General features: G+C 43.9%; 1 protein-coding gene across 1 annotated transcript; it reads left to right on the plus strand.

The window, feature by feature from the left end:
• The first annotated feature begins 8,262 nt into the window (after positions 1-8,262).
• Positions 8,263-55,869, plus strand: LOC125456355 (calcium-activated chloride channel regulator 1-like). The gene is made up of 14 exons (XM_059648110.1): positions 8,263-8,596; positions 8,961-9,104; positions 22,761-22,911; positions 24,009-24,114; positions 31,701-31,866; positions 37,920-38,141; positions 40,704-40,928; positions 41,018-41,195; positions 41,844-41,950; positions 42,037-42,258; positions 44,636-44,897; positions 46,230-46,397; positions 49,724-49,951; positions 53,735-55,869. Exons 1-14 carry the CDS (start codon positions 8,435-8,437, stop codon positions 54,130-54,132), a joined length of 2,739 nt encoding a protein of 912 aa, XP_059504093.1. The 5' UTR covers positions 8,263-8,434; the 3' UTR covers positions 54,133-55,869.
• The last annotated feature ends 14,605 nt before the right edge of the window (positions 55,870-70,474 follow it).

Below are 70,474 nucleotides of genomic sequence, written 5' to 3' on the forward strand. Positions count from 1 at the left end.
TATAGCTTCTTAAATCCTCCAACTACGCCAGACACCCATTTCAAACTAGCAGTCCTGTTGCATTTGTCTATTGTCTATCCATCATAAAGTAAATGTGGGGACAAAGCCTAGATTTTGTGAATTATTATACTGAATAAGCTATTTCTTAAATGATATAGTTGCATTGCAATGTATTATTATTAAAAGTATTCAAAGATGCTTTGGATCTAATGGTCTGACCTTTCATCAGGAATGAATTAAAGTATATCGAACTTAGAACATAGAACTGTATAGCACAGGAAGGGGTCCTTTGGCCCACAGTTTGAGCAGAAAATGACGCCAAATGAAACTACTTCCTTCTGCATATCCTGGGTCCATTTCCTCCATTCCTTTAATATTCATGTGCTTATTTAAAATGGCCTAAATACCCCTGTTGCATATACCCCTATCACCTTCCCTGGCATAGCAGTGTGTTCAAGATTCCTACCACACTCTGTATAGAAAAATTGTCCCTCAGATCTCCTTTGAACTTCCCCCCTCTCACCTTAAATGCATGCCCCCTAATATTAGACATTTCAACACTGGGAAAAAGATTCTGACCACCAACGCTATGCATGCACCTCATAATTTTCTAGATATCTATCAAGTCTCCCATTAGCCTCCACTGCTGGAGAGAAAACAATTCAAGCTTTTCTCGCATTTCCTTTTGGCTCATACCCTCTAGCCCTGTTCACATCTTCGTAAACCTTTTCTGTACCCTCTCTAAAGCCTCCATATCCTTCCTGTAATGTGGAGACCAGAACTAAAAGTAGTAGTAAACTAATGCATCTTGACCTTATTGAAATAGTATTTTCAGACTTTATTTGGCCTGTTGGAATTTTTCTGGAGACAGATCCATTTGAGATATTCAACGAGGCATTAGTTTAGTGAAAGGGTAGGGGAATGGCACTGTCATGATGTTCATTTGGAGCACTGTGCAAACATGATGGGTTGAATGGCATTCTTCTGCATTCTAACAATTCTGTAGTTTCTACTTGTCCAATCTCAATCCAAATCCAGTTAAATACATTTCCAATAAAGCAAAATTGACTTTACTACAAAGATAGAGTTTACCATGTATAACTAATAAATTGTGTCAGTGAGGGAGGAAAGAGAAGTGGATTTGAGGCAAATGATCGTTTTGAATGGTGGCATGGTCTTTACAAGCCATGTGATCAACTCCTTCTCTTACATTCCAGCAACCACTCGTATTTCCAGTAAAATAATGGCTTCATCACCTGGGGAATTAAAGTTTAGTATCTGTCACAAAACGTTAAAAAATTGCCGCTCTGGCTTTATATTGTGGTGCAGAAGTTAAGTAATAAGCATCCATAATATGAAGATTAAAAGGAACGAATCATGAAATCCAGCTTTCTAAGCAGGTTTATCCAACCAATTAACACACCAGGATGCTCACTTTGAAACATCTGCCTGATATCAGCACAAGATTTAGGGTATTGCAAATCATTTTTAATATTCATATAAATGATAGAATAGTACATTAAACCACAAATCCACTGTTTGTTATGGATCAGACCAAACCCCCCGAAAATATTCAGAAGATCGTCTTGACTCTAACTTTTTTTAATTTTAAAAGGCAAATGAGTTGTGTTTCAGATGCAATTTGATCTGTCAAATTGGTATATTTAAAGCAATATATTCTTTATTCATCCACTACAGTTAAAATACAACAAAAAGACAGAGGAATTGGAATAACTTATCTCTACTGGAAAACTTAACAGAATAATGGATACAGTGATTATTACCACTGAACTGTTCCAATACAGTAACATCCCATGAACACATGTGTGGCAAAAGGCAATTTCAGAACACAGATTGTCTCACATCCAACTCCACAGCAGGCAGAGTACCCCTAGCTTTTGGATGAGACTGAGAGAGGGTCCTCCTCTTTAAGGCCTCAACAGCAACTGTTGAAAGTTAAACAAAAGATCCTGGTTCCATGAGAGTTTGATTACACCCATTCACGCTGCATCTATTGTTCCAACTTTGAACAAAAGCGCAGGGCCTCACAAGCCGTTTACTGAGTTGTTTCTGATAGACTCTCAGTATTGCTGCCTGGAAAAGTCTCTTCAAAAAAAAATCCAGGGCAAAATTACCTTTTATACCCACAGCATCATCTCTTGTTCCGTGGCATCTAAGACTCACTAAAAATAACCTTGTGCCGGGGTATGTATTGTTCAGTAACCATCATATTAATACAAGCAATATCAAGGTCAGTCTCACTAAGAAACACCAAGAATGCAATTATATCTTTAGAAATCTAATTGCAATTTTAAAAAAAAAGTCTCAGTTTGGTAACTGAGCTGCTGAACAACATTTTGATGCTCATATTAGTATCTTCTCCACAACTTTAACAAACTTCTGGTCGCCCTGCTATAGAAAGGAGATTATTAAACTAGGGAGAGTGCAGAAAAGATTTACTAGGATGCTACCTGGACTAGAAGGTTTGACTCCAATGCAGAAGCTGGATTGGCTGGGACATGTTTCTCTGGAGCGTCGGAATCTGAGGGATGATCTTATAGAGGCCTTTAAAATCATGACAGGCATAGATAACAGCCAACAGTTCTTCCCCACAGTAAGCGAATTTAAAGCTAAAGGGCACAGGTTTAGAGTGAGAGGTGAGAGATGCAAGAGGGTCCGGAGAGGCATTTTTTTTCATGTAGAGGGTGGAAATATGTGGAACAGGCTGCCAGAGGTAATGGTGGAAGTGAGTATAATTCTGCCATTTAAGAAACATTTCATCATGGATGGGATAGTATGGAGCGGTATGGGCCAAATACAGGCAAATGGGACCAGATCAATTGTGAAAATTGGGCAGTATGGACAAGTTGGGCCAAAGGGCCTGTTTCTATGCTGTAAGCCTAGATGGAAATGGCATTTAGATCAGCAAATCATGTTTTACATTAGCAGGAAGCTCATTACTGCCTGCCGTATCAGCATCACAAAATACCATCTGCAGTGGTATACTTTGACTTGCATTTCCCCCTGCAGGAATTGACTTTTAAATAGGAACAGAGGAAGGAACAGTTGCATCAGATAACGCAGCTGATGGTTTTCTGACCATTGTTTCAAAACTTTCTAATTAATTCCGTGGAACAGTCACACTGTCTCTATACTTACACATGCAACCTCGAGAGATTTTGTGCTTTCATGCAAGGTCAGGAGCAGTTATATGTGAAGGGTGGAAACAGAAATAATTCCTGGAATTCTAGCTTTTCCTTTGTTTTTCACACAAGAAAAACACAACACAGTATGGAACCACTGTCATTTGACTGGGCTTTCTAAAAGAATGCCTTTCAGAGACCATCATTTCAAGAAACATGAAAATCTCAAAAAAGGGTAAAATTCAACATGTCAGTTAGCAACTTGCTGATGAATGGGCAAATTTATAATTCTAGTCTATACCATTAATCAGAACTGGAAGAAACGAGAGGAACAGTACAATGGATAAAGGGGGAGAAAACACAGTGAATATGATGATCACCAGAATGCTTACCTGCATCATAATGGAAGGCTGAATTACATTAATCATGAATAATGAGCCACAGAATGTAGGAGTGCAGATGTTAGCGGGGTCAGCAGCATGGGATATGTGTCTTTGATGTGAGGCAGGACAAGTGAAAATGGGAACAGGGAATATCACAAAGGAGTAGGGTGCTGGCCCCAGGCAAGAAAAAAGCAGGTATATATCATGGGAGCTGAGCGTCATGAATGACAAACTGCCATTCTCCCAAGATTGCTTTACACATAAATGAAACAGTGAACAAGTTTAAAGATAGAGAGGTCTGAAAGGCACTGAAATATCAAGTGACGCAATGCTTCAAAATGGTTAGCAAAGTGATCATCGAATCTATCTTTGGTTTTCCAATTACAGAGGACACCATGAAGTGGACAGCCAGTTTATCGCACAGGCAAAGTTCATACAAAGGAGAGCTGTTTGGGAGTGTTAGGTGCACATTTGTTAAGATGTACAGATATAGATACGAAAACAAACAATGCGGTGATGGGATCATGAGCCAGCTGTCGTCGATTGAAGTGTGCCTTTAGAGTTGTGGAGTTTAAAGGTGGGTTCATTTGGAGTTGCGGAAATCACAGATGATGACAGTGAAGCCAACTGCTCCACTGTTAGAATCACTGTTCAAGAAGGGAACAAGGGTGAATGCAGAAGGACAGGAAATGTAGCAATTGAGCATCCTGCCATAGTGGTGGGTCTTCAAACAAGATAGAAGAGAGATATTTTACACATCATGGTGCTGTCGGTGGTATTATCAGATGGAATGCAGTGGAGACAGAAACTATTACAAATACGTGGAGTCTTTACAGGAAGCACAGTGCATTCTTAAGAATATATGCACAGCATTATCTTATTTCCAACTGTCAAAAGAAACTCCCGATGTTTAGATTCACAATCCGTTCTCAATGTGGGAATGTTAATTGTTTAACAATCCCAGTACTAGTGGTATTTTACCTCATGATTTACAATAATCTAAAATATGTTTTCCTGAGTAAAACTACATTTTCTATCACAATAAATGCATTGAGGTTTAATGAAAGAGTACTCCAGGGATGGGTTACAAATGATGTTGAATTTTGGAGCAACTTCAATACTGACTCATATTTATGACAGAAACAACAGGACATTTTGTTTCTGCAACTTGCTAGCCTCCAGTGACTGGTAGGATTCAGCAATAACTGTTCCCTGTTTTGAATGTTACGGTGAGGATAATGGTTAGATTACTGGGCTAAAGGCCTAGGCTAAGGTTCTGGGGACTCAGGCTCAAATCTCACCACATCAGCTGGTGACATTTAAATTCAATGAATAAAATAGACCATGGGGAAAATCTCATAACAGCCTGGGTGAAGCTGGTTATGGTAAGATTTGCAGCAGAATCCTGGTGATGTCCAAAGTGATGGGAGTATATTTGTGCATTCTCTAATGTTTTTGACAAGTAGCACAGATGGTTTCTTGCTAGGCAGTGGCAAGTTGCATTTAAGGGGTATTATTCCCTGTTAAGCACCTATTTAATGGCCCAAATTACCACTGTCCTTCCATTCTCACATTCTGATCATGTAATCTGCTCAATCAGCAGCCTTTCTCCTCCAGCACTCCAACCCCTCCAACTATTACAGAAATGCTGACCCCTCCACACTTCACGTCAGCTCTGATGAAGATTCACCCAGACTCGAAACATCAGCTTGCTTTCTCTCCACAGATGCTGCCTTACCTGCTGTGATTGGCAGCTTTTTTTGTTTTCAGGACAACAACTAACTTATTGGCACCACGTAGGGAATTTTTCTGCGCCTAAAAACCTTGACGTGCAAATCTCCCTGAAGTAATTTCCTTTAAACAGAAGAGTGGAAGGAACAGTTACTACAGATTGTGTGGTTGATGGATGATTATTATTTTAGTGCTTAACGATGTGAAACAATGGCACTGACCCTCTCTCTGTACATGGATCTATTGATAGGTTTTGTGCTTTGGAGGAAGAGAGGTGCGGAGCAATGATGTGGAAAGTGAAGGAACACAAATAATTCAAAGAATTTTAGTAGTCACTATAGTATGTGCCAGAATTAAAGGCATTTCAAAATGTTTGAAGCATATTGTTAAAATGGAGAGTGAGAAGCCGCAAGTATGAAGGAAGACATTAGCGCGGTGTGGAGGGGCGATGTTTTCCCACGGAAGCGAGTAAATATTAAGATAACCGAGGATGACTTTGAATTTGAAAGCAGCAAGACAATTCAAAAAGACAGGCATGAGCGTTTCACTGAACGTCGTAACTCAGAAGAATTAAACTGCATTTTATTTCATTGTAAGGGATCTTACAGGTAAAAACCAAAAGAACTGCAGATGCTGTCAATCAGGAACAAAAACAAAAGTTGCTGGAAAAGCTCAGCAGGTCTGGCAGCATCTGTGAAAGAAAAAACAGTGTTAATGTTTCGGGTCTGGTGACCCTATCTTAGAACTGATGGTGGCTGGGAAAAAACTAGTTTATGTGCAGAAAATAGGGAGATCGTTGGGGTAAGGAGTAAAAGATAGGATAGAGCCCAAAGAAAGACAGTTGGACAGACAAAGGAGTTGCTAATGATCAGGCTGGGAGGGTGAATAGTTGTTAATGGGGAATGTTCGTGACTAACAACAGGGGTGTGTGTAATGGCAGGTTATGTGATAACAAGGCCTGGTGTGTGGGGTAGGGGGCTGGGACATGGGAGAGTTTCGGACCTAAAATTATTGAACTCAATATTGAGTCCAGAGGGCTGTTGGGTCCCCAAGTGGAAAATGAGGTGTTGTTCTTCCAGCCTGCGTTGGGCTTTGCTGGAACACCGCAGCAAGCCAGAGACTGTAATGTTGGCCAGGGAGCAGGGTGGTGCATTAAAGTGGCAGGCAAAAGGTAGCTCAGGGTCTTTTTTGCTAGCTGAAAGTAGATGTTCCGCGAAGTAGTTGCCAAGTCTACACTTTAGTTCCCCAATGTAGAGGAGACCACATTGTGAGCAGTGAATGCAGTAAACTAGATTCTGGGAAGTGCAGGTGAAGTGTTGCTTGGGCCCTTGGATACTGGGGAGGGAGGAGGTAAATCAGCAGGCGTTGCACCTTCACCGTTTACTAAGTTCGACATCATGTCGTGCCTGAAATTCATTAAGGTGGGGACACAGAGGAATAAAGGTGAGGCCTTTGCTGAGTATAGAACATTGAGCATCAGAGAGTGGAAGGGTACCCTCCTGGGCGCTCGTTGTGCATGTCTCTTCATGTGGTACGTGGAACGTTCCTTGTTCCAGTCCAATTCCAGAACGCAACCACAACTCTTTCTCCGATACATTGATGATATCATTCGTGCTGCTTCTCTCCCTGGTCTAGAATTGGAAAACTTCATCAATTTCGCCTCAAATTACCACCCTGCCCTCAGTTTCACCTGGTCTATCTCTGACTCTTCCCTTCCCTTCCTCAACAGTTCTGTTTCCATTTCTGGGGATAAACTGGCCACTAATATCCATTACAAACCCAGTGACACCCTGCAGCCTAATGGTATCAATGTGGACTTCACCAGTTTCAAAATCTCCCCTTCCCCAACTCCATCCCTAAACCAGCCCAGTTCGTCCCCTCCCCCCACTGCACCACACAACCAGCCCAGCTCTTCCCCTCCACCCACTGCATCCCAAAACCAGTCCAACCTGTCTCCGCCTCCCTAACCTGTTCTTCCTCTCACCCATCCCTTCCTCCCACCTCAAGCCGCACCCCCATCTACCTACTAACCTCATCCCACCTCCTTGACCTGTCCGTCTTCCCTGGACTGACCTATTCCCTCCCTACCTCCCCACCTATACTCTCTCCACTTATCTTCTTTTCTCTCCATCTTCGGTCCGCCTCCCCCTCTCTCCCTATTTATTCCAGAACCCTCACCCCATCCCCCTCTCTGATGAAGGGTCTAGGCCCGAAACGTCAGCTTTTGTGCTCCTGAGATGCTGCTTGGCCTGCTGTGTTCATCCATCCTCACATTTTGTTGTCTTGGATTCTCCAGCATCTGCAGTTCCCATTATCTCTGACTCCTACAGCTAGCTGGACTATACATCCTCACAGAGATAGTAGGAACTGCCAATACTGGAGAATCTGAGACAACATGGTGTTAAGCTGGATGAACACAGCAGGCCAAACAGCATCAGAGAAGCAGGAAAACTTGACATTTTTGGTCAGGACCTTTTTTCAGAAATGCGGGCAGGGAAGGGGATTATGAAATAAATAGGGGGCCTGGTGGAGGCGGATAGAAGATGGATAAAGGAGAAGATAGGGTGAGAGGAGACAGACAGGTCAAAGAGGCAGGTCTAGAGCCAGTGAAGGTGAATGTAGGTGGGGAGTTAGGGAGGTACAGGTCTGCGGGGGCGGGATGAGGGTGAGGCTTGAGGTACAGGGAATGGTTAGGGAGGCGGGTACGAGCTGGGCTGGTTTTGGCATGTGGTCGGGGGAGGGGAGCACTTCCACACCTGCTGGGCTTTTCAAGCAACTTTGTTTTAGTTCCCTCTTAAATCTGCCTTGATGCTGATTAGAATAGGCAGTGAAAAATTCACAAGAAAATTATGACTTGTCCATCTATAGCTGTCCTGCACAAACAACAGACTGCTGTTTGTTTGCAGCTGTTGCTGGCACTTTGACAGCAGTCAAATCTTTTGGATGCAAGTGGAAACCACGTGCCCTGCGTGTCACTGCAGAAAAGCCTTAAGTTACGTGTTATGACAGCGGAGGCTATTACATATGTACATGACAAGGTACAGTCTGGGGACAATCTGAGCACATTGTGAAACACTGCTCCCTCCTTTCACACCAGTTGTGATGAAGAATGATCTAGACTCGTAACTTTAGCTTGTTGTCTCCACGCATGCTGCCTGTTTGCTGAGAACAGCAGTGATGAGATTCCAAAAAATCTTCATCTTTGGGCTCGGCTATCTTCTCTGTGGTTCTATTCTCAAGTGTTCCGGAATAAAGCTGGAGAATAATGGATATAAAGACATAGTTATTGCCATTAACCCTCAAACCCAATATAATGAACAGCTTATTGCAAATATTCAGGTGAGTTATTGAGGTGCTGTCTGAAGTGAATTAATTATTTTGTTTCACTGCATGTTCCTTTAAGTTATATTTAATATTTAGAATTCAGCATTTGCTGAGAGGAGGGGGAGTGAAAGGAATATATCGCTTTTTGTTTTGTGCTTAACTCACTGCCACATCTCCTACAGGTTTACCTACCTTGAAGAAGCTCTGCTTCTCAATTGTGAGGAAGTGTCACTGGACTTGAAACATTGACTCGGCTTTCTCTGGACGGATGCTGTTCGACCTGCTGAGATTTCCGGCAATTTCTGATTCTTTTCCTCTCTCACCATTTGATGAACGAAGGGAGCTGTTTTGATTTTAAACCTGGGTTTTTGCTTTACAGGAAATAGTGACTGCAGCCTCCTCCTACCTTCACCGAGCTACCAAACAGCAAGTTTATTTTGCAGATGTGAAAATCCTTCTGCCTCTAACGTGGCCAGTAGGTTCCCACCCGGTTCAGAGTCCGACGACTCAATCCTACGAGAAGGTAAGAACCCAGTTGTGAAGAGTAACAATGACCTGGAATCTCCTCCTGCTCAGCTGCTGGGGCTTCACAAAACCCATCCACAATTGAGTGGGTTTTATTTTGCACCACTGGTGTAGCAGCAGCGACTCCAAAGCAATTTTCACAGAATGTGGGGCTCAAGAAAGGTTTCCTTGAGTGTGTTTGCTAACCCCTGAAGATTATCTGTGGCTTAACAGCTCACAGGTAATGCCTTCTATGTGAACTAAAGCAATAAACATGCCAGTCGCTGAACAGAATAGTTTTCTTTGCTATTACACAGCTTTTGAGAATTTACACTGGTACTTTGGGGACTGGGTTTCACAAACATGTCCATTCTTGTCTGCAACAAATAGATCAGTTGTGCAGAACATCATGACTTCACCAGAGTGTTAGATTTAACATAATGGTCAAACTCGTTTTGTACAGCTCAAATGAATGATTATTTGTATGTATTCTTGTTTTTTTGCCTTTCCTCCCCCGGGAGTCTCTGATGCCAATTTCAAATCCTAAACCAGAGCGATTAGCCAGTACAATTAAGAGGGTTGTGTGATTCTGGAAAACAGTTGACCCTTTTCAGATTTAGGAAGCCTGCAAAGTAGTTCTGCGAGTGGTTGGCAGAGCTGCCTCCCACTGCCAAGGACATGGGTTCACTTCCTGTCTTGGGCAACAGCCTGTGTGCAGTCTGCACATTCTCCCCATGTTTGTGTAGATTTCCCTGGGATGTTCTGGTTTCCTCCCATAGTCCAAAGGTGTGCAGGTTATGTCTATTGGCCATAATATGGAAAATACAGTGTTACAGGGAAGGGGGATTGTGGTGATCTAACCTGGTCAGCCAGGGTTATTTGTTCAGACTCCATGTATAAATAACCTCCATATGCAAAGCCAAGAAGAATATCCAGCCCTATCCAAAAAGGAAAAAAGAAATTCTCAAGTAATTATTGGTTTTGTAAAAAATTCATTTGTGTGAGGCGGTATTGCTGGCTGGTCTAGTATTCATGCTGGTCCCTAGTTGCCCTTGCGAAGGTCGTGTGAGCTGCCTTCTTGAACCGTTGCTCTCGGTAGACCCACAACGTTGGGAGCAAGATCTCAATGAAATGTACTTCTCGGGATAGACAGAGCTTTGAACTAATTACTGCAGGGAGTGAACATTTGAAGTGAAGATTTAAAATCAAAACTAGGATTAAAATTAAGGGTCGCGAAGAGGCGAATGATAATCAATGTGTGACAGGAAGCAGTAGAAAGTATGTGCAGAATACATCACGAAACGGAAGCAGAATAATTAATAACAATGAAAAGCTTTTGGCTTTTTATCTGAACACATACAGTGTTTGTAATGTGTAGGTGGTAACCTAGCAGCATTACTGCTATTGTATTAATCTGGAGATGCGATTATGTTCTGGGACATGGCTTCCAATCCCACCCTGACCTGTGGTAGAGTTTGAATCCATTTGAAAAATCAGGAATTCAGAATCTGATTACGACCATGAGGCTGTTGCTCATTGTTGTGGGGACAACCCATCTGGTTCACCAATGCCATCTGGACCAAAAGATAAAGGAGCATAATTAGGCCATTTGTCCATTGAGTCTGCATTGTAAATTGATCATGGCTGATATGTTTCTCAACCACTTTCTCCAACCTTCTCCCCAAGTCCCTTGATCCCTCTACTTATTAAGAGCCTATCTACTGCAATGATGTGGAGGTGCTGGGGTTGGAATGAGGTGGACAATGTCAGAAGTCACACACCAGGTTGTAGTCCAACAGTTAATTTGGAAGCACACAGGCTTTCCTATGCTGCCCCTTCGTCAGGAGCGGTCAGACTCCAGAGCACACAGACATAGTTTATAGGCAAACACTCAAACGATCACAGAACTGGTATGAGTGGAGTGCTAAATGGTAAGTTTCTGCAGGTGACCTACAGTGTTAGACGGTGAGCAAAGTGTTTATAAAGTCAATGTCAGTACTGTGCTACCATGACAATCAGAGTGATAGGAATATACAAAAGGTATTATTCAGGTCAGACACTGAATTGTAGGTGTGAGGCTTTGTTCAAAATCTGTCTCAGAGTTTTAACCTGGAATCAGGCTGGTTTTACTCCAAAAGCTGGAATTTATAAGATACCATGCTGACTGCGACTACAAATTGTGTTTTTTCAGCAAAATAGAATGTATCCGAAAATAAACAAATATCTTGGATGAATGATTTACTCCATAGATTTCTGTGTGTGTGCGTGTGTGGTGGGGTGAGGGTGTGGAGTGGAGTGGGAGCATGTGGGACTGTGCGAGTATGTGTATGAGAGAGTGTGTGTGAGTGTGAGTGTCTGACCTGAGAAGTCACCCTTTGTATATTCCTATGGCTCTGCCTGATTGTCATGACAGCACAGCTCTGACAGTGACTTTATAAACACTTTACTCACTATCTAACACTCTTGGTACTCTGTAGATACTTGTCATCTGACAGCCCACTCACACCAGTTGAATGATCTTTTGATCTCTCTGCCCTTGATCTCTCAGCCAATACACTCTGTGTCTGTGTGCTCGGCACTGTCAGTACACCTGATGAAGGGCTGCGCTCCAAAAGCATGTGTGACTCCAAATAAACCTGTTGAACTATAATCTGGCGTCATTTGACTTCTGACTACCTACCACAGATAGAAATACACTCAATGACTTGGCTTCCATAATCTTCTGCTGCAATGAGTTCCACAGATTCACTGCCCCTGCCTGAAGAAGTTCCTTCTCATCTGAGCTCTAAAGCCTCATCCCTTCACTTTGAGCTGTGCCCTTGGGTCCTTGTCTCTCCTATGAGTGAAAGTATCTTCTTTGTGGTCACTTTATCCAGGCCTCACAGTATTCTGTAAGTGTCAGTCAGATTCCCCTCATCATTCTTAACTCCAAGTGGAGACCTGGAGTCCTCACCGACTCCACATATGACAAACCCTTCATCCCCAGGATCATTCTTGTAAAACTCCTCTGGCAATGTGTCCTTCCTGACATGTGGAGTCCAAAACTGCTTACGTTATATTTCAAATGTGTTGTGCCCAGGGCCTTACACTGCCTCAGCATTACATTCCTACTTTTGTATTCTAGTTTTAGGGATGGAAACTGCCAAGTTTACTTTAGTTGAAGTTTCAAGCAATACCAGACCCACAACGATGGGATTGTCTTTTAAATGCCATTCCCCAGTTGCTCGTGAGAAGATAGCAATGAGCTGCCTTCTTGAACTGCTGCAGTCCATGTGGATAGAACCACAATGCCATAAGGGAGGGAATTTTGAGATATCACCCAGCGACAGTGAAGGAATGGCAATAAATTTCCAAGTCAGGATGGTGAGTGGCTTGGAGGCAAACTTGTATGTGTTGGTGCTCCCATGTAGCTGCACTTCTTATCCTTCAGGATAGCAGTGGTTCAGGGTTGGAGAAACGGTCAAAGGATCTTTGGTGAATTTCTGCAGTGCATTGTGCAGATAGTACATGCTGCTGTTACTGGGTGTGGATGGTAGAGGGATTTGATGCTTGCACATGTGATGCCAGTCAAGCGTACTGCTTTGTTTGGGTGCTGTTTTGAGTGCTGTTGGAGCTGCAGCCATCCAGGCAAATACACAGCATTCTGGATGTGAGTTTGCTCGCTGAGCTGGAAGGTTCGTTTTCAGACGTTTCGTCACCATTCTAGGGAACATCATCAGTGAGCCTCCGATGAAGCGCTGGTGTTATGTCCCGCTTTCTATTTATCTGGTTAGGTTTCCTTGGGTTGGTGATGTCATTTCCTGCGTTGGTGATATCATTTCCTAATCTTTTTCTCAGGGGATGGTAGATTGGTTCCAAATCAGTGTGTTTGTTGATGGAGTTCTGGTTGGAATGCCATGCTTCTAGGAATTCTTGTGCATGTCTCAGTTTGGCTTGTCCTAGGATGGATGTGTTGTCCCAATCAAAGTGGTGTCCTTCCTCATCTGTATGTAAGGACACGAGTGGTAGAGGGTCATGTCGTTTTGTGGCTAGTTGATGTTCATGTATCCTGGTGGCTAGCTTTCTGCCTGTTTGTCCAATGTAGTGTTTGTCACAGTTCTTGCAAGGTATTTTGTAGATGACGTTTGTTTTATTTGTTGTCTGTATAGGGTCTTTTAAGTTCATTAGCTGCTGTTTTAGTGTGTTGGTGGGTTTGTGGGCTACCCTGATGCCAAGAGGTCCGAGTAGTCTGGCAGTCATTTCGGAAATGTCTTTGATGTAGGGGAGGGTGGTTATGGTTTCTGAGCCAGTTTTGTCTGTTTGTTTGGGTTTGTTGCTGAGGAATCGGCGGACTGTGTTCATAGGGTACCAATTCTTTTTGAATATGCTGTATATATATATATGTCTATAAAAAAAAATCACCTATACAGCGTATTCAAAAAGAATGGGTACCCTATGAACACAGTCCACCGATTCCTCAGCAACAAGCCCAAACAAACAGACAAAACGGGCTCAGAAACCATAACCACTCTCCCCTACATCAAAGACATTTCCGAAATGACTGCCAGACTACTCGGACCTCTTGGCATCAGGGTAGCCCACAAACCCACCAACACACTAAAACGGCAGCTAATGAACTTAAAAGACCCTATACAGACAACAAGCAAAACGAACGTCATCTACAAAATACCTTGCAAGAACTGTGACAAACACCACATTGGACAAACGGGCAGAAAGCTAGCCACCAGGATACATGAACATCAACTAGCCACAAAACGACATGACCCTCTATCACTTGTATCCTTACATACAGATAAGGAAGGACACCACTTTGATTGGGACAACACATCCATCCTAGGACAAGCCAAACAGAGACATGCACGAGAATTCCTAGAAGCATGGCATTCCAACCGGAAGTCCATCAACAAACACATTGATTTGGAGCCAATCTACCATCCCCTGAGAAAAAGAACAGGAAATGACATCACCAATGCAGGAAATGACATCACCAAGCCAAGGAAACCTAACCAGATAAATAAAAAGTGGGACATAACACCAGCGCTTCGTCGGAGGCTCACTGTTGATGTTACCTAGTATGGTGATGAAACGTCTGAAAATGAACCTTCCAGCTCAGCGAGCAAACTCACATCCAGAACCTAAACCTGAGCTACTAATCTTCACAAAACTTGCTACACAGCATTACATCACACTCCTGACTTGCTGCTTGAAGATGGTGTACAGGTTTGGCGAAGTCAGGAGGTGACATATTCTTTGCAGGGTTCTGACCACTGACTTGCTGCTGGATCTACAAATTTATATAACTAGTCCAGTTCAGTTTCTGGCCAAAGGCCACCCCAGCATGTTAATCGTGGGTGATTCAGTGAGTGATTTCAAGGGGCAATGTTTAGATTCTCTCTGGTTGAAGATTCCCCTGGTACATGGATGTACAAGCATTGCAGGTAGTTCAAAAGAGATTCACTGGGATTGGTCCTGGGATGAAGGGGTTGACTTATCAAGAACAGTTAAACAGGTTAGTGTTTAGAAGAATGATGGGTGTGTTATTATTGAAAGAAAAAGATTCCGAGGGGCCCTGTGTAACAATACTTCAGCTTTAAAAGGCAAAATTTGTCCTTTTTTAAATGACGGACAGTTGAGAAAGGGGTGATGAGAGTATGCTTGTGCTAAAAAAGTAAACAGCTAGTGAGGCTTTAGGTTTTTTTAAAAAAGTTGGGACAGTAGAAGCAGCCTGAATGGGTGGGGCAACACTCCCATCAAACCAAGATTTTTAGCGATAACACAATGTGGAGCTGAAGGAATACAGCCGGCCAGGCAGCATCAGAGGAGCAGGAAAGCTGATGTTTTGGGTCAGGACCCTTCTGCAGAAAGGGTTAGTTTTAGTTTTGGTTTCAGTTACAGTTCCTGGTCAGGTTGTGAAATTGGAATGTGAAAGCCTTTATCCCTGTTTGTGTTACAGCTAAAACTTGAGTTTTTTTTGCTGTTAGAATTACATGTAAGACAGTCTAGTTTATTGAATAAGCCTTTGCCAAGGGTGTGTTATGAGATGTTAATACATCAGAACAGTTAATTAGTAGTAGTTAATGCTAATTTTATTCATTTAAGCATTTCAATAGAGGAGTGAGTTCAACCAATTCTTTTCTATTACTTTTATTTTGTCTGTATTTTCACACGACTGTTAAAACAAAGCGTGTTTTGCTTTAAGTCCAGTAATATGACCAATTGATTGGCATCTGGAATGTAACACCTCACACTTACCTTGAAAATAACAAAAAGTTTGGGTCAAGATTATTTTCTTAAAGTATTTGGAGGGGTTTGGTCCTGTCCATAACACCCGATAGAGTAGAAGTTTAGATGTTGCTTCCATTCGTGGGGAAGCTCAAACTGGCTCCAGATTAAATGAACATTTGTTTAAAACTGAGGTGTGAAAGAATTTCTTCTCCCAGAGTGGAGTGGAACCCCAAAGAGTTGAGGAGGTTAGATCATTGAAAGTGTCTGAAGAGGAGGTATTATAGGGAGTTGCGGGCTATGAGGAGCTGGCATTAAAGATGTGTTGAGGTCTCTCTCAGAATAGCCACAGTATTGTTGACTGCCAGGCCACGCCTGGGAATTGGGGGCGAATGGCCTAATCCTGCTCCTTTGTTTTATGTCCTTTTATTCTTATGAGGATGGTAACAATTACATCCCATGAGAGAATAACTTTTAAAAGAAGGATGGCATTTGTTTGCAGTCAATCAGGAAAATCAGCATTTTCCAATGTTGTGACACATTATTATTTCCTCAGCCACTTGGGAAATGAAAGCATCCACTTTGGATCTGCGATAATTGATTTTTCTTCTGGCTGTAGCATCATTACCTTCAGGTGTAACATTAGAACTGAGTAAAGTTGCTTCTTCTTTCACAGCTGGCATGCCATATGTTTAAAATCAACCACTTGTTTTGCCTTGTGAAGGACAATCCAGAGCTAAGTGTTGCAAACAAAATTATCAGTAGGAAACACAGCCGCCCAAGACTTCAGGAGAAGCTTCTGACACAAATAACAGGGAAAATGTGGAACTGTCAGGATAATAATGGCTTGGGTATTAGATATTACACAATAACTGGGCCAAGAACCAAAAGCACACAGGAGAGAGTTCAAGAATTTGAATTTGACTCTTTCATGGTCATGTGTATCCCATGTAAACTACAGTGAAAAGTGTGTACCATTGCTGTGTGTAGATGCCATTCTCATTAACTTAAACCAAGATAAAAAATGTTGAAAGATAACTTGAAAAGAGTCTAAGTTTTCCTTCCTCTACCACTGCGGTCCTGCTTCAGGCTGCACAAGCCCACACCATGCAGCCAGCAGGGACCCCGCTCTGGGCTTCACAAGTCCTCGCCACAACGCTGCCAGAGACCCCTACAGGGCCTCACAAGGCCAGGCGATGCACTATCAAGGGCCCCCTTCAAGGGCCACACCAGGCCAGGCCATATCACCACCAGGAGACCCCTCCAGGGCCTCACCAGCCCAGGCCATGTCACGGCCAGAGGCCCGCTCCACATGAAAGTGAGAGCACGCTCCAGGCTTCACAGCCCAACCGAGCCTGTAGTCAGTGATAATGGGAACTGCAGATGCTGGAGAATCCAAGATAATGAAATGTGAGGCTGGATGAACACAGCAGGCCCAGCAGCATCTCAGGAGCACAAAAGCTGACGTTTCGGGCCTAGACCCTTCATCAGAGAGGGGGATGGGGTGAGGGTTCTGGAATAAATAGGGAGAGAGGGGGAGGCGGACCGAAGATGGAGAGAAAAGAAGATAGGTGGAGAGGAGAGTATAGGTGGGGAGGTAGGGAGGGGATAGGTCAGTCCAGGGAAGATGGACAGGTCAAGGAGTTGGGATGAGGTTAGTAGGTAGGAGATGGAGGTGCGACTTGGGGTGGGAGGAAGGGATGGGTGAGAGGAAGAACAGGTTAGGGAGGCAGAGACAGGTTGGACTGGTTTTGGGATGCAGTGGGTGGAGGGGAAGAGCTGGGCTGGTTGTGTGGTGCAGTGGGGGCAGGGGACGAACTGGGCTGGTTTTGGGATGTGGTGGGGGAAGGGGAGATTTTGAAGCTGGTGAAGCCCACATTGATACCATTGGGCTGCAGGGTTCCCAAGTGGAATATGAGTTGCTGTTCCTGCAACCTTCGGGTGGCATCATTGTGGCAGTGCAGGAGGCCCATGATGGACATGTCATCAAGAGAATGGGAGGGGGAGTGGAAATGGTTTGCGACTGGGAGGTGCAGTTGTTTGTTGCGAACTGAGCGGAGGTGTTCTGCAAAGCGGTCCCCAAGCCTCCACTTGGTTTCCCCAATGTAGAGGAAGCCACACCGGGTACAGAGGATGCAGTATACCACATTGGCAGATGTGCAGGTGAACCTCTGCTTAATATGGAAAGTCATCTTGGGGCCTGGGATGGGGGTGAGGGAGGAGGTGTGGGGGCAAGTGTAGCATTTCCTGCGGTTGCAGGGGAAGGTGCCGGGTGTGATGGGGTTGGAGGGCAGTGTGGAGCGAATAAGGGAGTCACAGAGAGAGTGGTCTCTCCGGAAAACAGACAAGGGTGGGGATGGAAAAATGTCTTGGGTGGTGGGGTCGGATTGTAGATGGCGGAAGTGTCGGAGGATGATGCGTTGTATCCGGAGGTTGGTGGGGTGGTGTGTGAGAACGAGGGGGATCCTCTTTGGGCGGTTGTGGTGGGTGCGAGGTGTGAGGGCTGTGTTGCGGGAAATGCGGGAGACGCGGTCAAGGGCGCTCTCGACCACTGTGGGGGGAAAGTTGCGGTCCTTGAAAAACTTGGACATCTGGGATGTGCAGGAGTGGAATGCCTCTTCGTGGGAGCAGATGCGGCGGAGGCGGAGGAATTGGGAATAGGGGATGGAATTTTTGCAGGAGGGTGTGTGGGAGGAGGTGTATTCTAGGTAGCTGTGGGAGTTGGTGGGCTTGAATTGGACATCAGTTACAAGCTGGTTGCCTGAGATGGAGACTGAGAGGTCCAGGAAGGTGAGGGATGTGCTGGAGATGGCCCAGGTGAACTGAAGTTTGGGGTGGAAGGTGTTGGTGAAGTGGATGAACTGTTCGAGCTCCTCTGGGGAGCAAGAGGTGGCGCCGATACAGTCATCAATGTAACGGAGGAAGAGGTGGGGTTTGGGGCCTGTGTAGGTGCGGAAGAGGGACTGTTCCACGTAACCTACAAAGAGGCAGGCATAGCTGGGGCACATGTGGGTGCCCATGGCCACCCCCTTAGTCTGTAGGAAGTGGGAGGAATCGAAAGAGAAGTTGTTGAGGGTGAGGACGAGTTCAGCTAGGCGGATGAGGGTGTCGGTGGAGGGGGACTGGTCGGGCCTGTGGGAGAGGAAGAAGCGGAGGGCCTTGAGGCCATCTGCATGCTGCCCACTCCATAGTCACTGGTCGTCCATGGTGAAAATGAGGTGTTGGGGGCCAGGGAATTGGAAGTCCTGGAGGAGGTGGAGGGCGTGGGTGGTGTCACGGACGTAGGTAGGGAGTTCCTGGACCAAAGGGGAGAAAATGGAGTCCAGATATGTGGAGATGAGTTCGGTGGGGCAGGAGCAGGCTGAGACGATGGGTCGACCAGGGCAGGCAGGTTTGTGGATTTTGGGAAGGTGATAGAAACGGGCCGTGCGGGGTTGGGGAACAATGAGGTTGGAGGCTGTGGGTGGGAGGTCCCCTGAGGTGATGAGGTCATGAATGGTGTTGGAGATTATGGTTTGGTGCTCGGGTATGGGGTCATGATCGAGGGGGCGGTAGGAGGTGGTGTTGGAGAGTTGGCATCTGGCCCAGGCCCCAAGATGACTTTCCATATTAAGCAGAGGTTCACCTGCACATCTGCCAATGTGGTATACTGCATCCACTGTACCCGGTGTGTCTTCCTCTACATTGGGGAAACCAAGCGGAGGCTTGGGGACCGCTTTGCAGAACACCTCCGCTCGGTTCGCAATAAACAACTGCACCTCCCAGTCACGAACCATTTCTACTCCCCCTCCCATTCTTTAGATGACATGTCCATCATGGGCCTCCTGCAGTGCCACAATGATGCCACCTGAAGGTTGCAGGAACAGGAACTCATATTCCGCCTGGGAACCCTGCAGCCTAATGGTATCAATGTGGACTTCACCAGCTTCAAAATCTCCCCTTCCCCCACCACATCCCAAAATCAACCCAGTTCATCCCCTCCCCCCACTGCACCACACAACCAGCCCAGCTCTTCCCCCCCACCCATTGCATCCCAAAAGCAGTCCAACCTGTCTCTGCCTCCCTAACCGGCTCTTCCTCTCACCCATCCCTTCCTCCCACCCCAAGTCGCACCTCCATCTCCTACCTACTAACCTCATCCCACCTCCTTGACCTGTCCGTCTTCCCTGGACTGACCTATCCACGCCCTACCTCCCCACCTATACTCTCCTCTCCACCTATCTTCTTTTCTCTCCATCTTCGGTCCGCCTCCCCCTCTCTCCCTATTTATTCCAGAACACTCTCCCCATCCCCCTCTCTGATGAAGGGTCTAGGCCCGAAACGTCAGCTTTTGTGCTCCTGAGATGCTGCTGGGCTTGCTGTGTTCATCCAGCCTCACATTTCATTATCTTCGACTCTATAGTCATACTGCCTGTGAAGACACCGTTGCTCCAGAACCCATCGAAGCTGACTTCCTGCTCTCTTTATCAGGTCCGTTTTCGTGAAAACGAAACCAAACAGAGAAAAGATGAAAGGGAGTAAAGGAAAACAAAAGAAAAAGAGGACAAGTCTGAGGACAGGAGCCCAGATGCTGCCCACTCCACAGTCACTAACTTCCAAATTTGGGGAGAGACTGAATAGCACATTTCATACCAATGATAGGAAGCCTCGATCAAAGTTTGTCAAGTTAAGTCTATCAGTTTGAGTCTGTTACAAAAACCTACATGTGAAGATCACCATCACTGGGCAAATGAGATGGATTTCATTGTCTACTTAAGGGGAAGCTGGAATAAACAAACAGGCAAAAAAGAAATAAAACATTATGCAGGTAGGGTTAGAGGAAGGAGGCTCACGTGAAACATAAGCCCAAGTACGGGGAGGTGACGTCTTTGTGATAACATTGCTGGACTCATAACCTAAAGACCCAGAGAATGTTCTGGGGATTTGGGGTCAAATCCAAGGGCATTTTTTTTTACACAGAGAGAAGTCTGGAATGCACTGTCCAGGGGTGGTGGTGAAGGCAGATATGTTAAAGGCATTTAAGGGACTTTACATAAGTACATGAATATGCAAGGAATGGAGGGATATGGACCAAGGGCAGGCAGAAGGGATTAGTTTCATTTGGCGTCAAGTTTGGCATAACATCGTGGGCCGAAGGGCCTGTACTTGTTGTTAAAACCGAAAGTTGACTCCCCACCCCCCTAACCTGTGATAACAAAAACCAAAGCACCCAGCGAAGCACACCCTACCTTATAATCAGTTAAAAGAAGTGTGAAGAGTGGCATCGCCTGCCTTTCATCCTCAAGCTATAATAAAGGGGACGTTAAATAAACTCCTGACGGTCACTCTGGAACCAACAAGTAACAATTTACTTATCTAACTCAAGCAGTGAACAAATTAACAGAGCTACTAACAAACTGAACAATTCCCCCTTAACTGCTATTCCCGAATAGAACAAAATCCGAATGGTGAGCAGTTCCAAAAAAAACCCTCTTAATTTCAAAAAAACGTAAAACTTAAACTCTTAAAAATTACAAACATGACATGTCTTCCAGAATATCAGTGCCTTCCCTGCTTCCTTTGGTCAGGAACGCCTTCTGCTGTCAAATTCTTTTAAAAATCTCACAGAGAGTTTTAAAATCTTCAATCATGGAAAAAGTACATCATCTTCTAAAGGGACCACACATTCTTCCCCCTCCATCATTTTCCGAACTCATTCTAACTTTCTGCCTCCCAATCCACAAATACTCTACTCAACTTTGCAACACTGTGCTCCACTGTTCTATTTTCTATGTTCTAAAGCCTGTTACAGCCAATGTTAGAATTTGAAATGAGTGATGCCCAGCAGCTACAAAAGCACAACAGAATTACTGACAGCACACTAGCCCTGTAACTAAGACAACCATAATAATTCAGATTTTATGATAGTTAGTTTTCAGGAAGCAGGCATTGTTAACAAGGCCAGCATTTATTGACCAGCCTTAACTGCCCCAGGGAAGGTAGTGGTGAGCTGCCTTCTGGAACCATTGTAGCCCATGTTGTGCAGTGCACTCACAGTGCTGTTAGGAAGGATTTTGACACAGTGACAAGTTTTTGACTGTTGGTGGAGCTGCACTCATCCAGGGAAATGGGGAGTATTCCATCACTAGTCAGGTGAGTTACTCCTTGTATAATCCCTAGCTTCAAGCCTACACTTGAACCTCCTATTAGTCCGATTCAGCTTCTGGTTAATGGAATTACTCTTCCCAGGATGCTGACAGTTGGGGATTCAGCAACAGGAAAGTCATTGAATGGTAACAGGCAATACTTGCATTCTCTCTTGTGGTCACTGACTGGTAATCATGACACATAAATATAACTTACTGCTTAATAGTCCGACCCTGAATGTTATTCAGATCTCATTGCATTTGAACATAAATCTCTTCACTATCTGAGGAGTTGCAAATGGTGCTGAACGTTATACAATTATCAGTGAACATTCCTCTTCATGAAGGAGGGAATATCATTTATTAAGTAACTGAAGATGGTTGGGATCTGGTCACTGCCTTTCGGAATCCCTGAAGTGATGTCTTGGAGCTGAGATGATTGACTACAAACAATCACAGCCATCTTCCTTTGTGCCAAGTATGACTCCAAATAGTGGAGTCTTTGACCCTGATTCCCATTGGCCTCAGTTCTTTTTAGGGCTAATTGATGCGACTTGACAGGTATGTGTTGACCTGGGTATGAATCCTGCCATAACAGATGGTGGAATTTGAATTCAATTTTTAGAAGAATCTGGAATCACAAATCTACTGATGACCATGAAACCAATGTTGATTGCTGGTAAAATGCTTTCTGGCTCTCTTATGTCCTTCTGGCAAGGAAACCTGCCATCCTTCTCTGGTCTGACTTATATGACTCCCAACCCCACAGCAATCTGAGATAACAAGGTGTGGAGCTGGATGAACACAGCAGGCCAAGCAGCATCAGAGGAGCAGGAAAAGCTGATGTTTCTGGCCAGCAGCTGCAGTTCCCACCCGCCAACAATTTCCCCCCCCTGCCAACAGCAATCTGGTTGATTCTCACTTTCCTTCTGAAATGGCCCAGCAAGTCACTCAGTTCAAGGGCAGTTCAGGGCAGGCAATAAATACTGGCCAGCCAGCAACACCCATACCTCATGAGTGAATTTTAAACAAACTATTGGTCAGAACTTGGTTCAATGTCAACAGCGGTCACCTTCACTTCCTCTCCGGAGTTCATCTCTTTTGTCCATGTTTGGACCAAGGCCGGAATGAAGTTCGGGGCTGAGTACTCCTGGCAAAACCCAAACTGAATGTCAGTGAGAAGATCAGTCTGAGGTGAACGCTGTGATAGTGTTGCCAATGATACTTTTAGGCGTAACATTTCAGTTCAGGCTTGCACAATACGAGCCAAAGTTATGACAGCAGATATCAGATATCAACAGATTCTTATATCCGTTGCCTTTTCCTAGGCTGATGTGATCATTGCTGAACCAAACCGTAAGTACGGAGATGACCCATACACCCTTCAGTATGGCGGATGTGGTGAGAAAGGACGGTACATTCACCTCACACCGAACTTTATACTGAACAGCAGCCTGGCTTCAGTTTATGGACCGAAAGGTAAATCATCTGAAGTAACTTAGAATGTAGAAGCATACGCTTTGCGCACTGAATTAAGATTGCTAGCTGGTCAACATGTTTCTAGCTGATACTCATGAAGGTGCTGAAAATTAACACAACAATTGTTATGACAATGAGGTATGATGAAGGCAAAACTGATAACACAGCAAACTTTTTATTATTGAGCACTTATTGTACCAGGAATGTGTCAGTTGATCAAATATTCCAGTTGATCAAGAAGATCACATCAACAATATAAAAACACACGTTCAGTAGTACAGGGAATATACACATCACTGTTACACTTTATTTACAGCACAAATCAATGAAGTGATAATGCAACTTTGCCTTAAAATAAAATTTACCAGAAGACAGAGAAACGGGGTAAGACAACACTGATTTTACTATTCTGCTGACTGAAAACTGTCTCCTGGGTTTTCTGGATAACACACGATGCCCATAGGATAAATGTTTGTTGTTCAGTGTGCTCCAGCAGATGTGCTGGACGTACATGGAATCGTGTAGGTTAGATGGGCTTGAGATCGGTACGACAGGTCGGCACATCGAGGGCCGAAGGGCCTGTACTGTGCAGTAATGTTCTACGTACTCTATGTACTATGTACAGCCTTTCTAGCTCACACCCTCAACTGACTACTTGCACATCACTGAGATTGTGATAATACGGTAAACTTCCAGTATTTGAGGTATATAATTTTTGCAGTTTATTGAATGTTATGGCTCAAAAGGTGCTTATTGGATCTTGGTGGAAAAATTAAAAACAATGCTTACTAACAGAGCAATACCCTTCCTAATGAGCTCCTCTCCCTTTATGTAAATGAAACCCAATTTTACACCTAAACCTGCTGAGATACCAATTCTATCTGAAACTCAGAAATGTTGTGCCACCAACATGGGGGAACAAATCACTGACCTCTCTCGTGAAGTCACAAAAGAACTTCACGCCATGGGGTGTATTTTGTATCCATGAGTGCATAATGCCAATGTTGAAACTTTCAAAGCACAATTTCTTTAGTTTTTAGCAGAAAGTGTATGAATTGGTTTCATTATTTTAATCAATAATGTTCCTGTTTCTACAGATAGAGTATTTGTTCATGAATGGGCTCATCTTCAGTGGGGAATTTTCGATGAATATAACGAAATGATGCCCTTCTATTTTTTTAATGGAACCATTGTAAAAACGGGGTAAGACAACACTGATTTTACTATTCTGCTGACTGAAAAATGTCTCCTGGGTTTTCTGGATAACATGCGATGCCCATAGGATAAATGTTTGTTGTTCAGTGTGCTCCAGCAGATGTGCTGATACAGTTCATACAGCAAGTTGTGCAGGCAGCAAATATTATAAATGTTACACACCATGAGGAAGATCGGACTTGTGTATCTGTCAAAGATGACGAAATTCTGCCTTACTACCTAGCATTGGAGCCTACAAAAATAGGAACAGGTTTAGGCCATTCAGTCCTTCCAGCCTGTTCCAACATTCAATGAAATCATGGCTGATCTGTGGCCTAACTCCATATACTTGCATTTGGCCTCTAGCTCTTAATACCTTTGCTAAACAAAAAATTAACAATCTCTGATGTAAAATTATCAACTGATCCAGCATCCACTGCAAAACAAAACAGAAAGAACTGCAGATGCTGTAAATCAGGAACAAGAACAAAGTTGCCGAAAAAGCTCAGAAGGTCTGGCAGCATCTCTGAAGGAGAAAATGGAGGTAGAAATGTTTCTTAACATCTTTCTTAAATGGTCTGGCTCTAATGCTCAGACTATTACCCCAGTTCTAGAATCCCCAACCAATGGATATAACTAATCTTTGAACCAAGTTCTTTCCAGTTTTTAATTGTGCAGTGTGGACTATCAATACACATATATGTTTCCTCACGCTATTTTCCACAGACTCTTTTTCTGGGTAATTCAACTGATCATCTAAGACAGGAGGTATTTTCATTCACTTTAATCAGGATATTGTGAAAAATTATTTCAATATCTGTCGTGACCCGTTGCATTTGAAGCGAATTTCAAATTTCTAGTTTGTAACTCTATTATTAACAATCCTCAGATTGCATTAAATGATTAAAAAGAAACTAATGACCAAATACTATCTTTTTCCTTTCAAGGTGATTTTTAAGACCAGAAGACCACAAGATATTGGAGCAGAAATCAGGTCATTTCAGCCCAAGGAGTCTGCTCCAATATTCAATCATGTTTTTCAACTAAGTTTTTCAACCTCATTTTCCTGCTTTCTCCCCAGAATCTTTCATTCCTTTGACAATCAAGAACTGATCTATTTCTGTCTTCAAGAAACTCAGTGACTTCGCCTCCACAGCCTTCTACGGCAGTGAATTTACCACTCTCTAGATGAAGAAGTTAGTCCTTATCTCTGTTCTAAAAGGTCTTCCCTTTACTGTAAGGTTGTGCCTTCGGGTCCTAGACTCTCCAACCAATGAAAGCATTTTCCCAGCATCCAATCTGTCCAGACCATTCTGTATTTTGTAAATTTCAATTAGATTCCCCTTCTTCCTTTTCAAGTCCACCAAGTATAGTCCCAGAGTCCTCAAACATTCCTCATATGTTAAGCTTTCCATTCCTGGAACCATTCTCATGAACCTCCTCTGAACCCGGTCCAGGGCCTGTACATCTTTCCTGAAATATGGGGCTAAAAACTGCGCACAATACTCCAAATGTGGCCTGGCCAGAGCGTTATAGAACCTCAGAAGTACATCCCCGCTTTTACATTGAAGTCCTCTCAAAATAAATGTCAAAGTTGCATTTGCCTTCCTGACTACTGACTCAACCTGCAAGTTTCCCTTGAGAGACTCCTGGACTAGAACTCCAAGTCTCTTTGTACTTTAGACTTTTGAAATTTCTTCCCATTTATAAAATAGTCAATGCTTTTATTCTTCTTACCAAACTGCATGGCCTCACACTTTCCCACATAGTATTCCATCTACACTTCTTTGTCTATTCTCATAACCTGTCCAAATCCTTCTGCAGTGTCCCGGCATCCTCAATACTACTTGGCCCTCTACTTATCTTTGCATCATCTGCAAACTTTGCCAGAATGCCCTCAGTTCCTTCATCTAGATCATTAATGTACAAAGTGAAAAGTTGTGGCCTCAACACTGACCCTTGTGGAACAGCACTTGTCACCAGCTGCCATCTTGAGAAAGGCCCTTTTATTCCCACTCCCTGCTTTCAGCCACATAGCTAATCTTCTATCCATGCTAGTACCTTTCCTCTGACACCATGGGGCCTTATCTTACTCAACAGCCTCCTGTGTGGCACTTGTCAAAGGTCTTCTTGAAATCCAGGGAGATAACATTCATTGGCTCTCCTTCATCTAACCTGCTCATTTCTTCCTCAGGGAATTCTAGAATAACGGCTCTTTTTTGTTACCACACATCTTACTCTACACGGAGTTATGGTTCTTATTGCAAACAGCACACATTTGCTCCCAATTTCTACTGCACAGCTTTCTAATTTTATTTTCCCAGCCAACTTCTAATCTTAAAACCATCTCTCACTTTGAAGGTAACCCACTAAATGTCTTCCATCATTTCCAAGTTAGGTAAATCTTCCAACCTCCTTTCAAGTCCTTAGAAATTTATATTCATTCTGACTATAATCTTCAACTCATGTGTTGTGCAGTGAATGAGTGAGTCAACATTTTATCACACCTGGTGCAGGCCTGGCTGTTTCTATCCCTTTCTTTCTACCTTTCCATTGGCTGCATACCACATATGACAAAACTGTAACTCCCCTTTGTATTTGTGACATTCTTGAACTCATAAGGAAGTCTGCAACCTGATCTTTGAATAGCTTTATATACATTCTCCCCCCTGGCAACAGGAAATATGTTAGTTTTGCATGTGCGTAGAAATGGAAATTCATTTTCTTTGATCCCAACTGACTTTTCATCTTAGAAGTAAATGTACAATTTACAGAGCACTTTATTATAACCTGACATTTACTTTGAGAGTCAAGATCTATATATTGTAGTTTCCAAGGTAACAGTCATTGGTCCAAGACTAAATACCTTGGACACTCTTCTCAATAAATCGCCTAGGATTACTTCAGTATATGTTACGTGATCTCTTTGATTTACCTCACCTTTAAATCTGCAGTCCTAAACTATAATGATCTTATAAACCAAAGGATACAGTCCAACAATGATCTTATAAACCTCACATTAATAATTTGTACATATGGTACTTAGACAGACAAATGTGTGGAGCAACAATCCCGTTTAAAGGAATTTCATCCTTAGCTTATCCAAATATACATGTTTCTTTGGAAGGAAAATTATTGAAAAAGATTCCAAGGAACAGCATAAATTATCATTTTAAAAGGCATAACTCAACAAAGTCCATTAGGATGGATTTGTTCGAGGATGGCCGAATCTGACTAACAATGTTGAATTGTCGAACATGTAATATGAAGAGTTTACCTGGTTAATGTATTTGCTGTGGTCTCCACGCGTTTTTGCAAGGCTTTTGGCAAAATTTCACATGACTTTTCAGCGAAGTAAAAGTTAATTTGGGATCTCTGAACAAGTAAACAGTTGGATGAAAACTTAGGTCTATGGGAGAAAAAGAAGAACAACGATCCAAGCATGTCTTTGTGACTGGAAATAGTAGGAATTGCTGATGGTGGAGTCTGAGACAACAAGGTCTGGAGCTGGATGAACACAGCAGACCAGGCAACATAAGAGGAGCAGCAAAGCTGATGTTTCAGGTCTGGACCCTTCTTCAGAAATGAGGGAGGGGAAGAGGGCTCTGAAATAAATAGAGATGGAGGAGCGATGATAGAAGATGGATGGTGGAGCAGAAAGGTGGAGAGAAGATGGACAGGTCAAGAGGCAGCGATGAAGCCAGTAAAGGTGCGTGTAGGTCGGGCGTTGGGATGCCAGTTGGTCAGTGAGGAGGGAGGGGCGGATAGGTGGGAGAAAAGACAGATGGGTCAAGGAGGTGAGGACGAGAAGGGGGTTTGGTCTTGGGATGAGGTCAGACTTTATAAGCTTCAAATCTCCCCACCCCGGGCCTCATCCCAAGACCAGCACCTCCTCTTGTCCTTGCTTCCTTGACCTGTCCGTCTTTCCTCCTACCAACCCGCCCCTCCCTCCACACTGACCAACCCCCACCACAACTCCTTATGTACACTCACCTGTGCTAGCTTCATCCCACCTCCTTGACCTGTCTGTCTTCTCTCCACCTATCTGCTCCGCTATCCACCTTCTGTCATCGCCTCCCCACTCTCCAGTTATGTCAAAGCTGCTTTCCCCTCCCCCATTTCTGAAGAAGGGTCCAGACCCGAAACGTCAACTCTCTTGCTTGTCTGATGCTGTCTGGCCTACTGTGTTCATCTAGCTCCACACTGTTATCTTTGTGTCTGGAAGCTTGATGTCAGTGGGTTTTACTAAGTCCCTTATCTTTCATGACATGTATAAAAGATTCCAACTTTAATGTACTGGTTATTAAGGTGTTTCTTCTTGGTATCAAAAATTGGCCCCATATTCAATGTCGAATAGGCAAACTGTAAACAGCAGGAAATATAAATGGACTAGTCAGGTGGGTAGAAAGGTGGCAAATGACATCTGATCCAGAAAACAGAGGAAACGCATTTACAGGAATGAGGAAGGTGAAAACAAGGAAAAGGAATATATAATAAATGGTAAATTACTAGTGTAGGAGAAAAGAGTAGTGTTAGAGTGCATGCCCCCTGAAGATAACAGAAAGGACAGCTGGATAAAGTGGTTAACAAGGTAAACAGATTCATTCCTCTATTAACACAGGCATAAAGTATGAAGTCAGGGAGGTTATGCTGGAGCCATTTAAAATACTGGTCAGGGAACAGGTCATGTACTGCACATTGTAAAGAGCATATTTTCTTATTTTTCTGTATTTCTGATTGTGGTCAGGAATGGAAAACTGACTGGCTTAAAAACCAAGGTTATTGTTGCTGTATATTCTGATAGCAAATTACCAGGCACTAATTATAATAATTACACAGCAATCTGTGCAAGTGGTGGGGAAAGTCCAGTTACACACGATTTGGTGCCAAGGGGCTGTGTACAATGGAGCTGCAGCTTGGAACAAGTAACTAATTGTTGTGTGGATGAGTGACAATTTGTTGCTGGCAAAAGTCTTCTGCCTGTGCACAGCGATGTGGCTAGCTCTCAGTTAGCCAAACATTCAGAGTAGCAGTGTGGCTCAATGGTTCGTGCTGCTGCCTCACAGCACCAGGGACCCGGGTTCGATTCCACCTTCAGGTGACTGTGTGGAGTTTGCACATTCTCGCTGTGTCTGCGTGGGTTTCCTCCGGGTGCTCCGATTTCTTTCCGCAGTTCAAAGATGTGCAGGCTAGGTGGATTGGCTGCTATAGTACTCAGGAATGAATAGATTAACTGGGTTACAGGGGGATGGGTCTGGGTGGGATGCTTTGAGATTCAGTGTGGACTTGTTGGGCCGAAGGGCCTGTTTCCACACTGTAGGGATTTGGTGATCATTAGGAATGAGAATGTTCAAGTCAGAAGCAATCACACTCTGGGATGGTCGAAGCTGTATTTCTTCTCTGCAGAAAAAGCATCTCAAATCCTGAAGATTGCCAGTTTGTATCTCCTCATTAATTGCTGTTGGCTATGACTTTGAATGAATAAGTAAGAGACCTTTGTAATTGTGAACCAGTTCCCCTCTACCTCCTGATAGCAAGTACGAGTACCTTGGGAAGGAAGACAAAGAAGCAGCATTCTGATCAGCAAAAGGATCATCTGAGCAAACCGTCTCAGTCTTTCACTCAACTCGTAACTCTCTATTGTGTGTGTGTGTGTGTGTGTGTGTGTGTGTGTGTGTGTGTGTGTGTGTGTGTGTGTGTGTGTGTATGTGTGTGTGTTGTGTGTGTGAGTATGTGTGTGTGTGTGTATGTGTGTGTGTGTATGTGAGTGTGTGTGTATATGTGTGTGTGTTGTGTGTGTGAGTGTGTGTGTGTGTGTGTGTATGTGTGTGTGTGTGTATGTGTGTGTGTGTGTGCGTGTGTGTGCATGTATGTGTGTGTGTGTGTGTGTGTGTGTGTGTGTGTGTGTGTGTGTGTGGTGAGAGTCGTATTCATAGGTTACAGTTTTAATGAGTAGAGTTATGTGTCAACCGACCATAATTGTTCATCTGTAGTTTGAATCTATTTATTTGCCATAAGCATTAATTCTTGTTAAGTTCAAATACCTGGGCCATGAGTTCTGTCAACCGGGATCTAAAACACAGGCACATTGGCAATTTTGGCTCCTCTTTAAAATTGTTAAACCTTTGCGCTTTTCATTACTCCAATAATGGTGGGGCTTGGTTTCCAATGTGTTACCCCAGTGAGATGTGAAACAGTTCTGGTAACTGTATGACAGTTAGGATGGTATACACTCAAGAGGGTACAAAGGAAATTTATTGGGATGCTGTCTAGACTGGAGAATGGGGTTCTTTTCTTTGGAAAGAGGGAGCTGGGGGGGACATTCAATTGAGTTGGATATAATTATAAAGGACGAAGAGTGGAAAGGAAGAATCAATTTCCCTTAGGAAAGTGGTTTGTGATAATCCTTCCTAAGCAAGGAAATGATGGATAAAAAGTTCTTTGGCAAGGAGAAAATGTTGTAAGTTTCGAACATAGAACAGTACAGCACAGAACAGGCCCTTCAGCCCACGATGTTGTGCCGACCATTGATCCTCATGTATGCACCCTCAAATTTCTGTGACCATATGCATGTCCGGCAGTCTCTTAAATGTCCCCAATGACCTTGCTTCCACAACTGCTGCTGGCAACGCATTCCATGCTCTCACAACTCTCTGTGTAAAGAACCCGCCTCTGACATCCCCTCTATACTTTCCTCCAACCAGCTTAAAACTATGACCCCTCATGTTAGCCTTTTCTGCCCTGGGAAATAGTCTCTGGCTATCAACTCTATCTATGCCTCTCATTATCTTGTATACCTCAATTAGGTCCCCTCTCCTCCTCCTTTTCTCCAATGAAAAAATTCCGAGCTCAGTCAACCTCTCTTCATAAGATAAGCCCTCCAGTCCAGGCAGCATCCTGGTAAACCTCCTCTGAACCCTCTCCAAAGCATCCACATCTTTCCTATAATAGGGCGACCAGAACTGGACGCAGTATTCCAAGTGCAGTCTAACCAAAGTTTTATAGAGCTGCAACAAGATCTCACGACTCTTAAACTCAATCCCCCTGTTAATGAAAGCCAAAACACCATATGCTTTCTTAACAACCCTGTCCACTTGGGTGGCCATTTTAAGGAATCCATGTATCTGCACACCAAGATTCCTCTGTTCCTCCACACTGCCAAGAATCCTATCCTTTAATCCTGTACTCAGCTTTCAAATTCGACCTTCCAAAATGCATCACCTCGCATTTATCCAGGTTGAACTCCATCTGCCACCTCTTAGCCCATCTCTGCATCCTGTCAATGTCCCGCTGCAGCCTACAACAGCCCTCTATACTGTCAACGACACCTCCAACCTTCGTGTTGTCTGCAAACTTGCTGACCCATCCTTCAATCCCCTCATCCAAGTCATTAATAAAAATTACAAACAGTAGAGGCCCAAGGACAGAGCCCTGTGGAACACCACTCACCACTGACTTCCAGGTAGAATATTTTCCTTCTACTACCACTCGCTGTCTTCTGTTGGCCAGCAATGTTGCAAGTTGTAAGTGACTTTTCATTGTAGAAATGTTATTTGAAATCAAGGAATTCTCTTTGACATATTTTTTCCTTTCAGATGTTCAAAACAGATTACAGGAGAGACTGCTTTTTGCACAGGCAGCTCCTGTTCACCATGTGCCACAGATCCCAAATCAGGACTGCCGAAACAGAATTGTGCATTTTATCCAGAGAAAAGTCAGACTGCATCCTCTTCAATAATGTTCATACAAGCACTGTCAAACGTAAGTAAAGTCTCCAGGAGGTATATCTCTCCAATATCGCTAATACACCTATTTCCCATATCATCCCTGCAAGGTCTCCTCAGAATGGTATCGTAGGTTCAACTACCTTCAGCTGCCCATCAATGACCTTCCTGTAACTAGGATGATAGAAATAAGGATGATTGTACTGTGTTCCACTCCATTCATTTTTCCTCAGATAACCAAGCATTCAGTTATGCGGACAGTTAACCCTGGATAACATGCACAGTTATCCTGAATTGTACCAAATCATATATTTGCCTGGCAATGACCATTTCCAATGAAAGAGAATCTAATCACCACCCCGTGCAATACCATTGCTGAATTCCTCATGGTTACCACTGACTCCAAACTGATCTTGTCTAGCCACATAAATATAAACAAAATCTTAGAGAGTCTCAGTGGGTCTGGTAGCATCCATGGAGTGAAACAGAGGCAATGCTTTCAGTCCAGTATGACTCTTCGCCTTCCTCAGGGACAGCTCCCTCTGCGACACCCTGGTCCACACTTGCTTCTCCCCCAACACCTCCCCACAGCCCTATGGCACCTTCCCCTATAACCGGCGAAGGTGTAACAGCTGCACATTTACCTCCCTCCCCACTATCCAATGGTCCAAACATACCTTCCAGGTGAAGCAACACTTCACCTGCACTTCCCAGAATCTAGTCTACCGCATCTGCTGCTCACAATGTGGTCTCCTCTACACTGGGGAAACGAAGCGTAGGCTTGGCAACCACTTCACAGAGCATCTGTGTTCTGCTCGCAAAAAAGACCCTGAACTACCTTTTGCCTGCCACTTCAATGCACCACCTTGCTACCTGGCTAACAACTCTGTCTCTGGCTTGCTGCAGTGTTCCAGTGAAGCCCAACCCAAGTTGTAGGAACAACACCTCATTTTCCGCCTGGGGACCTTACAGCCCTCCGGACTCAATATTGAGCTCAATAATTTTAGAGCCTAAACTGTCCCCTGTCCCAAATCCCCACCCCACACATGAGGCCTTGTTACCACATAGCCTGCCACTACATACCCCCTGTTGTTAATCAGTAACAGTCCCCATTAACAACTACTCACCCTCCCAGCCTGATCGTTAGCAACTCCTTTGTCTGTCCAACTGTCTTTCTCTCTCTTTGAGGTCTATCCTATTGTTTACTCCCTACCCCACCCACCTCCCCATTTCTGCATTTAAAGTGATGTTTTCGCAGCCATCAGTTCTGATGAAGGGTCACCAGACCCAAAACGTTAACTCTGTTTTCTCCTTCACAGACGCTGCCAGACGTGCTGAGCTTTTCCAGCAATTTTGTTTTTGTTGTGATTCTTCCATAGGACTGAATAAGCTACATACATTCTGGATGAAAACGTTTTGATCCAGTCTATCCTTTTCCATCACAGTTTTAAAACTAATAGAATTGTGATCATGGCCCCAAAATATTCCACAACTAATACCTCAGTCAACGGTCCTGCCTTATTTCCCAAGAGTATGTCAAGTTTCATTTCATTCAAACTTCATTTCTCGCTCCAGATTTCCATTATTTCCAGATTTTATTTTACATTTCCAGCATCTGCAGTATTTTGCTCCTGTTGGGTAGTCTCAAATTTTTGACTCCCCAAACCCTCTCCATCTCTGACAAGGCTCATGTCAAATCCATGATGGACTGCTTCCTGTGTGCGTGTAGCAACAAAGTAACTCAACACCATCAAGCACAAAGAAGATCACTTGGTCAGTTCCACTGGCCATTTTAAATATTCATCTGCCCCACTATTGACACACAGCAGCTTGATGTATACCAGTCACGGGATGCATTGCATCTGTCACTAAGACTTGTTCAACAGGGCCTTACACATAAGCAAAGGAAAAAGCAGATAAATGATATTGTGACGAAGACTGAGGAGTGCAGTGCCTCTGCCTAGTGCCATCACTCCACTGTTCACAATATAAAGTTGCATGCTTTATCCAGTTACCAATAGAGCCAATGATACTTTATAAATATTAAATTCAGAATACAACAGATCTATCAAATGAATCTTTAGTCTGTAATAAAGAACAAAATAATTGATTCATTATTAAACAAGAAACGTATTCAAGCAATACGCAAACACACAACTGGAAATCTTCAAAACAACCATACATACGTCAAATAAAAAATAAACAAAATTCTCTGCAGAGATAAAGAATGAGGGTAAAAAGAATAAGGATAAGGCTTTCAAACTGTGTCCTGGCATACGTACATCGAAGACAGCCACTTATCACTGGGGTCCTGTCAGATGTATCAGAGATAATGGGAACTGCAGATGCTGGAGATTCCGAGATAATAAAATGTGAGGCTGGATGAACACAGCAGGCCAAGCAGCATCTCAGGAGCACAAAAGCTGACATTTCGGGCCTAGACCCTTCATCAGAGAGGGGGATGGGGGGAGGGAACTGGAATAAATAGGGAGAGAGGGGGAGGCGGACCGAAGATGGAGAGTAAAGAAGATAGGTGGAGAGAGTGTAGGTGGGGAGGTAGGGAGGGGATAGGTCAGTCCAGGGAAGACGGACAGGTCAAGGAGGTGGGATGAGGTTAGTAGGTAGCTGGGGGTGCGGCTTGGGGTGGGAGGAAGGGATGGGTGAGAGGAAGAGCCGGTTAGGGAGGCAGAGACAGGTTGGACTGGTTTTGGGATGCAGTGGGTGGGGGGGAAAGAGCTGGGCTGGTTGTGTGGTGCAGTGGGGGGAGGGGATGAACTGGGCTGGTTTAGGGATGTAGTAGGGGAAGGGGAGATTTTGAAACTGGTGAAGTCCACATTGATACCATATGGCTGCAGGGTTCCCAGGCGGAATATGAGTTGCTGTTCCTGCAACCTTCGGGTGGCATCATTGTGGCAGTGCAGGAGGCCCATGATGGACATGTCATTAAGAGAATGGGAGGGGGAGTGGAAATGGTTTGCGACTGGGAAGTGCAGTTGTTTGTTGCGAACTGAGCGGAGGTGTTCTGCAAAGCGGTCCCCAAGCCTCCGCTTGGTTTCCCCAATGTAGAGGAAGCCGCACCGGGTACAGTGGATGCAGTATACCACATTGGCAGATGTGCAGGTGAACCTCTGCTTAATGTGGAATGTCATCTTGGGGCCTGGGATGGGGGTGAGGGAGGAGGTGTGGGGACAAGTGTAGCATTTCCTGCGGTTGCAGGGGAAGGTGCCGGGTGTGGTGGGGTTGGAGGGCAGTGTGGAGCGAACAAGGGAGTCACGGAGAGAGTGGTCTCTCCGGAAAGCAGACAGGGGAGGGGATGGAAAAATGTCTTGGGTGGTGGGGTCGGATTGTAAATGGCGGAAGTGTCGGAGGATGATGCGTTGTATCCGGAGGTTGGTAGGGTGGTGTGTGAGAACGAGGGGGATCCTCTTGGGGAGAACACCTCCGCTCAGTTTGCAACAAACAACTGCACCTCCCAGTCGCAAACCATTTCCACTCCCCCTCCCATTCTCTTGATGACATGTCCATCATGGGCCTCCTGCACTGCCACAATGATGCCACCCGAAGGTTGCAGGAACAGCAACTCATATTCCGCCTGGGAACCCTGCAGCCATATGGTATCAATGTGGACTTCACCAGTTTCAAAATCTCCCCTTCCCCTACTACATCCCTAAACCAGCCCAGTTCATCCCCTCCCCCCACTGCACCACACAACCAGCCCAGCTCTTCCCCCCCACCCACTGCATCCCAAAACCAGTCCAACCTGTCTCTGCCTCCCTAACTGGTTCTTCCTCTCACCCATCCCTTCCTCCCACCCCAAGCCGCACCCCCAGCTACCTACTAACCTCATCCCACCTCCTTGACCTGTCCGTCTTCCCTGGACTGACCTATCCCCTCCCTACCTCCCCACCTACACTCTCTCCACCTATCTTCTTTACTCTCCATCTTCGGTCCGCCTCCCCCTCTCTCCCTATTTATTCCAGTTCCCTCCCCCCAACCCCCTCTCTGATGAAGGGTCTAGGCCCGAAACGTCAGGTTTTGTGCTCCTGAGATGCTGCTTGGCCTGCTGTGTTCATCCAGCCTCACATTTTATTATCCTGTCAGATGTAGTTTATTCTGTAATCACCAAGAAGTATTGTTCGAAAGGTATTCCAGGAAAACAGCTGAAATAGTGTTTTTGGTTACTACTCTGGTCCTTCATGAGAGCTTTCTTTAAAGGCAGAGGGTGAAGTGAGTGTCTAACAATCTCAGCAAATGAAGTCCAGACAAATATCATGGGAGGTGATAGCCTCGTGGTACTATGATGAGACTATTAACCCAGACATCCTGATACCATTCTGGGGATCTGGGTTTGAATCCCGCCATGGCAGTTGGTGGAATTTGAGTTCAATTTTTTAAAAAATCTGAAATTAAGCCTCTAATGCTGACCTTGAATCCGCCAATTGTCAGCCCATCTGGTTCACTAATGTCCTTTAGGGAAGGAAATTGCCATCCTCACCTGGTCTGGCCTACATGTGCCCCACAGCAATATGCTTGACTCTGAACTGCCTACTGGGTAATGAGGGACAGGTAATAAAATGCTACCTAGCCAGCAATGCCTTCATCTCACAAATCAACGAATTAAAAAAAAATCAACAGCCATAAATCAAGGCATGTGATGCCCCGCAAATTAAGCCAAGTGTCTTCAAAAGATGTTCCAATGTGTCATTCAGTGACCTTTTAAGGAAAAGGTCTGGGTATCTTATGAGAGTTTGTAAAACAAAGGACTGTCTGCAATTGTTTAAATTCAAATCTTCAAAGAAACTATTAATAATGAGGCATCTTCAGAACAATAGGAACATATCCACATCCAGGTTTTCCTCCAAGTTCAACATTGATCCCAATTCTCAAAATTATCATTAAGTCTTCATTAAGCCAAAATTGCCAAATGTTACAAAGGGCACACAACATATGCAATGCTGCAGTTTAAGGAGGTGAATTACCATCACCTTCTCATGGGCACTGAAATGCTGCCAGAGGTACCTATACCCTCATATGAGGATAAAAATAAATAGTCCCACCAGGAACAATGACTACACTCCCATTAGACTGAGGCAAAGTGTGATGGTTTAACGAGAGCGTATCCACAGCTCAGTTGAGGGAAAAGGTTGACAAGGACAGTCCTTCTTGGAACCTCAGCCAGTGAAGGAATCGAACCCATGTTATTGGTGTCACTCTGCATTATAAACCTGCTGTCCAGCCAACTGAAATCTTTGTATGGGCAGCACTTTGATGGAGACATGCAATTTCATAGAATCCCTTCAGTGTGAAAAGACACCATTCAGCCCATCAAGTTTGCACCAACCCTGCACAGCATTCCACCCGAACACTGGAACCCCATTTGACATGACCAATCCATCCAGCCTATACATGTGTGGACTGTGGAAGGAAACCAGAGCACCCAGAAGAAACACACACAGGCACAGGGAGAACATGCAAATTCCACACAGACAGCCACCTGTGGCTGAAATAGAACCTGGGGTCACTGATGAATGAGGCAGCAGTGCTCAAGACTCAGCCATTGTGCCATCTCTCTCAATTCCTCAGCATCACTTTCCCCTTTGTAGCTGCTGATTGGAAGCGTCTCCTCTTCAACGGAATGACAGCTGTCACCTGCATTTTCCACATCTCCAGCTTCCTCCTGCAGGCAACATAGAGCCGGCCCCTTGAGATTGATGATAATGTACGGTTTGGTGTCTGTCGGTTATCAGACGCCATTGTCTGGGAAAAGGCAGTACACAACACACAATATTGAAGCATTTGACAATTTTTTCCTTTTCTTGGTTAAAATGCATATTATGATGTTATCAACAAATTAGAGACAAGTTATAATCACTGAGAGAGCTGTAAACTTACATTGTGGATTCCTTCTTGCTCTGGATCTGTGACGTATCCTCGAGAATCAATGCAATATTGATCCGCTGAGTTTCACAATGGGGGGGGGTGACAGTATTCTTCCTGGGGACAGAAGGTAAAAATAACCCACCCCCACCCCAATCTATTGTAGCCTGATAACCTGTTGCATCATTTTATTTTCTTTTTAAAAACGTCCAGGTGACTAAATTCTGTGACGACAGGACTCACAATCCTGAAGCACCGAATATGCAAAACAAAATGTGCAACTCCAGGAGCACTTGGGATGTAATCAGCAAGTCGCAGGATTTCAGAAACAATCGCTCACCTTACAGTGGGTCAGTGACACCAACCTTCACACTGCTACAGGCTAAAGACCGTGTGGTCTGCTTAGTCCTAGATGTTTCTGGGAGTATGGACCAGGTAAGACGATTAGTAAAGTTTATTTTACAGAAAGCGCTGAATTAGACATAAGTTTGTTCAGTTGTGTCACTTTGCACAGCAGGCTGGAGGAGGTCCTATGCTGGGTATTTGGAAATGAGTAGCTCATCTCCTGACTCCTATATACTGTCTGTCATCTACAAGGCACAGATAAGGAGTGTGATAAAATACTCTACCTTTTACAGCAGGCAGTGGTGTAGTGGTAATGTCAGGGTGGAAACCTAGAGAACCACACTAATGCTCTGGAGATATGGTTCAGAGGGGAAGGGGATGGCCTGGTGGTAATATTATTAGTCTATAAGTGCAGAAACTCAGCTAATGTTCTGGGGACCTGGGTTCGAATCCCAAAATGGCAGATGATGGAATTTTAATGTAATAAACAAAAATCTGGAATTAAGAATCTCTATGAAACTGTTATTAGTTGTTGGAAAAAGAAACCAAGCAAACTATCTGGCTCACTAATATCCTTCAGCGATGTTAATCTGCCATCCGCACCTAGTAGGCCAGGTTGACAGAAATGTGGTTGACTATCAGTTGCCCAATGAAATGGCCTAGCAATCCACTCAGTTGTATCAATCACTATGAAGTCTCAAAGAAACAAAACTGGATGGATCGCCTGTCATTGATCTCAACCAGAAAAGGCAAAAGCAGAAACAGCCCTGTTGAACCTACAAAGTCCTCCTCAATAACATCTGGGTGCTAGTGCCAAAATTGGGAGAGCTGTCTCACAAGCTACTCAAGCAGCAGCCTCGTACAGTCATACGCTCTAGACAATGACCTACATACCACTATTACCATCTGAGGAAATGTCCTGACTTAATGACAGGACAGGCCCAGCAGAGGTAGTTGCACAGTGGTATACAGCGGGGAGGGAGTTGCCTTGGGAGTCCTTAGCATTGACTCAAGACCCCATGGGTTTTAATGGGTACAGATTAAACATGAACAAGGAAACCTCCTGCCAATTATCTTCATTGGCTAATGGATCGATACTCCTGCAGGCTGAACAATACTTGGAGGAAGCACTGAGAATGGAAAGTGCACAAAATGTACTTGAGGCGAGAGGACTTCAATATCTACCACCAAGACAGGCTCAGCAACAGTACTGTAATTGAACTGGTCCTGCCCTAACAGACTTAACTTTCACATCAAGTCAGGAGATAAAATACAAAAACAGAATTTGCTGGAAAAGCTCAGCAGGTCTGGCAGCATCTGAGAACAGAAAACAGATTTATCGTTTCAGGTCCAGTGACCCTTCCTCAGAACTGGACCTGATACTGTCATTGAATCTCCCACAATCTACGTCCTTGGAGTTACCACTGACCACAGCCTCAACTAGCCTCACCAGGTAAACACAGTGGTTATACGAGCAGGTCAGAGGCTGGGAATACTGCAGCGAATAACTCACCTCCTGAGTCCCCAAAGCTGACTACCATCTACAAGGCACAAGTCAGGAGTGTGATGGAATACTCTCCACTTGCCTGATGAGTGCAGCACTAACAACACTTAAGAAGCATGACACCATCCCAGACAAAGCAGCCTGCTCGATATCTACAAGCATTCACTCCCTCCACCACCAATGCTCAATAAGAGTAGTGCATACTTTCTACAGAATGTACTGCAGAAATTCAGCAAAGATTGTTAGACAGCACTTTCCAAACACACAAACACTTCTATCTAAGATAATGGGAACTGCAGATGCTGGAGAATCCAAGATGAATCTGATGAAGGGTCTAGGCCCAAAACATCAGCTTTTGTGCTCCTGAGATGTTGCTTGGCCTGCTGTGTTCATCCAGCTTCACACTTTGTTATCTAACAGTTCTATCTAGAAGGACAAGGATGGCAGATACATGGGAATGCCACCACCCACAAGATACCCTGACTTGGAAATATATCACTGCTCCTTCACTGTCGCTGCATCAAAATCCTGAAGTTCCCTCCCTAATGGCATTGTGGGTCAACCCACAGCACATGGACTGCAGCCATTCAAAAAGGTGACTCTCAAGGGCAACTAGGGATGGGCAATAAATAACAGGCAATAAATGATGGGCAGCCTGAGATGGCAACATCCCAAAAAATTGTAGTTTCAAAACAAATCCAACTACAGCAGATGCTGAAACATAAATTTTATTATAAATTAGGACTTAAAAGCCGATCAAATAGCAACCAACATTGCAAATAACGAGGTAGTTCACTAATGCCCTTTGGGGAGGGAAGTGCACCATCCTTATCTCACCTACACATGATTCCAGACCCACAGCATTGTAGTTGACTTTTAACTACCCTTGAAATGCCCACCAAGTCAGTCAATTCAAGGACAAACAGAGACGGGTAATAATCACTGCTCTTGCCAGTAACACGCACATCCTTTGAAATAAAAGGTAACATTTGCTTGTGTTCATGCATCCAAAACAATCATGAAAGAGAACCTTGACACCATTTAGGGCAAAGCACCCTGTTTAACCCGAACTTTAAATTAATTTTCAAAAATAAATCAGCTGAAGAGCAGTGAGCTGCACATGACGTTGTCTTCTTTTCATTAAATAGGAGAATCGTTTGAACAGACTCCGACAAGCAGCCGAGATATTCTTACTACAGATCATTGAAGCAAAGTCACGAGTTGGAATTGTCACTTTTAATAGAGCTGCAACTATCCAAACAAATTTGCAATTGATTGATAATGAAGTTGTGAGGAACCAACTTGCCCAGTTGCTACCTACAACAGCGAATGGGGGGACAAATATCTGCTCAGGAGTCCATTCTGGTTTTCAGGTAGAAACTGAGAAGTTTATGCAAACTCTTGTAACTTATTTTATTTTTCACAGTGTTCCCATGTTGACAACAAATTTGTGGCTTTGCAGGTACTTCGTGGTGATGACGGTGCTACCAATGGTGATGAAATTGTTTTGCTGACTGATGGGGAGGACAGTGGAATAAGCAATTGCTTCTCAGAGGTGGAACAAAGTGGTGCAGTTATCCACACAATAGCGTTAGGACCAAGTGCAGCCAAAGAGCTGGAACAGATGTCAATAAGGACAGGTAATAAGAACACAAAGAATTTCTCATGAATTCTCAGGAGACCAACACGACTTCAAGCCTGTTTGTTTCAAGCTCTGTTCCCAACTTTAATTGTGTTGGAGGTGAGCAGGTTTATAATGAGCTGTGTGGCACCTCAGTGAAGACAGTGGGCAAAGGAATTTCAGGTGCGAACATTCCAATTACTGGACAGACTCCGACAGGAAGTTGGTGGGACTTTGTTTCTGATGCTGTCCTTAAGCACAGTTCCTGGGAATTAAACCAAGTGCATTGTTTCTTTTAAAAACTTATTTTAAGCAATGTCACACAAGTTTGACATACAATAAAAGCTGTGGGCATATCTCTCGTCAGTCATATTTGATTCTCCAAGCTTTCCATGAACATTCCAGGCAATGGGAACACAGCGGCTACCACTGCCATTTTAATTCTTCGTCTCTCAACCCCACACACATTGCTCCTGCGAATCAGATGGGAATAAAATGAATGTTTACACGTTTGTTAGGTTTATTCCAAACAATTTGACAATAGGCAGTTACTGTAACATTGCAGAAATCCCTGATACCCTCTTTTTCATTTAGGTCTTAAGTGACATTGCCTATGCCCATGGATGTGATCAATGTTTATAACTCTCTTACCCTCTCCTTTCTCTAGGGGGTCTACAGTTTTCAGCCACTGATAATGTGGAGGCAACTGGATTAATCGATGCCTTCTCTGGATTAGTATCAGGAAACGGTGATGTTAGTAAGCAGTCAATTCAGGTTTGTTTTCCCTCTGATAATTACTTTCTCATTATACTTCTGTTAATTTGATGTTAGATTCAATTGTTCCATTTCTTTGGTCCCAGCTTGAAAGTTCTGGAACGAAGGTTTACGATGACAGTTGGTTGAACGGGACAGTTTTCATCGATAAGACCGTTGGGAATGACACATTTTTTGTCATTACATGGCAGAATCGGATACCAGATGTGTCTGTATATGACCCCAGTGGAAAGATGTACAAAATCAGTGACTTTAGGTTTGATTACACTGCAAGTACAGCCCGTCTGAGAATTCCAGGCACTGCTCAGGTATGGATCAAAACGTATCTTCAATTTTTCATGCATTATTCCGGCCATCGTACCATGTTTAATCATGTTTTCCAGTAGAGTTACTGAGAAACAGCTTGCTTACTCTCAACAATCCTCTATTCTGTCAAGTGCCCATTATACACAACAGTCTTTCTCATGTGCTCCCTGCCATTAGCCAGTTGAGTGCAAATGGAAAGAAACAACATGGCAATATTACAGTTTGAAATGCATCACTACTGCATGGTACAGTTTCTGGTGCATTGGTGAGGGCATGGGTATTAGGATTATTCAATGCCGTTGAGAGCCTTCGGAACACATGGAAGCATCACAAGAAAGACCAATTCTAAGGTCACCTTAATTTTGCTGGCACACTTTAGAGTAAAGAGAATTAAATAGTCTAAATTGCTGTGGGGTATTATCAAGACTGATACTGATAGATTTCCAGATGTTGAAGACATTAAGAGACATGGAGATAGTGCAGGTCAATGGCGTTGAGGGAGAAGATTATCCATGATATAGTTAAATGGTAGGGTAGGTTTGATAGCCCAAAAGACCTTCTGTTCTTATTTTGTATGATCCTAAGTGTACACAGTTTGATCAATGGTGCCTCAAAGGAATAGAAGAAAGACAAGAACAGTCAGTCCATTATACCACTTCTGTCATTCAGTTAGATCATGACTGATCTATATCTTAATTCCATTTATTAATTTTGGTTCCATACTCTTTGAAAGTTTCAATATCCATTGATTTTTTTTGAAACATTTGTTTGACCTGCATAAGAAAACTCCAAATTTCAATTAGTCCTTGTGTGCTTACAAGATTCACCTGCTATACCTGATTCCTCACCTTAGAGTTATACTCCTTGGATGCTCCCAATAGAGGCAATAACATCCTTTAATCATCATAACCACAATGATCACATTCACCCTGAATCTTCTATTGTCAAAAAAAACCTCAGTTTCTGAAATCTTTCCTCGTCATTTCAGCCTCAACACAGCAGGATCATTATGAAGAATCTGTGCTGCAAAATAGAATATGAAAATTAAAATTGCTGGGGAACACGACAAGTCTAGCAACATCTGTGAAGAGAGAAACAGAGTCCAATGACTCTTCAGAACCTATTACATTCTTCATAATGTGAGAATGCAATACTCCAGATGAAGTACAGTCAGAGCTTTATACATCTGGATTACAACATCCACACCATAATATTCCAGCCCCCTTCAGATGAAGACTAACATTCTTGTAGCTGCCTGTTAGTAAATTATGATTCATCTTGATTATTCCCACAACTACTTTTCTCACTACTACTAGAATCTATCTTTCTTGGCCATGAAGTGAGTGATCTTACATGTACCAGCACTGAACTCTCTCTCTCATGCTTTTGATTATTCGCTTATTGACCTTTTGGTCCTTTCTGCTCCCTGTTCACTGTGCTACCTAATTTAGTGTCAATCACAGTGAGTGTCATGTCCATTTTATTTCCTGTTCCCCTACAAATGACACTGACGACACATGTAAATCATTTCCCATTAAATTAGTTCATACCAAAGAAGTCACAAACCATCGAGTGAATCTAGGTAGCATTCAACAATTGCAGGATACAGTACAGCAAGGCCACAAGACCATGGCTACAGAGATAATAGGAACTGCAGATGCTGGAGAATATGAGATAAAGTGTCTGATGAAGGGTCTAGGCCTGAAACGTCAGCTTTCCTGCTCCTAAGATTCTGCTTGGCCTGCTGTGTTCTTCCTGCTCCACACCTTGTTATCTAAGAAAATGGCTACACTTCCATACTAATTCTTGAGCTCTGCAATTTCGAATGACCAGAGCAGCAGGAACTCCAACAGTTGCAAGTTCCTTTCCACGTCAACATCATCCTGTCTTGAAACTGCACCATTTTCTTTTATTCATTCACGGTATGAGGGCGTCGCTAGCCAAGCAGCATTTATTGCCCATCCCTAATTGCCCAGAGGGCAGTTTAGAGACAACAACATTGCAGTGAGTCTGGAGTCACATGTAGGCCAGACGAGGTATTTCAGTGAATTCAAATTTCACAATTTGCCATGGTTAGATTCAAACCTGGATCCCCAGAACATTATCTGGGTCTCTGGATTAACAGTCCAGCGATAATACCACCAGGCCATTGCCTCCCCTATTACTTATTCATGAACAGTGGGTCAAAATCCTAAAACTCTCTTCACATAGCAATACTAACCTAGCTAGATTGCAACAGTTCAAGTCACTTTCTCAAGGGCAATTGGGGATGGGCAATAAATTTGAACGGATCTTTTAAAGACAAATTTCAAGAAAGCATTCAGGTCTTGCAGGAGCTCTTATTTATCCAGCCATTGAAAATAAATATTTGTATCCCAGCCAGGACCTTGGAATTATTATATCCTGAATCCTGGAAGCGAACAGACCATAACTATTGTAGCGACATCGCGAGCAGTAGCTGAAAAAGTTCCCCCAGTCACAGTCAACGTACACATCAGTGAAATGGATTCGAAAGGTGGAAGAACAATTTACGCAGAAGTCGCTCAGGGATTCTCACCCATCCTGTTTGCAAACGTGACGGTTATTGTTGAACGCCCCACTGGCCCTCAAATTGAGCAGGAACTTTCTGATAACGGCCTGGGTAAGATTGATGTTATTCAATTAAGTAGAATGTATATTCATACTGTCAGTGTCTGGAATGTAGAAGTGTCCAGTTATAACTTCTCCAGCATAAAATATGTCACAAAGGCAGCTCTGATGGGCATGTTGGCTGTTCCGACATTCAACAGAAGTGCTCACAGGGAATATGTATATTCAGAACTCTGACTCTGGACCCAATGAGATTTCATGGCATCAGGTCAAACATGGGAAAGGATTCCTACTGCTGATATACATCATACCACCCCCCATTGACTGATGGCTCCATCCTCTTCCATGTTGAACAACACTTCACACTATCCAGGACAAGGCAGTCTGTACTCGATTACCATCTTATCCAGAAACATCCACTCTCTCCACTACTGAGGCTGAGTAGCAGCAGTGTGCACTGTCTATAAGGCACACTGCAGGAATTCATTAAAGATCCTCAGACAGCATCTTCCAAACTTAAGGCCTCTTTTACCTATAAGTACAGGGTTAGCAGATAACTGAGAAGAACACACCCTGCAAGTTCCCCTCAAAGCCACTCAATATCCTGAATTGGAGATGTGTCATTGCTCCTTCACTGTCACTGGGTCAAAATCCTGGAATTCCCTCCCTCAAAGCATTGTGGGTCTATGTACAGCACACGGACTGCAGCAGTTCAAGATGGCAGCTCACCGCCACTTTCTCAATAGCAACTAGGCATGGGTAATAAATGCTGGGCGTGGGCAATGAATGCTGGGCTTGGCCAGCGACGCCCACATCCCACGAGTGAATACGTGAAAAAACTTCAGAATCAAACAATAACCATTGACCTTCTGGCAACCTGCCCCTAACCTCATCTCAAGATGGGTCCTGAGGACCTCATAGCCGCACTCCCTCAAGAACCATGGAGTCTCTCCGCCTTTGCACCTCCACCACAGAAGGCAATCTGCAGCACCTATTCCCTGCGCAGTGCACTCTTTGATTCAGTGGTAGACAACGGTACACTTTGTACATGAGATAGCAGTGTAAGATTTATATGTTCCCTTTCTACACCAGGCTTGAAATGAGCAGCTCATGAATCCTAAACACAGCGACTAAGAAGCAGCGCAAAACCAATTTTTAAACCCCAAAGTTTCTTCTTTTTTAATCAATAAACAACATTAAATATAAACAAAATGCTGCATTTGTAATAATTCACAAAGCAATTAAAGTGAATGTGACTTGAAATTGGGCTTCCCAGATCAATTTTACTTTATACTTGTCAGTGATATCAGTGCCAATCCAAATATAGAATTATTATTCCATGCTTTACTCAATCTGCAATTACTTTCCCCGTTCTTGCCTTTAGGTGCTGATATTGTCAAGAATGATGGGATTTATACTATGTATTTCTTGAAGTATTCTGGACTTGGAAGATACAACTTTAAAGTACGAGTGCACAGAACTGAAGGAACGACAAAGACGGCAATCCCAAAAGGAGGACATTCCTTTTATATACCGGGATACGTAGAAAATGGTATTAAACATTTGGCAATGGCAGAGGAGGTGGTGCAGGGATGCCATGTCATTGGTGTATGGTTTTATGCTGTGGTAAACCATTGAGTTATGAGATTTCCATATCCTTTGAGTACTATCTGAATCCATTTTTACTGTGGCTGGAAAGATATTACATATATGGCTTAAACTTTGTTAGTATTCATTGCAGGAGGTTCTACCAGCTTTTACAGTCCATGAGAAGTTAAATAATGGCATTGGGCAATGGGGAAGGGAGACATCACTGATGAGTTCACCGACTACCTCCTCGCTGTGCTAAAACGTTGCCTTCTATTGTTGCATGTCTTTCTTAACTATGTTAATCCTGTGCCTTCCCCCAGGAGGGCATTTATTCAGGAGGCAATGTGCCAGATGGGGTACCTGCCAGTTCCTTCTCACCTTCAGCCTGGTAAACACATGTCAGGATGGCATTTCAATAGTCCTCTTGAGGCTTTGATGCCCACTCAAATGCAATACACTGCCACCCCAGTGCTAACCCAAAGAAGAGCAGAACATCCCACCATGTGGGCAGGGGGCCACGGTCCTATTTCAAAGCCACTCAGTTCCTGAATGAGGGGCTCAACATTAAGAAGGGGGTAGACTGTTAAGAACAAACCTCTCTGCCTTCCTGCCAACACTCCTTACCCACTCACTGTACTTCCTCCTTTCCCACCATCACTCACCTGTATTCCTGGAATCGTCCTTGATTCAAAGTCTCAGCTGCGTGACATACCAGCAACAGCCATCACCCAGTGGTGGCACTGCTGAGTAAAGAGGAGTAACTCTGCAATGATTAGCCAACTGCTCCATCAACACGCACCCAGCCCAAGCTCTGTCCCATTCCTTCATCCTGGATTAAAGCATATAGCTGTCCTGGTAAATGCCCAAACAACAAGATACAGACTATACTCTTGAAAAGATGAGAGACTGGTGGCTTGCAAACTTATGCCAATAGTTGAGATTGCTGTAGCCTTCTCAAATTCCCACCAATAACTCTAACTCAATGTGAAATAATGCCACCCAGCTTATTCCATTTGATAATTGTGTGTTGGTCCTTGGAGAGTGATTATTGTAGGTTTGTCATGCATTACAGTTTAAAATTAAAATTAACTGATCAGACCCTAGCTCCATTGTAGCTAATGGGCATGCTAGACAAGTCAGATACCAACATGAAATCTGGCTTTTTTTTGACTATCTTAGAGCTATTGTCAATGACTAACATTAGATGTGAGTTTGCAATTGGTCAAGATTTGCTGGATTAGCCTGAGTGTGTCAGGATTAATACCAACAACTAATTTCAGATTGTCAGTCAGGATCAAAGTGTGGTGCCCTTATGTGGACTGGAAGCTACATGTAATACCACACCAGGCCCTTTCTAGACAGAATTTACATGTACATGCACTGGTCCTATTTCAACTCAACAAGTCGGTGACAGTCAGTAATTGGTCAGGGAATTGCTCTGAGAAATTAACCAATCAGAGTGTACCCCACTTGGTTAAAGATTTAACAGAGCTGGCTGTCAGCAATCAATCAGCATTAATGGGTGCATTTTCAATGGCTATGACTCTACCAATGACAGTCCTCTTGCCAACCAACTTTTCATGTGGTATAAATAATGAAATCCCCCTGTATTCTTGTGTAATGTCCAGATGCAAGATGAAATAACATAGACAAAAGAAGCATGGACTGGAAGCTACAAGTAATAACACATCAGACTCTTCACGCATTGAAATGACATGTGTGTACAAGCAGGTGACAGCCAATCATAAGTTAATTTCTCAGGGCAATTTCCTGACCACAGTCAAACTGACCTATTTAAAAATTCAACATAGCCAGCCTTAACTGTCAATCAGCATGAATGGGCATATTTTCTGTGGCTATTCCTCTAACAATGAGAGTCCACTTGGCATTCAATTGGCACTCTTCTCATTTTCTTTTATTCATCACGGGATGAAGGCGTTGCTGGCCAGGCAGCATTTATTGCCCATCCCTAATTGCCCAGAGGGCAGTTTAGAGACAACCACATTGCTTGGGTCTACAGCCTCATGTGGTATAAATATTGAAATCCCCTCGACTTTTTATTTTTATGTCACGGCCAGATGCAGGATGAAAACCAGATAAAATGTATTTTTTTGCCAATGCGCAAGTTCTGTACTAGCAAACAACTGCTGAAATAACATATCTGTATATATAGAATATATAAATTACACACCTTTCATCACTGAATCTTAGGTGTCCTATTAGTTTATAGGTTCTCTGATGATAACAAACAACACACTCACACCTAAACATTTACTGTATGAGAAAAACATCTTTTCCTCACACCGCATTTGTAGATCAGAACAGTCCATGACATCCATGTGCTCATTCTTTTTACAAGGAATTGGATACACCTTGAAACCAGAGCCGCAAAACATTAATCATTAACAAATTTTAGAACAATGCCAGAGGAGGGAAGAGAGTTTGAACAAAGATAATAGGAGCTGCTGATGCTGGAGAATCCGAGATAACAAGGTGTGGAGCTGGATGAACATAGCAGGCCAAGAAGCATCTTAGGAGCAGGAAAGCTGATGTTTCGGGCCTAGACCATTCATCAGAAATGGGAACAAAACTGTTAGACAAATACTCAGAATAAAACATGACAACAGCAAGAGCAAATTAATGAAGGGAGAGAAACAACAGTTCCAATAAGAAGAAATAACACAAAGAGGAGAAATTCAAATTAGGACAAGAGGCAGAAATAAAACCAGAAAATGTCAGATCTGTTCTGCAGGTTAGGTAGTTATCCTAGAAAGATAAATGTCAGATTAATTGTTCAGGGGGATAACTATGCGTCAGATCATGCTGCTCGATTGTGTGGGTGCTGGGGAGAACGTTCCCCTAGTCAGGAAGCCTAAAAAAGTGCCGATCATTGACATAGGATGAGATGTTGGCCATTTAGGACTGAGTTGAAGCAAAATTTCTTCACTCAGCAGGTTATGAATCTTTGGAATATAAGGTGAAAATGTAAATGGCCACATCTGTGGAGAGAGAAAAAAAAGTTAACATTTCATGTCTGACATCAGACTCAAAACATGAACTCCATTTCTCTCTATGGATACTGTAAGAGTTCCTGTGTTTCTCCAGCAATCTCTGTGTCCATAGAAGTTTCTGCTAGCCTATTCCATCACACCATGTGGTCAAGGCCAGAAACATGTCCTGCGGGAAATTGTAGGCAAGTCCTGCAGATCAAAACTTTTAAGTAAAGGGTCATGCTTGTGAAGTCTGTGTGGTCTGTGTCTAATTAAATGTGCTTTCCTTTTCATGCAGGTAAAATTCAAACAAATCCACCAAGACCTCCAGTCTACGTGGACGATCTGGAGGCTGACTTTGGTGATATCAACAGGATCAAATCTGGAGGATCCATTTCAATTCCCAAAGTGCCACCCAATGTTGATATTCCACCATGTAAAGTCACAGACCTTCAAGCAACACTAACTCAAAATAAAGTTGTGTTGGAATGGACAGCACCAGGAGAGGACTATGATCAGGGAGCAGGTAATTGTGGCTAAAGTAGTATCAGAGATAATGGGAACTGCAGATGCTGGAGAATTCCAAGATAATAAAATGTGAGGCTGGATGAACACAGCAGGCCAAGCAGCATCTCAGGAGCACAAAAGCTGACTAGGCCCGAAACGTCAGCTTTTGTGCTCCTGAGATGCTGCTTGGCCTGCTGTGTTCATCCAGCCTCACATTTTATTAATTGTGGCTAAACATTGGTTATTTATATGGATGTTTTCTTTGTGGGACTGAATTGATTTGATTATTTGTCATGTGTTTCCTTGTCCAGTGAAAAGCCTTGTTTGCGAGCAGTACAGGCAGTTAACAGTAATCAAGGAGATACAGACGATTAGGTGAAAAATTCCTGGACAAAGTAGGGCATACAGATTACGCAGCACAGGATGTATGCGAGGCAAAATCAGCATTAACAATATCAGCATTATTTGAAGTTGGACAGTCCATTCATTGGTCTAATAACAGCAGGAAAGAAGTTGTTTTTGAACCTGCTGGTGCATGTGTTCAAGCTTCTGCAAGACAGCATTACCAGAGTAGGATGGGTCTTTGATATTATTAGCCTATCTGTGGTAATGAGACATGTGAATGGAGCCCATAGGTGGGAGGTGGGCTGCCACAATATTCTGGGCTGTGCACACCACCACCTGTAGTTTCTTACAGTCCCGGACACAGCAGTTGCCATACCAGGCTATTATGCACCCGGACAATATGCTTTCAGAGGGGTATCTATAAAAGTTGGTGAGGGACCTTATGGACATGCCAGATTTCTTGAGCTGCCTGAAGAAGTGACATTGTTGTGCCTTTCTTGACTATCACATTGATGTGCGACGGCCAGAACAGTTTGTCAGTTATTGTCATTCCTTGCAACGTGACATTCTCAAACCTCTCAAACTCTGCTCCATTGATGCAGGCAGGATATGTTCTCCTCCTTTCTTTCTGTCAATTATCAGTTCTTTAGTTTTGCTGACATTGATAGAGAGGTTTTATCATTGCACCATGTCACCAAGCCCTCTATCTCCTTTCTGTATTTTGACTTATCACTGTTTGATGTCCATCAGGTGTCATCAGTAAACTTATAGGTGTCGTTCATTCAGAATTTGGCAACACAGTCGTGGGTGTACATGAAGTACAGCAGGGGTGCTGAGAACGCATCTTTGAGGGCCTCCAGTGTTGACGGTTATCATGAGGAGGTGCAATTGTCTATCTCCACTGATTGTAGTCTGTGGGTCAGGAAGCTGAGGATCCAGTTGCAGAGGGCAGAGACGAGGCCCCAGGTCTTGGCGTTTTGAGATCAGTCCGGAGAGAATAATGGTGTTGAAGGCTGAGCTGGAGTCAATGAGCATGAGTCTGATGTGGTGTCCATAAGATCATAAGATCATAAGACATTGGAGCAGAAATTAGGCCATACAGCCCATTGAGCATGCTCCGCCATTCAATCATGGCTCAGAAGTTCCTGAACCCCATTGTCCCACTTTCTCTCCGTAACCCTTGATCCCCTTGATAATCAAGAACATATTTATCTCATTCTTCACTGTACTCAATGTCCTTGCCGTCCAGACATTCTAGGCACGAGTGCAGCATGAGTGAAATGGCACCCGCTGTGGATGTGTTAGGTCAGTTGGCAAATTGTAGGGGATCGAGACAGGCTGAGAGACTGGAGCTGATGTGGGCCATGACCAGCCCTGTTGAAGCACTTCATGATTATGGAGGTCACAGCCACTAGACAGTAGTCATTAAGGCATGTTGCATGTGCTTTCTTAGGTACTGGGATGATGGTGGTATTCTTGAAGCAGGTGGGAACTTTGACGTGTAGGATGGAGTGGCTGAAGATGTCAGTGAATACCCCCAACCAGCTGGTCTAATTGCAAGGCCAGAGACTCTGTCTGGGCCCATTGCGTTCCTTGGGCTGACTGCCAGGAAGACCAATCTGACATCTGAAGCGGTGACAGAGGGAATAGGTGTGTCTGGGGCCATCAGGAGAGGTGTCACCGCACCGATGGCATTCTGCTCAAACCGAGCATGGAAAGCACTGAGAGCATTAGGGAGGGATGCGCCTTTGTCCGCTATCTTGCTCTGCCTCACTTTACATTCTGTTATGTTGTTTAGGCTTTGCTGCAGGCGGTTTGGTTTGGAGTTTGTTTGGTTGGTTTGGACTTCTCTTACTAGGTCAGGCTGAGCGTCTTGGCATCTGTGATGGCTTTGCGGAGGTGATAGCTGGATTGACTGTAACGGCCTGGGTCGTCTGACTTGAATGCCGCATACCTGGTCTTCAGTAGGCAATGGATTTTCCAGTTTATCCAAGATTTCTGGTTGGGAAACATTTGGATTGACTTCTTCAGCAAACAGTACTCCACACACTTGCGAATGAAGTCCGCGACAGTGGTTGCATACTCGTCTAGGTCTTCCACTGAGTATTTGAATACGGTCCAGTCTACTGATTCAAAGCAGTACTGGAGACATTCTTCCACTGCCTCCAACAAACATTGTATTTATTTCTGTGAAAGATCCTCCTGTTTCAGCTCAAGCTAGTAATCTGGGTGGAGGAACACAGCGTTGTGATCTGACTTTCCAAAGCGTGGATGGGATGGAGTGGAGCTCTGACGGCTGTGTAGCAGTGGTCCAGAATGTTCGGTCCTCTAGTGGGGCAGCAACCTCTTGAGGTTGGCTTAGACCAAGTTGGCAGCAATGATGAATAAGGTCCTGGGGAATTTTATTTCCAGTGTGTTTGTGATGCTACAAATTTCATCCAGGGCTTTCTTCACATCTGCATGGGCTGGTACGCAGACTGCTGTCAGGATGGCAGAGGTGACTCACCTGGCAGATAGTAAGGATGGCATTTTACTGTAAGGTATTCTGGGTCTAGGGAGCAATGGCTTGCTAGGGTCGCTACATCTGAGGGCGAGATGTTCAGGAACAGATTGTTGGGATATGCTGATGAAAGGTGGAGATATTTCATGTGGTCATAATGGAAGAAAGGAACCAAGCTGAGATGTGGTGAAATGGTGAACTTAAATTTGGCAGTGGCCTGTGTTCTGCCTTAATCAATATATTGTGAATTGTATGTTATGATGTAACAATGTGCTGCTTTCCCATGAATGGAAACGCTCATGAAGGGCATTCTACTACCTGAGCCCCTTAAGCTGGCAATACCCACTTACAGCTACATCCCACTGCTGTGAGTATAAAGTGGTGGGGGAGGGACCCCATTGCAGATGGCACAAGAAGCAAAGCCTGGAGTATCTGTTTGGAGCTTTCTAGAGGGGTTTGCTCTTCACAAAGATGCTGAAATAACATGGCGTTAAGAAAGGGCACTGTCCTGATTGTATGCCACAACCCCAGCTTGATGCTGAATCTCCCAGAACCCCGCACCACCCCCTCGGCCAAACAACTCAACATCCAGCAACCTTCTTCCTGCCATCACTTAGCTGGTTCCTTCCTCAGCCCTCAGGTATATGCAGTACCGACAACAGCGGCTGGTTCCTCAGGTTCACTGAGGAACAAGGATGAATTGGCCAGCAGTACCTGTGTCTTTTCCAGCTCACACCTCCCTTGCAAATGTTGCTTGATCCTGGCTTACCATGGGTTGCCAAATACCTTAGTGGCACAAGATGTGGCCCATTTTCCTAAAAGAGATAAAGCAGTGGTCTCTCGGCTCTCTTGTTTTCCCCAGGTTCCACCCTTTGTCTCTGTTTAGAAAGTCACTGTTGATAAGTCTAGATCTGAACTAATTCATTTCTTTCCTCTCTTATTTTTGATTTCTCTCAGCGGCTCACTATGAGATGAGAATGAGCGACAACCTCCTCCAGCTACGGGACAACTTCACAACAGCTGCCCTGATTAACTTGACCGACTTGGATCCACGCCCGTTTGGATCAAGGGAAACAGTCACATTTGTTCCCGAAAGTATAGAACTGAAAAATGGGACATCACTCTACTTTGCGCTCTGTGCCTACGATAAACAGGATCAGTCCTCTGAGATGTCCAATGTGGCCAGGATTTATGTCTTTGTCCCTGTACCTCTGGTAGAGCACCCAAAAGGTAACAGAGCATTGCAGGCCATTTGGATCGCAGTAGTTGTCGCAGGCCTGGTGTGTTTGATCATTGGGATTGTTAAGTACCTGCTTCACAAAAAATCCACAAGTACAACTTTTGAACCAGTTTAATGTCCTCGCTGGAGGAATACGCAGGCAGCATGCAGTTAATTGGGATAACTATTCAAACACTTTCTCAAAGTTTTAAGTGGTATGGGGAGAGGGTGGATTGGCGAAGCTGAAGCAGACGATCAGCCATGATTGTATTCAATGGCAGAACAGAACTGAGGGGACACATAACCTATTCCTATTGCTTACCTTCCTATAACAAAAGAAGTGTGTTTCGAAAGTACTTTAGTGGCTCCAAAAGGTGGAGAAAGATATTTAAGAAATGCAAGTCTTTCTTTCTTTCCCCACAAATACTCTGCTCTTCCCCCCAGTTCCCCCCAGATCTGCCAAGAACAATCCATTACTTAACTTCTTAATTGTGACTACTTACTGTCTCTTCCACTTTGCAACCATGGAAGGGGGTCCACACTCTGGGAGGAGAGCCAGGAAGTGGTTGGCAGCAAATGGCTGCAGCTCATTAGGGCTCTACAAGGTATTGCCATTAATGAAGTTCCAAACGCAAACAGCACTCTCGGAAGACAGATGAACCCGAGCAGACGTAACGACTAATCTTCATATAAGGCCTACATTATCGTAATTAGAATTAAATGAAGAGCATCTGGCATGTCATTTACCACACCATTTTGTTTCTGAAACGTGTCTGCATTTCCAGGCATGGACAGAATATCAATCATATTCCGTTATTTATGAGCTATTAATGCTCCTTTCTTCATCCTCTCTCTCTCAAAGATGCCAACTCTTTTAAATCCAGATTCACCTGCAGATCCTCATTTGTCCTCCTGTCTTTGTGCATGAGGCCAAACAAAACGTACAAGAAAGTAATTCAACCACTGGGGCCATCGCACACTGAACAAATACAACTGCACCCAGTGATGGCACTTGTTAAATTTATCCTTCTACGAGATGCGGGCATCACCAGCAAGGCCAGCATTTGTTATCTATTCCTAACCAAGTATCTCAATAGACCATTTCACAAAACAGTTAAGAATCAACTATGCTGTGAGGAGGAGATGCTGACTTCGGACTCGGGTGGACAAGGTCAGAAATCACAACCTCCAGGTTATAGTCCAACAGGCTTATGCTTGTGGTATCGTGTGATTTCTCACATTGTTGTGGGTCTGGAGTCAAAAACAGGGCAAATCATGTAAGGTTCCAGATTTCCTTAAAGGGCATCATGAACCAGACAGACTTTTGCAACAATGATAACTGCCATGGCAACCATTAATCAGATTAGATTACAATTCCAGACTTATCCATTGGATTTAGATTCCATCAGCTGCTGCGGTGAGATCTGAACCAGTGCTTCCAGAGCTGGAGCCAAGGCCTCTGGATTATCAACATCAGCACTTCAGCACCGTCTCATCTCACCAAGCATAAAACAAAGCTCCCTCATAGAGGGAGTGATACGGTCCCTGTCATGAGTAATGTCTGGAGAATGTTTCCTTCATTAGCACAGAGGTGGTGATCCAAACAAATCATGCATTCAGCTAACTCAGGCTGAGATCATTTTTCTTTTAATTCATTCATTCATGAGATGTGGGCGTTGCTGGATAAGTTGATATTTATTGCCCATTCTGAATTATCCAGGGGGCAGTTACGAGTCAATCACATTGAGATGGGTCTGGAGTCATATAGAGACCAGACCAGGAAAGGACGGTTGATCGCTTTCTCCAAATTTATTGAACCAGATATCTTGTCATGACAATTGTATGGCCACCATTAAACTAGATTTCAATTTCAGGTTTTTACTTAATTCAAATTTCATGATTTGCTCTGGTGGTATTTGAACACATAGCCCCAGAACATGAAGCTGGGATTCTGAATTACTAGTCCAGTGACATTACCACTACATTGCCATTTCCCACAGCATGAGAACACAAACCCAATCGGCTCATCGACTCATTGCCTGAATCAACTGGCTGCCAAAACAGGTCTCTGATGTTTAATACGTCATTACAAAGAAATAAAGTAACAACGTACATTACTGAACAATCAATAAATCCTCAGTAACCCTAGTGAGTCAAGGGCCCCAAGGGATCATTTCTCAAGGGATGGGGGAGGCAGGATCATATATCGGGTTGTAATGAGACAGGAAGGTAGAAAGAACCTTCAATTAGATGTCAGAGAGAGCAGTTACATAGAATATAGAACATTACAGCACAGTACAGGCCCTTCGGCCCTCGATGTTGTGCTGACATTTCATACCGATCTGAAGCCCATCTAACCTACACTATTCCATGTACGTCCATATGCTTATCCAATGACGACTTAAATGTACCTAAAGTTGGCGAATCTACTACCATTGCAGGCAAAGCGTTCCATTCCCTTACCACTCTCTGAGTAAAGAAACTACCTCTGACATCTGTCCTGTATCTTTCACCCCTTAATTTAAAGCTATGCCCCCTCGTGCTCGCCGTCACCATCCGAGGAAAAAGGCTCTCCCTATCCACCCTATCTAACCCTCTGATTATTTTATATGTCTCAATTAAGTCACCTCTCAACCTTCTTCTCTCTAATGAAAACAGCCTCAAGTCCCTCAGCCTTTCCTCGTAAGACCTTCCCTCCATACCAGGCAACATCCTAGTAAATCTCCTCTGCACCCTTTCCAAAGCTTCCACATCCTTCTTATAATGCGGTGACTAGAACTGTCCGCAGTACTCCAAGTGCGGCCGCACCAGAGTTTTGTGCAGCTGCAGTATAATCTCTTGGTTCCGGAACTCGATCCCTCTATTAATAAAAGCTAAAACACTGTATGCCTTCTTAACAGCCCTGTCAACCTGGGTGGCAACTTTCAAGGATCTGTGTACGTGGACACCGAAATCTCTCTGCTCATCTACACTGCCAAGAATCTTACCATTAACCTAGTACTTTGCCTTCCAGTTACTCCTACCAAAGTGCATCACCTCACACTTGCCTGCATTAAACTCCATTTGCCACCTCTCAGCCCAGCTCTGTAGCTTATCTATGTCTCTCTGCAACCTACAGCATCCTTTGTCACTATCCACAACTCCACCGACCTTAGTGTTGTCTGCAAATTTACTAACCCATCCTTCGACGCCCTCATCCAGGTCGTTCATAAAAATGACAAACATCAGTGGACCCAACACCGACCCTTGTGATACACCACTAGTAACTGGTCTCCAGGATGAACATTTCCCATCAACTACCACCCTCTGTCTTCTTTCAGCAAGCCAATTTCCGATCCAAACTGCTATATCTCCCACAATTCCATTCCTCTGAATTTTGTACAAGAGCCTACTGTGGGGAACCTTATTGAACGCCTTGCTGAAATCCATATACACCACATCAACTGGTTTACTCTCATCTACCTGTTTGGTCACCTTCTCAAAGAACTCAGTAAGGTTCGTGAGGCATGACCTTCCCTTCACAAAACCATGCTGACTATCCCTAATTAATTTATTCTTTTCTAGATGATTATAAATCCTATCCCTTATAACCTTTTTCAACACTTTACCAACAACTGAGGTAAAGCTCACTGGTCTATAATTACCAGGGTTGTCTCTACTCCCCTTCTTGAACAGTGGAACCACATTTGCTATCCTCCAGTCGTCTGGCACTATTCCCATAGACAATGACGAGTTAAAGATCAATGCCAAAGGCCCGGCAATCTCCTCCCTGGCTTCCCAGAGGATCTTAGGATAAATCCCACCCGGCCCAGGGAACTTATCTATCTTCACCCTCTGCAGGATTTCTAATACCTCTTCCTTGTGAACCTCAATCCCACCTAGTCTAGTAGCCTGTATCTCAGTATTCTCCTCGACAACATTGTTGTTTTCTAGAGTGAATACTGTTGTAAAATATTCATTTAGTGTTTCCCCTATCTCATCTGACTCCACACACAACTTACCACTACTATCCTTGATTGGCCTAATCTTACTTTCATCATTCTTTTATTCCTTAAATACCTATAGAAAGCCTTAGGGTTTACACTGATCCTATCCACCAACAACTTCTCATGTCTCCTCCTGGCTCTTCTGAGCTCTCTCTTTAGGTCTTTCCTGGCTACCTCGTAGCCCTCAAGCGCCCTAACTGAGCCTTCACATCTCATCCGAACATAAGCCTTCTTCTTCCTCTTGACCAGAGATTCCACCTCCTTCATAAACCACGGCTCCCGCGCTCTACAGCTTCCTCCCTGCCTGACAGGTACATACTTATCCAGGACACACAGGAGCTTTTCCTTGAATAAGCTCCACATTTCTAATGTGCCCATCCCCTGCATTTTCCTTCCCCATCCTATGCTCCCTAAATCTTGCCTAATCTCATCGTAATTGCCTTTCCCCCAGCTATAACTCTTGCCCAGTGGTATACACCTTTCCCTTTCCATCACTAAAGTAAACATAACAGAATTGTGATCGCTATCACCAAAGTGCTCACCTACTTCCAAATCTAACACCTGGCCGGGTTCATTACCCAGTACCAAATCTAATGTGGCTTCGCCCCTTGTTGGCCTATCTACATACTGTGTCAGGAAGCCCTCCTGCACACACTGGACAAAAACTGACCCATCTATAGTACTCGAACTATCGTGTTCCCAGTCAATATTTGGAAAGTTGAAGTCCCCCATGACAACTACCCTGTCTCTCTCACTCCTATCGAGAATCATCTTAGTTATCCTTTCCTCTACATCTCTGGAACTATTTGGAGGCCTATAGGAAACTCCCAACAGGGTGACCTCTCCTTTCCTGTTTCAAACCTTAGCCCATACTACCTCAGTTGACGAGTCCCCAAACATCCTTTCTGCAACTGTAATACTGTCCTTGACCAATAATGCCACACCTCCCCGCCTTTTTCCATCTTCTCTGTTCTTACTGAAATGTCTTACTCCCGGCACCTGCAACAACCATTCCTGTCCCTGCTCTATCCATGTCTCCGAAATGGCCACAATGTCGAAGTCCCAGGTACCGACCCATGCTGTAAGTTCACCCACCTTATTCCGGACGCTCCTGGCATTGAAGTAGACACACTTCAAACCAACTTCTTGCTTGCCGGTGCCATCTTGCGTCCCTGAAACTTTATTTTGGACCTCCCTACTCTCAACCTTTTCTATACTCGAACTACAATTTTGGTTCCCGTCCCCCTGATGAATTAGTTGAGGGGTTTTGGTGGGCAGTGTTACAGAGGTAGAAAGTGGCAGTCTTAGTAACAGATAAGATCACCTCTAACTAAAATCATGACTCTTAAAACCAAATTACTATTCCCTTGACCACTTGTGCATGCTGGTGACCTTCTGGTTTGTGTAGCTCTGCCTGTCTTCGCACAGACAGCACCAGTTTACAGAACATCAATAGCATTTCACTGCACTGTCGTGGAGGTTGCAGTAAAACACTGCTGCCAGCATTAGCTCAGTTGGTATTACTCACACCTTCACATTAGAACGTTGTGGGCTCATAGAGCCAGAGGCTTGGGCACATGACATAGGGGACATTTCAGTCCAGTCCTATGAGAATGTTGGAGAAAAGACCTTGTCTATTCTCCCATCCATGCCGCTCATGATTTTATAAGCCTCTACAAGGTCACCCCTCAGCCTTCATTACTCTACGGATAATAGCCCCAGCCTATTCGGCCTCTCCCTGAAGCTCAAACACTTCAAACCTGGCTACATTCTTGTGAAATAACAAAGTGTGGAGCTGGATGAACACAGCAGGCCAAGCAGCAACTTAGGAGCATTCTTGTGAATTTTTTCTGAGCCCTTTTGAGTTTTGAAACATCTTTTGTATAGCAGGGACTCGAGAATTGAATGCATTATTCCAAAAGTGGCCTAACCAATTGTCCTGTACAGCCACAACATGACCACCCAACTCCTAAAGTCAATGCACTGATGAATAAATCCAAGCATACCAAATGAGATAGTCAGAACTGCTGATGCTGGAGTCAAAGATACCACAGTGTGGAGCTGGAGGAACGCAAGTGTCTAAAGAAGGGTACTGACCCAAAATGTCAATGTTTCTGCTTTTCTGATGCTGCCTGGTCTGCTGTGCTCCTCCGGCTCCACACTGTGTTATCTCCAAGCATACCAAATGTCTTTAATTAGATTCCCTACATGTGGAAACAGGCCTTTTGGCCCAACAAGTCCACACCGCCCCTTGAAGCATCTCACCCAGACCCTTCCCTCCATAACCCACACACCCCTGAACACAATGGGCAATTTAGCATGTGCAATCCACCTACCCTGCACATCTTTGGACTGTGGGAGGAAACCGGAGCATCCAGAGGAAACCCACGCAGACACAGGGAGAATGTGCAAACTCCACACAGACAGTCGCCCGAGGCGGGAATCGAACCCGGGTCCCTGGTGCTGTGAGGCTGCAGTGCTAACCACTTGTATTTGTCATTATCCTGCTGTCCAGGAAACAAAAGAAACAATATTAAAACATATGGACAAAACCCTGGATTTTTAGGCAGAGCCTTGAACTCTCAAAACTTTTATAGAAAAAGGGATAGTTAAACTGAGTCTGTGAGAAATATACAACACAGCCAGAACGGGAGATCGCTGTCTGGGACTCTTCTCCAGCCTGGAATCCCAATTTACTCCTCCGCTCTGAAAGAACAATTGACCCAAACCAACAGACCCTACCTAGCCCAAGGCAACTTTTACACCTCTGGCTACACAGTGCAGACATCATCGGGCCTACAGAGATACCTGACATTCAAACTCGACCAAAACCCATTCACACACACTCTAACCATCGGAGAGCCAATTAAGCTCAGAAGAGAACATCAACAGCACAGTGACAAGAACAGACTTACTGCGGAGATGATGGGGCCTACAGTCAGTACAGCTGGCAGCCCCGGTCTCACCTGAGGAGAAATCCGAAATAAAGAGGTTCTGCACACGGGAGTGTCCCAAGCGAGGAGGACCAACGGCAAGAGCCTCAATGGCGGATCCTGACCATTTGAACCAGACACCAATAAAACCTGATCAATCACAGGCTCCAGCGCAGCCGCAAGTCTTCACTCACAGCCTGAGGTGAAAATCCGCTCGATAAAGCCATTAAAAGTGATAAAAATTAAAGTATTTACCGGATAATTCCGAAACGCGCCTTACCACACCAGCACACTCTCCCCCAACTGGGAAAAAAATCTACACAGTCCGAAGTCTTCATCCAGGTTCTGGCTACAGCAAGCCAAAAGGGCCATGCGCACGTCAAAACCACATTCAGACCGTCAACTTCTGAGACGCTGAATTCGCCAGCGGGGAGGGGATGGCACTGCATGGGGATCCCATTGGTGGGAATTCTGATTAAGTGTCAAAATTAAACACTGTTGGTTCCTCTGCATCAGTATGCTGGTGTCTAATTGTGGTAATCTCTTTTTATAGTACATTTTTAAGTACCAGTGTGTTCCAATGTATTCATTGTATAACTTAGAATTTACTGAGTTTATCCATTTCTTGCATGATTATTACCTTGCTGTATGTTAAACAAATGCAGAGATTCTTTTGCCCTGAAACACTTGTCCAGTGTCTCTTCAATCACATCCACACAACTAAGTGCAGTGTGCCAGAATCGGGGTCTTTGACCAATTCAAATGGGTTCAAGATCAGGAAAACCCTGCTAAGCTATAAACCCGCATTCCAAGGTCCCTTTGTTTGGCAACATTGCACACAACCTTACCTATTAAGTGTATAAATCCTGCCCTGATTTGTCCTACCAAAATGCAGCTCCTCACACTTACCTATATTAAACTCCACTTGCCACTCCTCAGCCCATTTGCCCAGCTGATCCCAGCCCATTATACCCTTGAGGTAATTTTCTTCACTGTTTGCAATGTGTCCAATTTTGTGTCATCTGCAAATGTACTAATGTATAATCTCCTATATTCACATGTAAATCATTTACATAAATGACAAAAAAACAGTGGATCCAGCATCACATCGCTGGTCACAGGCCTCCAGGTCAAACTTCCATCAAGACAACCTACACCACCCCCATCAGAAACTCTTGGGATGAGGACAGCACTGGGTTAAGGCCAAAGCAAAGCTCACTCTATCCCTTTTAAACAGTAAAGGAAAGGGTTCCCTGACTTTGAACCAAAAATGGAACTCCTATGACCCTGGAAAAAGAAAAACAACAAATAAACAAAAGAGACAACAAGAACTGAAGATGCTGGGGTCAGAGACAACAAAGTGTGCGGCTGGAGGAAAATAGCAGGCCAGGCAGCATCAGAGGAGCAGGGCCCCTCTTCGGCCTTGGCAACGGTTTTGCAGTAGGTTTACAAATCACTGAGACAGCTTTTACTGACTCTGTCCTCATCAGCTACCCTTAGGGTAAAGACAATAAGGGGTCAAAATGTGGAAACAGTATTTCTTGGAACATAGAATTTAGAACTATACAGCACAGGAACGGGCCCTTCAGCTGTTAACTTGCCCCTCACATCTCCTTTCAGCTTTCTCCCCCTCACCTCAAAAGCATGCCCACTAGTTTTGGACATTTCAACTCTGGGAAAAAGATTTTGACCTCCAGCCCTATCTATGCATCTCGTAATTTTAGAGACTTCCGTCACATCTCCCGTCAGCCTCCGCCACTCCAGAGAAAACAGCCTGAGTTTTTCCTAGCCTGTCCTTATAGTTCATACCCTCCAATCCAGGTAGCATCCTGGTAAAATTCTATTGCACCTTCTCGAAAGCCTCCACATGCTTCCTGTCATATGGTGATCAGAACTGAATGCAGTATCGTAAGTGTGGCCTAACCAAAGTCTTGTAAAGCTGCAACATGACGTTCTCACTCATGTAATCAATTTCATGATGAATAAAGGCAAGCAAGCTACATTCCCTATATACAACCCGATCTACTTGTCTGGCTATTTTCAGAGCTATGGACTTGAACCCCAAGATCCCTCTGTACATCAAAGCTGTTCAGAGTCCTGCCATTAATTGTATACTTTTCCTTAACATTTGATCTCCCAAAATGCAGCACCTTGCCTTTACCAAGATTAAACTCCACCTGCCATTTCTCTGCCCATACCTGCAACTGATCTACATCCCGCTGTATCGTGTATCGTAAGTCTGTGAACTAACAAACCAGCTTGGTGAGTTCACCAAGCACAGCATCCACAACCCGAGCTACAAATCTATTTAAGAGCCTTATCCCTTGACAACCTTCTACACTACCCACAAATCCACTGATCTTTGTAATGTTTGCAAACTTACTAATCCATCCATCTACATTTTCATCCAAGTCATTTACATTTCCCACAAACAGCAGAGGTCCAGGTACAGATCATTGTGGAACACCACCAGTCACAGACATCCAGCCTGAAGAACAATCTTCCACCATTACCCTCTACCTTCTATGGGCAAGTTAGTTCTGAATCCAAGATGACAAAGTGTGGAGCTGGATGAACACAGAAGGCCAAGCAGCATCTCAGGAGCACAAAAGCTGACGTTTCAGGCCTAGACTCTTCATCAGAAAAGGGGAATGGGGAGAGGTTTCTGAAATAAATAGGGGGAGAGGGGGAGGCAGACAGAAGATGGATAGAGGAGAAGGTAGGTGGAGGGGAGAGTATAGGTGGGGAGGTAGGGAGGGGATAGTCAGTCTGGGGAGGACGGACAGGTCAAGGGGGTGGGATGAGGTTAGTAGGTAGGAGATGAAAGTGCGGGTAGAGATGGGAAGAGAGGATAGGTGAGAGGAAGAACAGGTTAGGGAGGCGGGGACGAGCTGGGCTGGTTTTGGGATGCACTGGGGGAGGGGAGATTTTATGTCCTTGTTCTTCAAGGACCGCAACATCCTCCCGCAGTGGTCAAGAACGCCCTCCACCGTGTCTCCCACATTTCCCACCACTCATCCCTCACACCCCGTCCTGCAATAACCGCCAAAAGAGAATCTCCTCGTCCTCACATACCACCCCACCAACCTCCGGATACAACGCATCATCCTCCGACACTTCCGCCATCTACAATCCGACCCCACCACCAAAGACGTTTTTCCATTCCCACCCTTGTCGGCCTTCTGGAGAGACCACTCTCTCTGGGGGTCCCTTGTCCGCTCCACACTCCCCTCCAACCCCACCACACCCGGCACCTTCCCCTGCAACCGCAGGAAGTGTTACACTTGCCCCCAAACCTCCTCCCTCACCCCTATCCTAGGCCTGAAGATGGCTTTCCACATCAAGCAGATGTTCACCTGCACATCTGCCAATGTGGTATACTACATCCGCTGCACCCGGTGTGGCTTTCTCTGCATTGGGGAAACCAAGCAGAGGCTTGGGGACCGCTCTGTAGAGCACCCTCACTCGGTTTGCAATAAACATTTGCCCCTCCCATTCCTTAGATGACATGTCCATCCTGCGCCTCCTGGAGTGCCATAATGATGACACCCGAATGCTGCAGGAACAGCAACTCATATTCTGCTTGGGAACCCTGCAGCCCAATTGTATCAACGTGAATTTCACAAGCTTCAAAATCTCGCCTCCCCCCACTGCGTCCCAAAACCAGCCCAGCTCATCCCTGCCTCCCTAGCCTGTTCTTCCACCTAGCCCCTCCTCTCATCTCAAGCTGCACCTCCATTTCCTACCTACTAAACTCATCCCACCCCCTTGACCTGTCCGTCCTCCCTGGGCTGACCTATCCCCTCCCTACCTCTCCACTTATACTCTCCCCTCCACCTATCTTCTCCTCTATCCATCTTCGGCCAACCTCCCCCTCTCTCCCTATTTATTTCAGAATCCTCTCCCCATCCCCCTTTTCTGATGATGGGTCTAGGCCCGAAACATCAGCTTTTGTGCTCCTAAGATGCTGCTTCCTGCTGTGTTCATCTAGCTCCACACTTTGGTATCTCGGATTCTCCAGCATCTGCAGTTCCCATTATCTTAGTTCTGAATCCATGTGGCCAAGTCACCTTGGATCCCAAGCATCTTAATTTTCTGGGTAAGCCTACAATGAGGGCTGTTGCCAAAAGCCTTAGTAAAATCTATGTACACAACATCCACTGCATTACCCACATCAATCACCTTTGTCACCTCCTCAGAAAATTCAATCAAGTTAGTAAGACATGACCGGCCCTGCACAAAGGTATGCTGAGTGCCACTAATTAGGCCATGCTTTACCAAATGTGTGTAACTCCTATCCCTAAGAATCCTCTCCAATACCTCCCCAACCTCCAATGAGAGATAGGGAATTATCCCTATTTTCCTTCTGGAATACAGGAACAACATTAGTTACTTGCCAGTCCTCTGGGGCCACTCCAGTGGCTGGTGAGGATACAAGGATCTTGGTTAAAGGCCTCAGCAATCTCGTCTCTTACCTTTCTCAATAACCTGGGGTAGATACCTTCAGGCGCTCAATGGTCTTTAAGAGACCCAAAACCACTTCTTTCTTGATCTCAAAATGCCATAGCATATTAGCATGCCCCACACAGATCTCATTACCCTCCATATCCTTCTCCTGGGTGAATACTGATGCAAAGCATCCATTTTAGGATCTCACTCACATCCTCTGCCTCCAGGCACAAGTCCCCTTCTTTATCCTCAACTGATCCAATTTGCTCCCTAGTTATCCTCTTGTTCTTAATGTATGTATAGAATGCCTTGGGATTCTCTTTAACCCTGCTTTCCAAGGACATGTGAGGGCCTATTCTTGCTCTCCTAATTTCCTGCTTGAATTCCTTCCTGATTTCTTAACGTTCGTCATGGGACCAGTCTGATTTTATCTTCCTAAACCTTATATGAGCTTCTTATTCCACTTTGACTAAATTCATAACCTCCCTCGTTATGCAAAGATCCTTTACCTGGCCATTCTTGTCCTTCTTCCTCACTGGAACAGGTTGGTCCTGAGCAATCATTAGCAGATCTTTAACAATTCCCACACATCAAATGTGGACTTACTTACCTGATATGAGCTTGATAATAGAACAGACCCCGGTGAATCTTCCAGGGGGTCAAAAATTGAAACCAAAGGGAAAAGAAGGCAGGCCTCTTCCCAGGGCACTAACCCTAAAAACAAATGCAACTCAAAAAGCAAAATGGAAACCTGTACTATGAAAACAAACAGATTTATTGAATCAAAATATTATTGTTCAGGTTTATGATGCCCTCCAGCCCCGGTAGTACCCTTGATCAGCAAGACATTGACTGTATCGGTGAGCACCGTATGCTCCTTACCTGCCTCGTACCAGTATCAATCACAAATAATGAAGCGCAGAATATAGGAGTGCTGATGTTAGCAGGGTCATTAGGGTGGATATGTGTCTCTGATGTGAGGTGAAACAAGTGAAAATGGGAACAGGGAATATCACAATGGAATAGTATTCTGGCACCAGAAAAGAAATAAGCAGATATACATCATGGGAATAGAGCAGCAATTGTGCATTCTCCAACTGCCAACATTCCTTGAAAATACAGATATACTATCAACAATACAAACATATCCTGAAAAAAATTAGGAACTGTAGTTGAAATCTCAATTATTAAAGTCAACATTAAGATCAGAGAGGAGCAAAGTACCGCATCAAATGATAAATTGCTGTTCTCCAAGATTGTGTTAAACTGAATTGAAACAGTGTATCAGTTCAAAGATAGAGAGTTCTGAGTGGGAGAGGACGCTGAAATGTCAAGTGTCAAACATTTCAAGATGGTTGGCAAAGTGATCATCTAATCTATCTTTGGTTTTCCAATTGCAGAGAATGCCCCAAAGTGGGCAGCCAGTTTATCACACTGGCCATGTTCATGGAAAGGAGGATGGTTTAGTACTCTGGGCGCGTTGAGTGCCCATTCGCTTAGGTATGCAGGTGCAAGGATAAGAAAAACAAGCAATGCGGCAGTGGGAACATGAGCTAGCTGTCATCAACTGAATTGCCCCTTTAAAGATGAGGTGTTTGAAGGTGATAAAACCAAAGGAACTATGGGAGTTGTAAATTAGGAACAAAAACAGAAGTTGCTGGAAAAGCTCAGCAAATCCGGCAGCATTTGTGAAGAAAAATCAGAGTTAACGTTTCAGGTCTGGTGAGTTCATTTGGAGTTGTGGAAATCACCGATGATGACAGTGAAGCCAATTGCGGTAGATGACTGACCCGACAGCTGCCTGAGGAAGGAGTAAGGGTGAATGCAGAAGGACAGGAAATGAAGCAATTGAACATACTGCCATGGTGGTGGTTCTACAAATGAGATACAAGGGGGAGATATTTTACACATCATGGTGTTGATGATTGTATTATCAGATGTAATGCAGCAAAGACAGAGAAACTATTGTAAAGGCATGGAGCTTTTACAGGAAGCACCATGCAGATTTAAGATAATGCTGTGGGTGTATTCTTATCTCCAATTGTCAAAACAAGCTTCTGATGTTTAGATGCACAATCCATTCTCCATGTTAATTGCTCAACAATCGCAGTAGTATTAGTATTTAAGCTGATATTTTAATCTGAACTATATTTTCCACACTTTCGCAATAAATGCATTGAGTTTCAATGCAAGAGGGATGGCTGACAAAAGACTTTGAATTTGTGACTCGACTTCAATGTTGACTTACATTTATGACATTTTGTTTCAGCAAGGTGCTAGTCTCCAGTGGCTTGCAAAATTCAGCAATAACTGTTCCCATACCTTTATAATGTTATGGTAGGTAGGTAATAATGTTACTGGGCTAAAGGCCCAGGCAAATGGTTTAGGGACACAGGCTCAAATCCCACTACATCAGCTGGTGAAATTTAAACTCAATGAATAAACTAAACCATGAGGAAAAACTTTTAAGAACCTGTGTGATGCTGGCTATGGTAGGATTAGCAGCAGAATTCGATGAAAAGTCTGGTGAGGCCCAATGTGATGGGAGCATATTTGTGCCCTTTTTAATGCTTTGACAAACAGAGCAGTGAGTTTCTCGCGAAGCAGTGGCAAGCTGCAACCAACGGGGGTTATTCCCTGTTAAGCACCTTGATAATGGCTCACGTCACCATCATTCTTCCATTCTCCCATTCCAATCACTTAATCTGCACTATCAGCAGCCTTCCTCCACCACTATTATGCAGACGCTGCCCCCTCCATTCTTCACATCAGCTCTGATGGAGACTCATCTCGACTCACAATGTGAGCTTGCTCTCTCTACATGGATGCTGTCTGACCTGCTCTGACTTTCAGCATTTTTTGTTTACAGGACAAAATCCAGTTTATCGGTATCACGGATATAACCATTTCCTAGGAAATATTAGCAGCCAAATACTTTGAAGTATGTTTTTCCCTGAAGGAATTCATCATTAACAGGAAATAACTGTTGCTACAGATAATGTGGCTGGCGAGTCATTGACCATTCTTCCTTATCAAATATGTGAAACAGTGGATAAAAGCCGAAAGAATTGTGGATGCAAAATCAGAAACAAAAACAGAAGTTGTTTGGAAAGCTCAACAAGTCTGGCAGCATCTGTGAAGAGAAATCAAAGTTAATGTTTTGGGTCCAGTGACCCTTCCTAAGAACTGCTGTGAAATAGTGGCACTGACTATATTGCACATGGATCTAATGAGGGGTTTTGTGCTTGCACAGAAGCAAGGTCAGGAGAAGTAACACAGAAAGCGAAGGAACAAAAATACTTCTTGGAACTTTAGCTGTCCCTATAGCATGTTGCTTTTGTGGCACCGAGATTAAGGACATCTCAAAATATTTGAAGCATGCTGTTAAACGGGAGAGTGAGAATCCAGAAGTTATTGGACATATTGGTAAGAATGACATATTTTGGGAAAAGACTAGGGGTTGGCAAGGCGAATATAAGAGTTTAGGTAGAAGATTAAAAAGCTGAACCTGAAAAGTAGCAACCTCTGGTTTACTCCTGGCGCCAAGCCCAAAATAATGAGAATAAAAGGATAAAAGAAATAAATCAATGGGCTGAAGTGGTGGTATAATATTCAGGGATTCAGGTTCTTGGATCATTGGGATTTTATCTGGCGCAGAAAAGACAAGCTTAAGAAAGGGTGTACCTGTACTGGAAAGGGACCAATGTCCTAACGGGGAAACAACGGTGTATTGTCATAGGGGACTATCCTGTCAAGGGCATAGACAGAGGATTCTGTGGCAGTGAGCATAAATTTAGGATAATTTGTTGCTTTCCTGGTGCTAGGGTTAAGGAAGTCTCAGGCATATTGTTAAAAGGCGAGACTGAGAAGCCAGAAATTATTGTACAAATCGGCAGGAATAACATTTTTAGGGAAAAGATTACAACAGTGCAGAGTGAATTTAAGAAGTTAGGTAGAAGATTAAAAAATAGAATCTTGGAAGTAGTCATTTCTGATTTACTCCCAGTGCCTTACTCAAATGAGAGAAGGAACAAAAGGTTAAAGGAGATAAATCAATGGCTGAAGAGCTGGTACATTGTTCAGGGACTCAGGTTTTCTAACAATTCGAATGTCTTTTGGGATAGAAAAGACATATTCATAAAGGATGGATCTAATGTAAATTGGAAAGGGACCAATATCATAGAAGAAAGATTGGCTCATTCCATAAACGGAGACTTTATGCTGATAGAGAAGGGGAGTGGAGGAATTCTAAAAAGCAGTGTGAACAGAAGGACCGCTGAGGAAAGTTTTGAATGTTAGGAGAGCACGTCAATTTGAAAAGAAAGACTAGAGCGAGCCAGAGTATGTAGTAAGTTTGAAAAACTAAATTGCACTTTTTGCGATGCAAGGGATCTTACAGGTAAAGCTGGTCAACTCAGAGCATGTTTAAGAACATGGGATTCGGACATCATAGCTCCTACAGAAACGTGGCTGAAAGATGGACAAGTCTGACAGTTCAATATTCCTGTTTTTAGATGCTATGGAAGGGATAGGAAGAGAGGCAAGAAAGGAACGGGAGTAGAGTTTTTGATTAAGGAACACATTACTGCTCTAACTAGGAAGATGTTTTTGAAAAATCGTCCAGTGAAAATATGCAGATACAAATTGCAAATAAGAAAGGAAAGATCACTTTGAAGCGAATGTATTACAGGCCCCCCAGTATAAAGAGAGAAATTGAGAAACAGATATGTCGGGAAATCTCAGACACATGTGAGCATAATAAGGTTGTAATAATGGGAGGTTTTAATTTTCCAAACATTGACTGGCGCTACCATCGTGTTGAAAGTTTGGATGATGAAAACCTTGTCGAATGTGTTCAAGAAATTTTCTTTATCACAAGGGGAGGCAATGGCCAAATGATATTATCAGGGAACTATTAATCCAGAGACCCAGACAATAGACCGGGGACCCAGGTTCAAATTCTGCCACAGCAGATGATGGGATTTCAATTCAATAAATATTTGCAATTAAGTGTCTAATGATGACAGTGGATCCATTGCTGATTGTCCAGGGAAAATAAAACGTCTGTTTCACTAACGCCCTTTAGGGAGGGAAACTGACATCCTTACCC

The sequence above is a fragment of the Stegostoma tigrinum genome, chromosome 8 (genome assembly GCF_030684315.1).
Source record: "Stegostoma tigrinum isolate sSteTig4 chromosome 8, sSteTig4.hap1, whole genome shotgun sequence".
NCBI classification, from domain to species: Eukaryota; Metazoa; Chordata; class Chondrichthyes; order Orectolobiformes; family Stegostomatidae; genus Stegostoma; species Stegostoma tigrinum.

What these genes read in the sequence shown, in the direction of transcription:
- LOC125456355 (XM_059648110.1), top strand. Translation starts at nt 8,435, where the DNA reads ATGAGATTCCAAAAAATCTTCATCTTTGGGCTCGGCTATCTTCTCTGT. An exon ending in CGACTCAATCCTACGAGAAG is followed by an intron (nt 9,105 to 22,760) that starts GTAAGAACCCAG and finishes GCCTTTTCCTAG; the next exon opens with GCTGATGTGATCATTGCTGA. An exon ending in GAGTCCATTCTGGTTTTCAG is followed by an intron (nt 40,929 to 41,017) that starts GTAGAAACTGAG and finishes GTGGCTTTGCAG; the next exon opens with GTACTTCGTGGTGATGACGG.